This window comes from Ursus arctos, unplaced genomic scaffold (assembly GCF_023065955.2).
Source record: "Ursus arctos isolate Adak ecotype North America unplaced genomic scaffold, UrsArc2.0 scaffold_18, whole genome shotgun sequence".
Taxonomy (NCBI): Eukaryota; Metazoa; Chordata; class Mammalia; order Carnivora; family Ursidae; genus Ursus; species Ursus arctos.
In genome coordinates this window covers 32,059,037-32,131,125 of record NW_026622852.1, presented here as the reverse complement: position 1 = coordinate 32,131,125, position 72,089 = coordinate 32,059,037, and the positions used below count along the sequence as shown (strand labels likewise).

General features: G+C 37.2%; 2 long non-coding RNA genes across 2 annotated transcripts; both read right to left on the bottom strand.

Moving 5' to 3' along the window:
- Positions 1-22,968: 22,968 nt before the first annotated feature.
- Positions 22,969-41,027, bottom strand: LOC130544006 (uncharacterized). The gene is made up of 4 exons (XR_008959850.1): positions 40,905-41,027; positions 25,955-25,994; positions 24,263-24,447; positions 22,969-23,486 (listed from the first exon to the last, which is right to left on the bottom strand). It is a non-coding gene; the product is annotated as an uncharacterized LOC130544006 (long non-coding RNA).
- A 30-nt stretch (positions 41,028-41,057) lies between these two features.
- Positions 41,058-60,715, bottom strand: LOC130544015 (uncharacterized). Its single transcript, XR_008959875.1, has 4 exons — positions 60,622-60,715; positions 50,103-50,218; positions 45,551-45,677; positions 41,058-41,096 (listed from the first exon to the last, which is right to left on the bottom strand). It is a non-coding gene; the product is annotated as an uncharacterized LOC130544015 (long non-coding RNA).
- Positions 60,716-72,089: the final 11,374 nt, after the last annotated feature.

The window sequence follows — 72,089 nt, the reverse complement described above, 5'->3', positions numbered from 1 at the left end:
ATGTCAATGGCAGAAACTGTGTAGAAGAGATAATGTGATCAATCCCAGTATCTCTAATTAGTGTTCATATGGGCTTCACTGTGTCAAGAAAGCCCTGGAGAGGGCACAGCTGGTAGTACTAATTACAGTTAAGGATCAAGCAATTAAAATAAAATGATCAGCCTTGTAGAGGCCAAAGTTTAAGGATAACAGGAAACTAGCAGGGTATCTTTGATGTAACATTCTAGAAGTGTTTCCTCAGAAGAATAGAGATAGGGTCTAGGCATGCTTCTGTTGAAGGCTCAGAGAAGTGATGGAAAGAATATTGTTTATTTGACTTTTGAACTTTTTGGGATGCAACATTTGGGTACTGATCTTGGAGAAAGGAACATAAGCATCTTATAAAGAAATGAGCTACATTATATAATTTTTAATAAATTATCTATTGATAATTTTTCCCTCTTCACATTTGGTCTAATACTGGTTTGGGAAAAGTATTCTGTATTAAAATTTGATTGGGAATTTCAAGCCCAAAAGATGGGTCCTAGACTTATAAAGTTCAAGTGATTATTTCTTCCTCTCCTAAAATCCCGCCCATGAATAAAGAATTAAAATCACAAGATAGTCTATAGAAATCCTGGAAACTCATTTGTCTGATGTCAGAAAATAGTTCAGGCAAATGTGCAATTTCTATAGTGGAATAATTAAAACTTATTTATCTTTATTAATTTAAAGCGTATATATTTTTAGTGATACAGACCAATGAGAAGAATATGGGATGCCGGATGTGAAATAATGAAGCCCTAAAACACTTTTTAGAAACTTTTTCTATGTATTTCCTCTCTGGGAGTCCTGAGATAGTGCTGATATACACTGGAGGTCTCTTTTCATTGGGCAGAGCCCTTGAGAAAAATTACTAAAAAGTATACCCAGGTCCCTATACAGGGATTAAGATAACTCATAAGAAATACAGTACATTAAACTTGCCGTTTTACTGAGCACTTGACAGTGGGTCAAGTACTGTTCTGGATGATTTTCACATATTATCAGTAATTCTGATGACAGTCCTGTAAGATGAGATTTATGTTAATATTTCCCAGGCATTAAAATAGGTTAAGTGACCTGACTTCATAAGTGGCAGAGCTGAGACTGGGTCCCAGGTTGACTTGATTCCAGCCATCATGCCTTGAGGACTCTCTATAGCTGGCCTTACTGGGACTCCTTAAAAGAGAAAGGAAAAAAAAAAAAAAAAAACCACCTAGTGTCCCAGACAAGGGACAGTCAGTGAAGACATTCACTTAGTCATGGCCACAACGAGAGTTTTGGAAAAGAAAATCGCCTCAGCATCACTTCCCAGTTAATTAGTCTCCATTTCAGACTCCTGAGAACTAGTCTAGATTTTTAGCAGAAGGAGCGGTAACTATAGATAATTGCATTTGTCAGGAACCCTAAGCTGGCTGAAATCTCATTCACTTTTCGTGCTCCCCCAGATAAGGTGCTCTAGATGAGAGTGAACTTGAAAGCCAAAGCCTTGGGGTACCAGCAGTGACCACCACTTACAGGGGCTACAGCCTAGAGACAGAAAGATGGATTCTGGCCCAAGGTATAAGCACAGCAGTGGCACAAACAGAAGGCTACAGCTGCTGACCTGACACAGGCAGGTTGGGGAAGGGGTAGACTTCACTAAAGGTGAAATTAAGAATATCCGAAGCCAGTATGAAGTTAGGACAGAGGAAGAAGGGAAACCAGGCCTTTGAATGGACCTCTCTACAAAATTTCACTGCTCTCACAGTGCTGGAGACAAGTATCTGCCTACATTAAATAAGCTGAGAAGGATGGGTAGGGACTTTTCCTCCTGGCTACACATCACCTAAACACAGGGGAAAAGACACATGGCTGCCAGGAGTCTGGTTTAAATAAAGTCCCAGGAGATAATTGCATCTCTTTCAAAGCTCGGTTCATACAAAAGCTTGTGCTTCTTGTTGTGCTAATCAATCCTTCAAGTTAGTGCCCATATATCATTATAATAGAGCTATTCTAAACTGAATTCAATATGGTGACATGTTTATGATTATTTTATTTACTTTAAAGAACATTTTGGAAGGTGTGTTTATTTTGTACTGCTATTAGCAAACTATATTGCCACAAATCTTTAGGTAATTCTTTCTAAGCAAGGCAGCAAACTCAAAAGCTATAAAGGCGGAAAATGAACAAATTTGATTACACTAATTTTTTCTGATATTCTATATACCAAAATATACTACAAAGCAAATGAAAGTTATTGTGAGTAGAAAGAAAATATTTGTAAAACACATAATAGGAAATGGATTAATGTCCATATTACACAAAGACATTTGAAAAAAAATATTTTTTAAAAAACACCAAATCAAAAAATAAAGTATTAAAACTGCCAAATGTCTGAAAAAGAAAGCGAATGGTAAATAGGCACATTAAAGAAAGCTCACAATTAATAAACAAGAATATAAATTAAAACAATAATGAGAAAACATATTTGACCCATTAGAGAGTTTTGACCAATAAAGTACTTGAGAATTAACACAAAGCCAATTCCCATCCTATCTTTAAGAAGATGGCCTATTAGTCAGGGTTCTTCAGAGAAACAGAACCAATAAGATGTATAAATTTAAAGAGATTTATTATGAGGGATTGGCTCACACTATTATGGAGTGTGAGAAGTCCCACAGATTCTGCCATCTGCAGTATGAGACCCAGGAAACCCAGGGGTGTAGCTCCAGTCCAAACCCAAACGCTACACATCTGAGGAACAGAAGAGCCAATTGGTGTAAGTCCCAGTCTGAGTATGAAGGCCTGAGAACAAGGAGCACCAGTGTCTGAGGACAGAAGGTGGATGTCCCAGGGAGCAAATTTACCCTTCCTCTGCCTTTCTGTTCTATCCAGGCCCTCAGCAAATTGGATGATGCTCACCTGCATTGTGAGGGGCAATCTTCTTCACTCAGTCTCCAGATTCAAATGCTCATCTCTTCCAGAAACACCTTCACAGGCAATGCCCACAAATAATGTTTTACCAGATATCTGGGTATCCCTTAGCCCAGTCAAGTTGGCACATAAAATTAACCATCACCAGTGGGCAGGTTATATACCCTAGTCTCTTTAAACCCTGACTGCCATTTAAGAAGTCCATTCCTTTGCTGGAGAGATGACATGAAGAGGCCCTGAAGGAGAAGGGCCCAGCTGAGTCAGCCTCCCACCATTCCCACCAAGGTGTCAAATATTTGAGTGAGAAAATTGGGGGCCTACCAGACCCAACCAGCTACTCACCAAGTGACCCCAATCAGTGTGCTGCAGAAAAATTGCCCAGCCAAGCGCTGCCTGAATTTTTGACTGACACATACACACACATACACACAAACTATACACATGTACATTATATAATAAAAATATATTAAATATATTTGTGTATATATATATATATATATATCCATTGCATTTTTGAGTAGTTTGTTGTACAGCAATAAATAACCAGAATAGATGTCAACCAGTAAACAGCAGAACAGCCCTCTAAATTGAGAGGCCTTTTAAGATACCTGAGACAAAACAGGCAAGAGGCCAGAGAAAAATTAAGAATAAATGGAACCAAGGACAAGAAAGGAGAGAGAATATCAAGAAGGAGAGGGAGGGTGAATAATATCAAAAATAAGAGATGCAGAAAAATGTTCATCATATATTGTAATTAGAAACTCGCTAGTGCGGCGCCTGGGTGGCTCAGTCAGTTGAGCATCCAACTCTTGATTTCAGCTCAGGTCATGATCTCAGGGTTGTGGGATAGAGCCCAGCATTGGGCTCCACACTGGTCATGGAGTCTGCTTAAGATTCTCTCTCTCCCTCTCCCTCTGCCATTCTCTCTCTCAAAAAAAAAAAAAAATTAAAAAAGAAAGAAACTCACTAACAACTTTAGTGGGAACAGTTTTGAGTGGGGTGGGGGCGATAATAGCTAATGAGTGAATGAAAACCCAGCAATTCATTCCGAGGTTTATATCATAGACAAAATTTCTATATGTAGAATGTACATAGTAGTTGTGTTAATCACGGAGAAAAAAGTGAAACAACTCAAAGGTCCATTGGCAGAAGAATAGATAAAAAACGTGTTATATTCAGCAGCAAAATGGAATAAATATGGCCGTATGCAACACGATGGGTGAATCTCAGACACATAAGCAAGTCTCAGAAGATTGTGCGTAGTGTAATCTTTTTAGAAAGCTAAGAAATAAAACTAAGCACATCATATTTATGTATGAATATTATATACATATATATATATGAATGTCTGTGTATAATAAAAAAGCCAAGAATGTCAAACACAGGAATCGGAATAATGGTCACCTTACAATGAAAGGCAAAGTATATATGTCGGGTGGGGGAAGAAACACTTTAGTAAATGGAATGATATTGGTAACCTTCTTCTTGCACAGGTGATGGCTTTATAACTTGCATATAGGTTCATATATTCTTGTATACATATCAAATATAACATTGCAGTATTTATAGGAAACTTTAAAAAATAAAATGACAGGGACAAAATGAAGGTAGCACAGGATCTACTTTTCCAGGAAGCTTTGCTGTGATAGGAAGGCTAGAGATAGACCAGTGTTAGAGGAGAGAAATAAAATGTTAACATAATTTTAAGAGGGAAGAAACGTAAGCATATTCCTAAACATATAGGGAAAGTCATTTTTGAATGATACGTAACTATACTTAAGGGTGTGGGGAGAGAATCGTTGACTTCGTATCAACACTGACTAATGGGGCCTCTGGAGAGTCTGCTGATGTGTCACATCCCACTGAAACTCAGGTTACTAATTGTGAATGGCTATCATTTGGCTATTATTTTTTACTATACCCCTGTATCAATATTTTTGTTTAATAAATGTGTAGAGTCTTTAAAAAGAAAAGTCATTTTGCAGTTCTGCTATATCTTACAGGAAAATGCTAAGCATGTACTATTTACAAATCTGTATTTAACTTTTGGTGGACAGGCAGAAATTTTCTGAATATAAGTCAAATAAAAGAATATGTTGAAAAGAAAATGGATTGTTTCCCATATAGAATTACATTCAAAAAGGTACCAAAGAGACTAACAGTTGTCAATCTACATACATGGATACCCTTCAGCTTCTAAGAGGACTCCAACATTTTTTGCCTTCGGAAACTGCAAGGAAGGCTCTTTAGCAAACACCAAGACCTTCCCCCAAAAAATGATGTGAAGATGCATCTGATATCTATCTTGAGCTTTCTGGCAGCGCATCAACCAAAAATAATTCACCTGGCTCTTGGGGACTGAGCCATCATCCCCACCGTATACCTTGGGGAGATATTAGATAACTCTTTTGACTCTGGAATCAAAAGCAAAACTTTAGAAGCAAATATATGTATTTTAATGAATGCTAGCACTAGTGTATTTCTGAATTTGTTCAATGCCTGTCCTGCCCTTGGTGTTTTGCTAGCTACCGAGCAACACGCCCTTGAATAGTGGATTCATCTTCAAGGAGAGATGGTTCTAACAATGTAACCAGCTATTGAAGCAACAGCTGAAGAGGAGGTCAAATCTCAGAAGCCCGAGGTTAGCAATTCTCTTTTATCTGCACTTTCTATTCTCTACCTATTCCTTTTCTCTTTTGAAAAGGAAAGCTTTTTTTTTCCTCCTGAGGTTTGAAATAATGGGAAAGGGCAGCTTATGGCTTGATAACGGACCAGTGAGAAAAATTCCATTTATTGCCACTCATTCCCTTGAATCTAGGACCAAAATAGAGCTGCCCCTGATGTGCCGGAGCATGAGGGCTATGGGGTTATCTGCTGAGGCAGCTGGGGAGGTGGCTGTCCAGGAGAAAAGGAAGCAACTACAGTTTGACCATTAAAATGAAGTGGACTATGGCAGAGAAACGGTCGGTCAAAAGGCGTAAGATCAGGGCTAACAACATTTGAGTAAGAATCTAGGAAGAAAAGTTTTTCTCACAAAGCCACAGTTCAGCTTTATGAGAAAATGAGGATTTGCAAACACACACTCAAGAATGAAAATGCCAAGTTGCAAAATCAGGAGTGAGGTGAGTTGCGTATATACCAGTGTGCTAGTCCTATACTCTTGGATTCTCACGGCACTAGGATTCGAACATAAATGAGACATAAAAAGCCTTCTGTTCATGTTGACTTTTTCTTGAATTGGAAAGATCTGAATCTCTCTGTTCCATATATCATGGTTCCAATTTATTTTTAATTGCACATACATGACATTATCAAGACTTAATCCAGTTTGAGCTGTGGAGTTTGCAGGGACATAAGCCTTCAGCCTTATTAAAAAGCCACAATACTTTCGGCAAGACAAAAAAACTACTTGCATCTCTTTGTTGGAACAATATCCAGAGAACATAGAAATGTGAACCAGAGCCTAAGAAGATGCTCAACTTCGTTAGCAACATTATATCGTGCCTAACACTTGAAAATCATTCCTAACATATACTAGAAAAAAGAACTCATGCTTCAAGATAGAAGATCTGTGCCTGAAATGGAAATAAATAGCTCTCTGGCCTGCTCCCAGACATGTCCTTGTATTTATACAAAATTGCTCGAGTCAGTTCAGCCTCCTGGGACTCACCTCCGCGTGGACTAACTCCTGATCCTCTCACGGCGGGGCCTCCCTCACCTTCCATTCCTGTCACTGAAATGGAGTGAAAGACCCTAAAAATAGGAAGGCCTTTACTCAGACTGGAAGTCTGATTGTAAACCAGACTGTCTTTAAGTGATTTGTTCAATAAGGCTGGAACGACTACGTTTCTCAGAAGTGTTTTAAAGTCTAATTTTCATACCCCCAAAAGATACATTTAAACAAGCAAATCTCTGAACGGTTTTAAAGTACCATTCTGACTTTTGCATCTTAAAATAGGATATGACCCAAAGATTAAAAAGTAGTCCTAGATTTATGATGTGGGCGTGGAGAGAAGTACAAGATTCGCCCAGGGAGAAAATAGGCCTATCCTGGTTAAAATCTAAGCATTATGCCCTTTAGGGAAGTTGAAAATTTAGTGTAAGAAAAACTAATTTTTTTTCTCCCAGAGCAAAAAATGTTTGTTTGTTTTACCATGATTTAGAAAGTTCTCTAAAACAGAGGGGTGGGGGAATGAGATCTTTTTAAAAAAAATCCTAGCTGCAAAGATTATCATGACTTTCTAGAATTAAAAAAAAGGTCCACCTAAGAAATTTTTCTTTATATCAATATTATTTTCATTTGCTTTACCTTTTCATCATAGTAGTAAAAACTGTACCAACTCATATGGATAGCTGTTGACCCAAAATCTGCTCAGGACTGCCCTCAACCACAAAGTCTAATCTCAAATCCTGTTTTATTCAACATTGAATCACCATGTGGCAGTGTGTCAAGTATCAATTTCTTGCCTTTCTGCTCAGAATGTATTCTTCAATATATGTTCTGTGATCAGCAGTGGAGTTCTTCTAAGTATTTCTCCTTTACATGGACATGATATTAAGCTCATGTAGAAGTGCTTGAGGGACATTGCAGGCGGAAGCCTTCCAACTGTTCTGTTCACTGGTGGACTAAATCACACCTTCTCCAACAAGGCCTGAACCCCTTCCAAGTCTGTACTTTCTTGAGTACTCTACTTCAGCTCCTGTGTACCATATAGTTTCCTTGTACCTCAAAATTACTTTTCTCATATTTAATCATTGTTCATATTAAATTTTTCCTGTTTATCTTACTGTCTGCTTTCGATCTCCTGACTGGACCCAGACAGCTATATGCATAGTTTCTGGAACTCAGTAAGAACTCAACAATAAACTAAAATTACCTCTGGGAGTTCTAATTCTCCACCCATTTTCTATTTATTATTCATTTTTGTGTCATTTTGTGGTCTATTCTACCACTAAATAATCCCATATGTTGCGTAAAGATTAAGCTTGCTAGAGCATAACTGACATCATACACACAATGCTAATCTTTAATGAATGCATATGTGACCAATACTATTCTAGATGCTTTAGATATATCATTATTACTTTTCACAGCAATTCTGAAAAAAAAAGGTATTATTTTCCCAATTTAAAAAAATATGTAAAATGAGGCTCAAAGAGGTTAAGAAACTTGGCCAATATCACATAGTTATTAATTACTGTAACTAAGATCATAAACATGCTTGATCCTAAGGCCTGTGCTCACTCCAACCATGCTTCTTATAATTCTCTACTTTAAAAACATTTACTGGTGTCCCATCAACACCTGGGCCTACAGATGTCAAGATTGCAATCTTGATTATGAAAACTTTTCTCTCTGAACTCTGGCAGTACTTTTTAGTGAATACCTCGTAATAACAATATGCCTTGAATTGTATCTATTTATGCTTAAATTCTAAGATGATGAAGAAAAGAAAAACATTCATTCTTATGCCCCATTCTTCCTACCAGAACTCTCAGAATATTAATATCCCCAAAGACAAAAGATAGATCTTTGAGGAAACTACAAAGATGGATATTTAATTAAGTAGTGAATGCATGATGAAAATGTTGTAAAGTCCAGGAGAGGAGAAATAGAAGTATACTATCATAAGATTCTTATGTTGCCTGTGAAGTTGTATTATATCACTTAGAGATAGATTGTACTATAATCATAAAACAAGTACTGAAATAACAAAACAGAATTATAAGTAAAAAGCCAAACATAGAGATAAAATGGAATTATAGAAAATACTTAGTACAAAAAAAGGCAGAAGAAGAAGAAAAAAGAAAGAAGAGATGAGAAAGATAGAAACCCAGAACAAAATCATTGGTTTAAACTTAACCACTGCAGAGTCTTTAAGATTAAGAAGTTGGAATATTTGTTCCAATGACATTATTCAACATTGTACAGGCAAGTCTAGCCAGTGCAATACAATAAGAAAATGAAATAAAAGCCATGTAGTTTGTAACTGTTTTTAATCACTAAAAATATGATCATCTATGTACAAAGCTGATGAATCTACAGAAAAGTAATAGCACTAACTAGAATTTAAATAAAAACTTGAAACAAAAAAAAAAAGAAAAAAAAAGAAAAAAACTTTTAAGTCATCATTTTACAACTCCACATTATTTATAAATTAAAAGATAACAAAACAGAAAAGTTACAAATTAAGTCATGTACAAAAGACAATGCTATTTAAGTCATAATAACCTAACTGGATAAAGGGATTGCCAATTTCGATGAAAAGTACAGCCTATAATTAATGTCATAATCTTTTTATAAAAACATGTCAAACATTTAAAATACTGAAAAAAAAATAAAACCCATTAACCATCATTTATATTAAATAAATGTTAATATATAATTCTATTTGCTGTAAATCCTTTATTTTTAAATTAACATTTACAGATATAAACAACCCCTTTGTATCTTTGTGTTTCTATGCTTATCAATTATGTTAATTATTAATAAACTATTTTACTAATAAAAAGAGTTTAGTGAAGTGTAGGATATAAGATCAATATGCAAAAATAAATGTATTTCTACATAATAGCAATAATCAATTGGAAAATGATAATTAACAATACAATACCACTTATAATAGCACTAAAATATGAAATTTTAAAGATAAATCTGACAAAATGTGTGAAATTCTTGTATACTGACTATCAAACAATGTTGAAAAAAAAGGAAGACTTAAAAATAATAGAGATATACTGTGTTCATGGATCATGAATCAGAAGACTTAAAATTGTGAAGATACCAGTTTATCCCATATTGAGTTAAGAATCAACAAATTCCAAATCAAAATCTCAGAATGCTTTTAAAAAATTACTAGCTGATTCTAAAACTCATATAAAAAAGCAAAGAGCAAGAGTAGTCTAAACAACTTTGCAAAGAACAAAGTTGGAAAACTAACACTATTTGACTTCAAGTTATATTATAAAGCCATACTAATCAAGGCAATGTGGTATGGGTGAAAACAGAAAAAGAATTGATCAATGAAAAGGAATATAGAGTCTAGAAATATACTCCCAGGGCGCCTGGGTGGCTCAGTCGTTAAGCATCTGCCTTCAGCTCAGGGCGTGATCCCAGGGTCCTGGGATCGAGCCCCACATCTGGCTCCCTGCTCTGCTGGGAAGCCTGCTTCTTCCTCTCCCGCTTCCCCTGCTTGTGTTCCCTCTCTCACTGGCTGTCTCTCTCTCTGTCAAATAAATAAATAAAAAATCTTAAAAAAAAAATAGAAATATACTCCCGCACATACAAACTACTGGTCTTCAACAAGAGTGCACAGGTAATTCAGCAGAGAAAAGATGATCTTTTTCAACAAATGTTGCTGGAACAATTGAATATCCATATGAAAATACATGAACTTTAATCCACACCTCACACCTTACCCCAAAATGAATACAAAATAGAGCACTAAATAGAACTAAACAAAAATTCTAAAACTATGAAAGTTCTAGAACAAAATATGCAAGGAAAATCTACATAAGCTTGGGTTCAACAAAGATTTCATCGATATGACACCAAAAATACAATTTTTAATATAAAAATTAGATAAATATTACATCATTAGAATTAAAAACTGCTGCTCTTACTGTATATCAATTATACCTCAATAAAGCTGTTAAAAATAATTCAGAAAAATAACATGAGATTACCAATTATACCAAATTAAGAAAAGAAAATAATTATTATACTATTATTTCATAAATAATTTCATTTGTTTTTTCAAAAATAAGAGTAAAAATAATTTCGTAGTAATAAATGAAAGTGCTTTTGATTGAATTAATACATATAGTTTAAGCTTACTATGTGTTCTATTTATTTTTCTCAATTTTCAAGGACTAATGAAAAGCATTTTACTAAACAGTAAATTTCCCTGGCATTTGCAAAACAGCTGACCTTCAAAATTAGTAAGATTAGCCTGCCTTTATTAAACATTGTTTACTGCAGCTGGAGATTTTAAAGAGGCTAGAAAATAGATATTTCCAGGTTACTGTTCTTTGAGAGTCTTAATAACAGCATTAGTATTGTTTCTTGCTATAGTAGATGTTTACTGACAATATTGTCCACAAAAGAGAGCCATATAAATGCTTCTAAAAAAAATGAAATATTTTCATTATAATACACCCTTGGTAATGTATTTCCAATTCGTGTGTTGTACTTTTTCTAGCATTGTTTAGTGTGCTTCAATTAAAAGTTCAAAAATGGCCTTCTCCTAATTGAAACATAAGCACAATCCAACGGATGAGAGACATGCTGGGAAAAATTTGTCATTACAAATCCCCAATAAAGCTGTTGGTTTGCCATTTAAGAAAATTTAGGAATAAGCTTGACAAGATTCCAAGTCCGCACACTGCTATCTTGTTCTGACTTTCCTATTAAGACTTAAAAGCCTAAAAATAGAGCCTTTGGCTGATTTCTTTTTGGTGAAACTATAGTAACTGGATATCTAAAGCAGCAGTTTAAGCCATGACAATGATAAAATTTAAATATTTTCCTTATCCATTCTCTAGATGCTGATTTTACTAAGTTGCCCCAGGGGTGCTTTGGGTGAGGCTTTGAGATCTTACTTAAGAAAGTACTTTTGAAGTGGTCTCTGGGGAAAACATCAGAACCGAGAAGGAAGTCTATAGAGCTGTCTCAGCTCACAAGTACATGGTCAAGGGTGCTCCATAAACTTAAAGAACAAAAATGCAGCTTTTGAGCAACGAAGTAGAGGTCTGAGTCAACTCGCAGTTTTAAAACAGACCAACAGAGTGAAGAGAAAACTAATAAAGAAAAATCCAAGTTCAGCAAAGTTTCTGATTTACTCCCAATTTGATGCATATGGAGTGTGAGAATAACAGCTAAACAATAATTTATTAATAGGCTGTAGCTTCAAGTTTATATGCTGCATTACTTGAGAAAAAATGAAGGAAAAAACTTCCCTTGAAGAATGAGGACATTTTAATTAGAACTGGAGAACTAGAAGAATAAAACACTATTCTAGATTTTGTTAATTCCCTATGGATGTGAAAACATGTCGTGGATTGAGACACAGCTAATTAAAAGGTAAGTAAGCTTCATCATAAAAAATAAGCCCAATTTAGCACTTTTTTATAGAACCAAGATTTAAGTTTCTGAAGACAAATGAGATTGTGAAAGTGTCTCTCAATACTCTGTTCATTAAAATGACTGTATTTCTCACAAAATAACTTGAATATTTGCATTAAAGAGCATATATCCAGTACTCAAGGAGGTCTGTGTAACATACCACACACTCTTTGAGGAACACAGTGACTCCTAAAGAACGCTTTTGGCTCCTTTTATGGCTTCTTTTATCTGTGCCCTTTTCTCATCAGGAACTACCGGTAGAAAATACTTGTTTGAATAGTTTAGCCAACTCTAAAATTCATGATTGGCTAACATGAAGCACTATGATAGTAAAGACTATAACAACACTGGGTGTGCAATTATGAACTTTCAAATATATAAACATTTAATGTATTTAAAGATACAATGTAAGTTTTTATAATAACAAATTCATATACCAAGGCAGCTATTCAAAGATTTAGGGGGAAAAAAATACATAATCTTAATTTGTTTTGCACTGTGCTACTCTTGTCTTTATGTCCAAAGCTATAGCTTAAGAATTTCCGTTATAGGGGAGCCTGCATGGCACAGTCAGTTAAGCATCTGACTGTTGGTTTTGGCTCAGTCTCAGGGTGGTGAGATCGAGCCCCGCATCAGGCTCTGCACTTAGCTGGAGTCTGTTTGACGATTCTCTCTCTCCCACTCCCTCTGCTCCTCCCCCCAACTCTCTTTCTCTCTAAAATAAATAAATAAAAATTTTTAAAAATAATTTCCATTATAAAAACATATTGTACAAATTGCTTAATTGTGGGTTTATTCCTATTTTACTGAGTGGAAGGGACACGGTCTGTACAGTTCATGAGTTTGCATCAATATCCATATTCTTCATTATTGGAGAGATGAATAAGATAAAAAGACCTGCATAATAAATGACAGAGGACATAGAGCTCAGGATATGGAAAAAGAATATCTGTTTTGTGTTCAGAACATAATTTTAAAAACGTATGGTAGGAGGGGCACCTGGGTGGCTCAGTAGGTTAAGCATCAGACTCTTGATTTCAGCTCAGGTCGTGATCTCAGGGGTGAGATAGAGCCCCACACTCCATGCTGGGGGTGGAACTTACTTGAGATTCTGTCTCTCCCTCTGCTTCTCCCCCCAGTGCCCCACACATGTTCTATCTCTCTCTCTCAAAATAAATAAAAATTTTTAATAAAGTATGACAGGAAAGATAACAGTTATGGACGTCAGAGAATGGTGATCCAAATAGAGATGTGTTTCTTAAAAAAATGTTAGAAAAATACATCAGAGTCGAAAATATGACAGCTATTCCACAGACAATGGGGAAAAAAAGCATATTCTCTGCAGAGCAAATATTAAGAATTTATCAAGTAATCAACTTTATTGTAATGTACAAATTTACTTGAAACTTGAAGTGTTAAAACTTCCAGCAGCAATTTTGCATTTGTCCACTTCTTATATTTTAAATTGATTTTGCTTTACAGTTTTGATACTGTAATATCTGCATAACAATTAATATCTATGAATCCTTATCTTTAACCCTATAAAAGAAACTTCATTTTGTTGACTCCATGTAATCGTGGCTTCACTTTCATACATATTTGAAAGCATCCAAATTGAAAAACAACACTAAATACCATGGAAAATATCATTTGAGAATAAGATCATTTTCTACCTTTAAGTTCCTTTTAAATGTAATTCCTATGAATTGACACACATACGTGAAACATAAATAATACAATTCAGCATGCAATTTCAAGAGTGTTAGAGCAGAAGAAAAGTTTTAAGCACTTGGTAATAGCTGCAGGGCTTAGAAAATGCAGTGTAAGGAAGGCAGAACTCAAGTGCGGATTTGAAATATAAACAGAGAGGCATTTTAAGAGGGAAGCACAATTTAAGAGGGAAGCTGGTAATCCTTACCTGCTGGAAAAAGAGGGATCGTTAAGACAAAGTCCATGCCCATGGGAACCTACAGCCTATTATTGCTAATGGAAATCTGTTGTTTTACTTTCTGCCTTATCTGATCATAGACCCTCAGTTTTTTGGGAGCATCCATTCTCTGCTGCTTCCAGATCACGTGATTCAGGCTGGTTTGGGATCACTTCACCTCTAGTTCCTGGAATAACTATGACCAAGTCATTCTATAACATGGGAATCTTGGGATTGTTGCTAAAACTATTGAAAAGAAAGAATTCGCCTCCTGTAGGAACTGCTAAACTGGGAGTATAAAAATGCCTGGTGGCCAGTGTTCTTCTTGAAGAGGCAGTATAAACAAAACCCACAAGGAAGAAAGCAGAGCCAAAACAGAGAAGATTTTTTTAATCACTTGAAGACCTGGATCCACCTGTGCCTGAAAAGTTACCCTTGATTTTTTTCAACATATGATCTATTAAATTACCTTGTTTTCCCCTCTGCAAATTTTAAATTAGAATTCTGGGTTTTGCTACTGAAATGTTCTGAATAATTTACTATTATGTTAATCTAAGGAATGGAAGGCAGTGGGTCTGGCTGGAACAGGTTTGTATTGGAGAGGGAATTAATCTTGGAAAGGCAGGTAACAAACAGAGGCTAACAAATATCCTTAGGGCTAAGGAGAGACGCACCTTTTTGCTCTTGTATTTTGTGATTCCCTGAGACTGTAGAGAGTACCAAGTTAAAATTGAGTGGGATTCTCAAGTATAACTACAATTTGAGTGGGATCACCAAGTATAACTATTATTTGTCTCAGTATTAAGGCCATGAAGGTCCTCCAACTGCTGCATCTCAGTAGATATTAGAGTTAATTCAGAACCGATGCTGTAGGGTTATAAAAGGCAATCTGCTCCCTGTCATCTTTTTATCATATAAATTCTTTTAGTAAATTTTGGATTTCCCATTGGGCAAAAAAACAAAAATAAAAAATAAATAAATTATCTTAAAGAGTTTGGGCCCACTGAAAATTTAACAAAATTAGAGGATCGTTCTAATATCATAATCTAAAATACTGTGTAAAAATGAATGAAGAAGAAGAAATCAGAACAATGATGCTTAAGCTACTTCCAAGAATGAATCAATAGTACTTGTAGGCTGATTGGAATTGGAGGTGGAGGTGAGGAAAGAGTCAAAAATGATTCCAAACTCCCATAACTGAGACAGTAGTATAACGTTCACAGAATAGGGAGGTCCAGAAGGAATACACATTAGGAGAAAAGATAAAGTACCATAGGACAGTGAAATGTCTGATTGGAAACATCTGTATGGGAGGTGCAAGTATAGCACTGAAGCTTTGTTAAAAGTCACCTATGAAGAATATATTTGAAGTGATATTTGAAGTAAAAATTGTGTTTATGTTTCCTGGAGAAAATGTGGAAAGAGATGAGCAGTATATTAGGGTGATGGTATAATTCGTTTCCAAACCGGGATACTTTGGAGAGTAAATCACTCACAACCTGTACCAGGAAAACAGAAGTGAATCAGAGTGTCCCTGGAAAACTGGGACATACAGTGATCCCAACTTCAGGAGAATTAAAGCAAATGAAGACTTCTGTTTCCCGCAAAGATAGAGTAGTGCCATTCCTTCTGGGTCTTCTCTCTCACAACTAAAACCTATAGATAAAACAGAACAAACATACATAAGGGGACTCTGAAAGGTGGAAAGAAGACAAACTGCCTAGGGACCTCAAGACTTGAGGAAATGAGCCTCTAAATTTCCTTATTATCTCCATATATTCCTAACAGAGCATTCTAGAAGCCTCTAACCCAAAACTACCAACAGGCACATCCTCTGCACACCCCCCACCCTCCAAAAAAGGCTACAAGAAAGATCTGTTACCCTGGCCAAAGGACCTGGAAAAAGATGTCCTAATAACAGAAAACCTTTGTTTTTGGAAATTCCTGCCCAAATCCAAGCAAACACAATGGGAAAATCACACTGTTGCGATGGTGTGATCAGGGAACTTGGTTTTCACTCCATTCTCCTGCCCCACAGAAGAAAGCAACCAGCCCCGATTCCCCAGCGCAGTGGCTGAGCAGGGAGCTAATCTCCCATCTCCTGCCTGGTTCTTCTGTTCTCTGCCTGGGTGGTGTCTACAAACTTACGACGGAACTGAATACAGAGCCTACCTAATCTCTCTTGGTAAATGCAGGCAACTCTGATTCCTCAGCAGAAGAAATATTGGAGATCTGAGCGTGGAACTGACTTTCTATCCCCCATCCATCAGAAATAAGTGGCGATTAGATTGTTTTTCTGCCCGGCAACAGGGTCCAGCAGCATAGTCTTTGGGAAATTCTGCTAATGGAAGACAAGAGAGGAAACTGCAACATCAGATAAACTGTTTCCTTCAAGATGTAGGCACATGTAAAAATAAAAAGAACACAAATGAAAAAGCTAGACAGCATGAAAATAGTGAAGGCAGTGTAGGTAAGCATGACCACCAGTCGCCAGAGAGCTGGGCAATGGTGAAATCTAAGATGTGGACCCATGGGGGTTCCTCTGAGAAAAGAAAAGTGCCTTTCATCTCAATCCCTGAGAAGAAAAGAACAAAGGGCGAAGGGAATGGGGGCAGAAGACTATATTTTGGATGGTTTCACTCTCCTAATTAGGCAAAATATCCTGACAATAGATGCCTCATTTTATGAGGAGTATATAGGATAAGAATTTTTGTTCTCTGTTCCAGTCTCCCTCCAGTGTTTCTTTGGGGATTCTCTGTTCTTAATGGTTTGCTGATGGCTGACTCCCTGATTGCTCTTTCTCCAGAGGGGAAAAAAAACTGAGTAAAATTAGGCTCCTGGGCAAACCCTAATGGTGCATCAGAACTGCACTTTAATGTTCCAATAATTAGGAGTAATTATTTCTGCAGAGTTTTGGCGTGAGAACTCTTCTTTTTTGACGGTCAGAAGCAGCAGCCTGAGAAGTCCTATTCAGTAGTCTAAGTGGCAACACAAAAAATCTGGGTGCGGAATATATGTTTTAGCTGCAGGAGGCAGAGTCACTATGATGGAAGTGTCATATAGGCCCTCCTCACCAGAGAAGCCGGTTAGGTATCTGCCGGGCTCACGGTTTGAGGCTGTTGTTTTCAATCCTGGCTATTTGAGACACTGATCAAGTATTTATATCCATTTCTTCCTTCCTCATAATTACATTTCATTGTGGTACAAAGGCTTTGAAGGGAGACTCATCAATTGGATCAAAACTGTCAAACTGATCTGACTAAAATTTTATCTCCTATTGCTATTCAGGTAAAAGCTTTCCATCTTCACTGTTCTATTCTAAGCAGTGTTAAAGCCAGCTCTCTTCTCTTTTCAGTTTGGATTACCTGATGATAATCTGGTTTCTCTTATTTTCTTATAAAGCTTTCACCTTTCCTCTAGAGGATATTAAAGGTCTCCATAATTTTGGTACTCACCTGATCTAGTGATGCTGGAAACAAAAGAAGATCCAGGCTATATACATATACATGTACCTTTGGTTATTCAAGGATATATAGAGAGAGAGAGGGACAGAGAGAGAGTCAATGACTCCTCTTAACTCGTTAGTTAACGTCTTGCTTCCACCCCATATCAATCTATATGAAAGTTTACATTGTGAAGAGGGGATAGAATTGGAAGACTTTGAAACACTTTAAAGAGATTTTTTCTTATTAATTATATGATTTGGGGCTAAGATGTAGTTTTTGAGTTAAGTTCAGCTGAAGTAGCTCATTGCCATTTTTAATGGGGCTCTTTGACCTCGTGAGAACAACAAAACATCCCAAGCTACTACAGTCATGTCAGTCCTTCTTTCTATTTCTGTATCAGTTGTGCATACATGTAATTTGAACAAGGAAGTTTTAATATAAGGAATTATTAACCTTTTACAAGAAATAAGAGAGAATAAAGGAAACTCTAGGGCTGAGGAAAGATACCCAAGAAAGGAATAAACTTAGAAATGAAGTAGTGAAGCTCCGCCTTAGGTTGGGATTCAGCCCTCATTGAGGAAGGTAAGCTGCATGTTAGGGTCGCTCTTGAACCTGTTGAGAAGCCAGTTGGAACACCAGTTGGCCTTACCTGAAGCTACTAGGAAGCTGCCACAGAGAACTCACCGAAAGGCCATCACTAGGAGGGCTCCAGGAAGCCAGCTGGGGTGCCCTGGGAACTTGCCCCGTAGAAGCAAGCTATGGAACCCACAGAATTTGCCCAAAAGCTGAGGTGCCGCTGACCTTGCTTCCAGGAAGCCAGTTGTCGTGTCCATGAAACTCATAAAACTACCTACTGAACTCACCAAGGAGATACAGAGATCTCCACGGGATGTCCTGCATGCCAGCCTCCCCATTTTCAAGAGTTAGAAATAAAGCACACCAGACCCAGGGAGAGAAGCCCCTTCCTCCTCCAGTGTCCCTCCAGAGACTTTTAGTAACAAAGATTAACATTGTGCCAGCTGGTGAGAAAGAAATGTTCCACTATTATAAACAGGGCAATGAAGGGTAGATTTGGAGCTAAGAGGCAATACACTTGTAACTGTCACAGTACCCAAATCAAGAAACTAGTAATACATTCACCTTCACTTAAGTCATCCAGATTTTTCTATGTACTGTCTGAAGGGTACAAGCCTCCTGAAGACTAGCAATGTATACATTTCACAGCATTAATATGATGCTATTTTCTAAAAGAACTCTAAGATTTAGCTTACCTTTGATGTTAAAGGACAAAAATGATATCCCTTCCATAACACAACTCTAAAAACAGTTGTTGTTGTTGTATACAATTAGGATATTGGAAATCCTAAGGCAAATTAGTGCAATAATAACATTCCATTTATCTAGGAATAAATCAACATTTTATTATGATTTCCTGGAATGTTCCTGTGGAAAAATAAGTCTCTAGCTATTTGCAAGGGTTCAAGCCCCAGCAAGTCCGGAATTGACCTGAATTGTTCTGTGAAAGTACCTGCAAGGCACAGTCGCTGACCAAGGCATGAAAGATGTTGATTAATAGTGTTGCTTTGTAACCACGAGGCCGAGGAGTTTCAGGGCCATTCATGCCATCTTGTCAGCTTTGTTTATTGATATAAGTGAAATTCGTGATTTACAACTGAGTTTGGCAAGACCCCTGCAGCCAAGGAAGGGGTGGGTATGGGATGCTTTGTGTTTAGGGCTGGTTATAGAAGATGGATATGCCTACCTGACCAACAGGCTATGAGAAACCCTGGCTAAGACTCCATTTGGAGCTCCTGGATTCCAAGGTATTCTGTGCACATGTCCGTGCTTCCTGGTACAAGAAAAGAAGGGTTTCCAACATGGTCCTTACAGAGGGAAGGCAATTAGAAGTCACACCTGGCTTCTCTGGATCCGTTGCTGCCAGACAGCCTTGCCAGTTGAAAAGTATGTATATTCTTCCTTTGATAACGTTGCTATATTATATGGCTTTTATTGAAACAAAGCATAGATTTATAAGCATCGTCATTTTGGGTCCCGTCTTCTTTCACAGTCATTCCCTAACTGCCATTGGTAGTGCAGCAAGGCTTTTTTTAAGGTATAATAATTCCAGGCCTCACGAGGTGAGTGGAAAATGTTCCAAATGTAGAATAGGTTTTGCCCCGGAGAGAACGACCGGGAAACTGTTTTGTAAAGACTTTATTTTTTAAGAGCCTCAGAAATTTTCCATTTGGCACCTCCCCTCTTCCCTTGCTTGAAATTTCTCTAGATTTGACAGCTATTAACAGGATCCTACATCCCATCATGTTGCCTTTATATTTCCAAGCCAGTAAGTTTTTGTCATTTTTATAATGAAACTCAAATGATGAAATGTGTTGGCTCTGGGCTGCATTTTTCCTTTTCCTGAAAAGCCAAATATTGAGAATAGTTTGCAACAAATGATACTTACATGTTTCATCTCATTTTTTTGTCTAGTATTGGTTAGTACTATCACTTCATCTCCTTATTCAGTGTCTGAGGAGTCCATTGAATTTGCCTGATTTTTGTAAAGGATCATCCCTTCCCAATAAAAGCCACTAATTCCTCCTGCATAGATATGTCTTTCATTTCGCAGAGCTTACTTCTTAAAGCTCGGAATGTGAATGTTTAATGTAAATTGGGATTAAAAGTACAGTTTTAGACATTTTTCCAATATATTGTTATTTTAATAACATTCAAATATAATTTATCTCCTTTAAAAAGTAGAAACACAAACTAAGATTTTGTTTAGGGTTTAAAACAGTAATTATGTTTGGATTTTATGTGATTATGTATTGGACATAATTTTTTACTAGTTATTGCAATCTAGCTAAAGGCATGTCTTAATAAAATTGCCAAGAATTGGGGTGCCTAGTGGCTGAGTCAGTTTAAGGGTCCAACTCTTGATCTCAGCTCAGGTCTTGAGCTCATGGTTGTGAGTTCAAGCCCTGATAGTTAGTAAATAAATAAATAAATAAGTAAGTAAATAAGTAAATAAATAAAATTGCCAAATATTAAATGTACTCCATTGGCTTGCCATTTCTGATGTGCTAGCCCTGGGAAAGAGTATAATTAAGACCTAGCCCTATTTTGATGGATACCATCTGGGGAAGAAGAAGCGTAATCAAAGAAAGGAGAAGTGGTCACAGTGCATAGCTTTCTTGTTTAGATTATTTAAGATCCAACTCACACCTCTGAATTTCTGTAATAAAATCAAACCAAACAACCTAAGATAGGGGACCCAAAATCAGCATAAGTCTAAGAGAGACAAAAAAATCACTTCCATCTCTAGCTACTTCCTTTACCTGTGGGACCTACAGCAGGAAATTAGGATGAGGGCAATTGGGGCTATTTCTACTTTTTTCCATTTTTACCAGTAAATAGCTCCCCTCCCTCTTTTCAATTTTTAAAGCTTATTTAATTTAGTTGAACCATAAGGGTGCAAGCTAGAGAAAATTGAAACAGGCTGCCCATAAATTAAGTGAGCCCAGGAGCCATACCCAGCACATTTCAAACTGTTCCTTTAAATAAAGTTGTTACTCTAAAATATTTCTATTTTATTAAATTTTAAAGGAGGGTGTTCGCCTTGCAGGTGAATTTTCCTGACAGTTTATAAACTGCAAATATATGGCAAAATCATTAAGATAGGTATAATTATAGATAAGTGTACATAGTTGTATAAAAATGTCCTTAAATTAGTTGCAAAAATCTTTCATCCATAACTCCATCTCTGTTAAACAGAAATAGTCACTCAGCAAATATCTCTTCACTGTGACTTTCCTGCAATGTAGCAGAAAGACAAAGCTTAATTGATAGGATTGGCAGTCTTTGAGCATAGATATTCTCAGTGGAAGACATTTCTTTGATTACCATATTCAGCTTCCTATCCTTAGTCACTGGGCATAAATGTAAAAGGAAAGAAGGGATGATTTAGCAAACTGAAAAATTAGCCCAGACTTTAGATTGCACCAATCTAGGTATAAATCCCAGCTCCCAGCTGCACCACTGATGATTGTATGAAATGAATTCTCTGAACCATTTTTTTCATAAAAAAAATGAAAATGGTATTGTGGTTATTTTAAGAACTTAAATGATGCCTAACCTAGGGCCTCTAACATCAGACATATTTAAATCATTGTGGATATCATAATTATATTTATTACATGGTTCATCTAGGCATGGCTTTTTATGTTTTTCTCAACTGGGCCTCAGTTTGCTCATCTATCAAATGCTGAGTTGCTTTAGACCTACAATCATTGACTTGGCATTATCTGTGCTACATGAAGGTAGCTCTGGGGTCTCATTCCCCAAGTTCACAGACAAGCTCCCTTAATTCATCTCTTAGAATATCTCTCAATACAAAAGGCTAGTGTGGTCAATGTGACTGTAGAAAACATGCACATTTGAGAACCAATAAGGAAGAGATAAATATGCTCAATTATATATCCAACATTACTATTTATGATGGTTGAAAGGGAACATATGCACATTTTGCACATTTTGCACATTTTTTAAAAAGAAATATGATTGCTTAAACAAATTATATTGGAGTGTATAAAATGTAAAAGACAAGTAATGGATGTATTATAGTTGGAATTTCAAAACTAGTAATACTAATCAATGCATTGGAACAAATGCCTAAATATTGAGTGAAGGGGAAGATAACAATTAAGTTAGGTCCCTACCATATACCATGCAAAAATAAATGCCAGACAGAGCAATGATTGATTTTCTTTAAAAACTTTTAAAAATAATAATATAGACTATATTTTTAAGTTTCATAGTGGAAAAGACCTTTCTTAACATATTACCAAAGTCAGAAAAGATATAAGAAAAGACTAACAACTTTTTTTTTAGAGATTTGATTTATTTGACAGAGAGAGACACAGCGAGAGAGGGAACACAAGCAGGGGGAGTGGGAGAGGGAGAAATACGCTTCCTGCTAACCAGGGAGCCCGATGCGGGGCTCAGTCCCAGGACCCTGGGATCATGACCTGAGCCAAAGGCAGACACTTAATGACAGAGCCACCCAGGTGCCCCAAGACTAACGAATTTGACTATCATCCCACACGAAGTTTCTCAATGGCAGATACTCTTTTTTTTTTAAGTGGATATTTCACCTTTATTTTTTTTATTTTTATATAAATTATGGTTAGTTAACATACAGTGCAATATTGGCTTCAGGAGTAGAATTCTGGGAATCATCACTTACATACAATACCCAGTGCTCATCACAAGTGTCCTCTTTAATACCCATCACCCATCTGGCCCATCCCCCACCCACCTGCCTCCATCAACCCTGTTTGTTCTCTATTGTTGTGTCTCTTATGGTTTGTTTCACCCCCCGCCCTTTCTTTTTTTCTTTCCCCTATGTTCATCTGTCTTGTTTCTTAAATTCCACCTGATGAGGTTGTAGGATATCGGTGAGGGTCAGTGGGGTGGAGTCCAGAGCCGACGACCAAGAAAGAATTCTTGAGACGTCTTTGGTGCAAAATGGTGATTTATTAAAGCACGGGGACAGGACTCGTGGGCAGAAAGAGCTGCTGCACGGGGGTTGTGAGGGGTGGCTGATGATATACTATGGGGTTGGGGGAGGTAAGGAAAAAGGGAGGTTGAGAAAATATTTTCATATGTTAAAGAAGACTCACAGGATACTAGGAGGCCTTGCCATTGTCAATTTAAGGTTGTTTACCCCACTAATAAGGCATTAACATGAAGATAGTTGGGAACTTCCTGGAGGCTCCAGATTATAAGGACATTTAATTGTATCTACATTTCTTCTGGAAGCTAGGTTACTGATAGAAATTCTTTGTTCTTGTAGATCGCTAAGACATTTATAAACTGAGGGAGACTCATGTCTTGCAGGATTGTGGTCTCTATAAGTTGACTATTTCTTTGTCTTTCAGGGCAGCTGGGAGTGCCTGAAGAGTGTCACATACATTCCATGGTGGGGGGGGAGGGGTTGCAGGGTGTCAGTTTCTGCTTTGTCCTCAGCTTGCCTTCTGTTCCCTCATCACACCTATGAGTGAAATCATATTGTATTAGTCTTTCTCTCACTGACTTATTTCACTTAGCAGCATACACTCTAACTCCATCCATGTCATTGCAAATGGCAAGATTTTATTTTTTGATGGCTCAGTAATATTCCATTGTTTGTGTGTGTATGTGTGTGTGTGTGTGTGTATACCAAATCTTCTTTATCCATTCATCAGTTGATGAACATTTGGGCTCTCTCCATAAGTTCGCTATTATTGATAATGCTGCTATAAACATCAGGGTGCATGTACCCCTTCAATTCTGTATTTGTGTATCCTTTGGGTAAATACCTAGTGGTGCAATTACTGGATTATAGGGTAGTTCTATTTTTTACTCTTTGAGGAACTTCCAAACTGTTTTCCAGAGTGGCTTCACCAGTTTGCTTTCCCACCAACAGTGTAAGAGTGTTCCCCTTTCTTATGGCAGAAGATATTCTAAAGAAAGTTTAAAAAGACAAATCACAAATTTTGAAAATACTTTTCAATGCATTCCAGACAAGGGGTCAGTATCATTTTGGATGAAATTATGGTAGCATTTTGAAGTCATTGCTACCTTGAATCCAAAAGATACCAAATCCATTGCCAACCCAAGCCATTCCTACCTTCACACAAGAGGTTTCCAAGGGAGCCTTACATAAGGAACCAAAACAGAACCTAAGTCAAACTACCATTTAATAACAGCTAACATCTGTGCAAGCAACTAATATTCGAAATGCATTGAAAGTTCATTCAGAATACAAGCCTTGTCTCTAATTCTCACCTTTCAACACTCTCCCTTCTTATATAAATAAGAAAGAATATTCTCAGGAATGCCTACATAGAGCAAACAAGGTGACCAGGCCTTAACAGTGTCCTTAACTTGATTTGTCAGTTCGGCCACATAGAATCCAAGCAGAAATGGCAAGCAATTGGCCATCTTGGCCTTGGTGCCTGAAACTGGAAGCCCTAAAGAGAAAGGGAATATACGTCTCCATTATTTTAAAGTTACAGTAATCTTACCTATTTTTAATTGTCACCCAACCAATGATACAAGCTCTGCTTGGATATATTATCAAATGTTTCTCCCTTGGAGAAAAGTGAGTTACAAAAAAAGAAAACGCTAGTGTGTGAAAGATAGAAAATTCTTTGTACTGTCAGAAAATACTAAGCAGAATCCAAGAATTCATTCTGAGAACATTATAAACATCTTTGTTCTCACTGAATTCTGAAACTACCCCTAATCACAAAGCATAGGAGAGTTATTAAGAAAATGGCCCTAGAATTGTTAATGGCCCTGTCTCCAGCATGATCAATTGTGTGACCATGAGTACATATCTTGAGCTCTTCAGCTCATTTTTTTACCTATTAATTTGAAATAATACTTACCTCTTTGGGTCTGTAGCAAGCATTACATGAGATATACTCAGAAAACCCTAATTTATGCTACCTTGTATTATGGTATTTCTCACTGAGAAGTAATCTCAATTGTAGGTTTAATCCAGTGCCTAACGCATGGTAAAAAAGTCAGTAACTGTTGTATATTTTAGACCTCTACCACTCTTAAGAAAATATCAAGTTTTTCGGGAGTATTTTTTAACTACCACAACAATAGCCAAACCAACATATCCAGCTTTTATACTAACAAAGAACCTGACTCCGTATATGGTGGATGCTCAGTACATTCTTATTTCATCAATGAATTTTATGTTCAAATCTTGTACAAGTGACTGCCAGAGGTGAAATCATTCAGCAAATGTTCTGAAAAGAGTTTCTGACTTCCTGGTGGCTTGTCACTTTTGATTTAATGACTTGTTTCCAAGAAATCGAAACATTTTCTTTGGAATTTAATGCATTGGCTTTTGGTCCAAATCCTTAGAAAACTGTTACAACTATTGAAATGACCATTGGACAGATTAGACCTCCTCTTTAGTCCCACTGTTCATGCTCAAATCAGTCCTGGGAGTGCTACAAACTACGCAAAGTCAAAAGCTAATGCTAAAATATCACTTCGACTGCTGGACATAAGCTGGAGTCTTCTTAGAGGAAACTGGATTGACAATTTTCTTTAGACAAGAGAGTTTTCAAATAATTTCCAACAGTACATCCTAAGGGCTCCGTAAGTTTTTTTTCCTGTCTTCTACTTTCCATACTGAAATTAAGATAAAACGACTTTTAATTTAATTTGTAGGTGTATTTGCATGGAACAAAATTTAAGTCCCTACAGCTTCAATCTGCCTCCCAATATGAAGTCTGCTGTTGTTGGCTAAGGGCTTTACGCAGAGAAGTTATAAAGGGTAGAAAACTGGCTTAATCAACTTACCTATCCACATTTTGCTACCAGGCATGATCAAAGTTACATAAAACCAACATCCAAAGTCACCTTATTATTCTCCTTGTGCTCCTAAGGTTTCTAACCCAATATTTGAGATAAAACTGCTTTGATAGCATATTTAAATATATTTTTATTCCAAACCTTGATCTTGGTCACAGCTAAACCATGGAGTTGATGAACCCTGGTAGGACAAAGAGAAGAAGTCATTCTCTGTTATAACTCATGTAACACTGCATTCTTACAAGTAACAACAACAACAAAAAAAAAGCACGATTCCTTTATTTAATGTGTGACTGTACATCTTGAGTCAAATGAGAAAGACAGTAGTCCCTCGCACAGCAATAAGGGCTAAGCTATGTTTTATTACACGGACATAGCTCTATTTTAATTTAGAAGGAATATAAAGATGGCTGACTCACAAAGATTTCAGAGCTTTTAATATTTCATTCCTTTTTAGTTACTACAGAAACTTAAAATCTGAAAAGTCAAACTGTCAGTGAAGCAACACATTCCTTTTCTTATTCTTTCATAGCTGTTTTATATTAAATGCATCTCACATAGCAAAGCTCTTTTTCTCCCCCAGAGAATCTGGCAGCCGCAAGACTTAGCTTTACCAGCGTCTGTGGGTGTCTCTGAGTAGCAGTCAAGCACTCTGAGAGAATAACAGAGAAGTCACTGATATTTTCTAGAAAATCACTCCAGCAGCTCATCAAAAATTTGGCATAAAGAAAATTAATTTCTGAAATCTTTAAAGACTTCATTTAAAGTCATTTTCAGAGACCAAAGGGAAATCATATTTTTAAAATCTCATATAAATGACTTCCACGGTCCATTAAAATCTTTTTGCTTTGTATGATTTTTCTTTTTTTTTGTAGTAAAACGCATTGCTCATGAATACATTTCCACTCTATAGGGCCCTTAATTTAAATAGCAGGAAAAAAATGCAGGGGAAAAGGGAACTGACATTTGTCAGGTATTGATGCTTTGTCAAGAAGATCATAATTCACTATATATACATGATCCCTTTCAGTCTTCATCACAATCTTTAAAAACATGGTGGCAATAAGTACAGTAGTTAGAGACGCAGGCTTTGGAATCAGTTTCGTTTGGGTTCATATCCATCCGCTAGCCAAATGACAGTCAAATCACTTAACCTTTCCAAGTTTCAGTGTCTTCCTCTATAAATAGGGGTGAAATGTGTCATAATGTTATCTTGAGGATTTAAGTAGATGACGAAAATAAAAATCTTAGCAGAAGGCGATGCACATAGCAAATACTCAATATATGGAAGCAAAGTAAAAGATCAGCACTGTGGTTCACTTAACAGATTCAAAAAGTGAAGCTCAGAAGTGAAATAATTTGTCCACACCACAAAGGCGGATACTGATGGGGCTATAGTTTAACTTTTATCTCTCGGGTCCCAAAGTATATGATGTCTCTGTTACAAGTTTACTCTAAGAATTAAACTTTCTACAATGAAAATCAAAAGAAACGTTGATATGGACTTGAAAGTTTGCGTCCCCCAAAATTCATATGTTGAAGCTGTAATTCCCAACGTGATGGTGTTTGGAGATGGGCCTTTGGGAGGTAATTAGGGTTAGATTAGATCATGGGGGTGGGGACCTCACGATGGGATTAATTGGCTTATAAGATGAGGAAGGACAGAGTGAGGAGACAGCCATCTGTAAGCAAGGAAGTGAGCTCCCTGGCACCCTGATATGGGACATCCAACCTCCAGAACTGTGAGCAAATAAATTCCTGTTGTTTAAGCCACCCAGTCTACAGTATTTTGTGACGGCAGCCTGAGGTGATTAATATAAATATTTTAATTGTATTTGGGAAGAGAGAAAATACTATGTGGCTCTTTCCTGCCCCTTCAATGTCCCTTTTTGTTTATGTATGAGATGAATAATGCAGGTACGCACTCTCTTACCCATCCATATCTCATAGGAATAATTGGAGTGTTTCCCACACAGAAGGTTAAGTAGGCAGATGAATGAAGTTGAAATGTCACGTAGTAGAACACAAAGAGTCCATGAGCTGGGTAGTCTCCTCAGATGGGGCATGGGCAAGGTGGGACTGTGATTGACATTTTTAGTTCACAGGTGCTTCCAGAGGTTAGTGCCTTTCCCGTGGCCACACAGCTGCTACAGGATAAAACTAGGATTTGAAAACCATAATGTATCTTGCACTCTCAGCTACAGGTTTAAAAATAATAAAAAACTACACTCTTAGAGTCTTGTTTTTAAACACAGTAAAAAATATATTTGTTCATATGTCAAAAATCCATATCCAACAAATCCGTTCAAGAAAATCTATGTTTTTATAAGACATAATCCTAGCGACATTTTTAAAAATAGGCTATTCTCGCCCATACTGTTTTCTTAAACAGTGTCAAATTAATGATTGTATTATATGAAGCTTTTCTTATTGTTATTTGAAAAGATATGTCTCAGACAGCAACACTTATAATTCCTTTTATCCCAGAACCTATCATAATGTTTCATGCCTTTGCACATGGAAGGCTGCTTCCTGGTGTATCTTCTGTCTTTCCCTCCTTGTCTGTATGGCAACTCCTAGTTACCAGGTTACCATTTTATTTTTTTTTTTAAAGATTTTATTTATTTATTTAACAGAGATAGAGACAGCCAGCGAGAGAGGGAACACAGCAGGGGGAGTGGGAGAGGAAGAAGCAGGCTCATAGCGGAGGAGCCTGATGTGGGGCTCGATCCCATAACGCCAGGATCACACCCTGAGCCGAAGGCAGACGCTTAACCGCTATGCCACCCAGGCGCCCCCCACCAGGTTACCATTTTAAACCTCAGCTCAGATATAGTTTCCTCCAGTAAAACTTCCCTAGCCAACAGCCCTGGATTATAAATTGTTCCAGTCTCTAGGAAATTTCTGTTTCTTCTGTATATTTACATTGCAGTGATCATACAGTGGAATAATGTATTAAGATGTCTATCTTCCCTACTAGACTAGAAACTGGTGCATATAGGTACTGTATCCTAGTCACTTTTTTTGTGTTGTTGCTTTTATTTTTTTTTTTCCCTGGGTTTGTGTTTATAAGATATGACCAGGTGAATAAAGTGCTGGCTGGGAAGAACCATCCCACTCTCAGCCAGTTCAACTTCTGCTCATTCACTTTCACATTCATTCCTTCAGTCACTCATCATTTATTTATTGGGCCCCCATCCCATCCCAGGAACTGTAACAGGAGCTGGGAACGGAGCCCCTTTGCTTCTTTGCTGACCTGTACCCTCATTTTATTCCCCATCTGGTCTTGTTTGCTGACACTTTGAATGTATCACATTTATCACACTACTTAGGACATTACAGGCAACCAATAATTTTACTTAATTGAATTTACACGGAAACCCAGAAAGTTAGCATCCTATCTAGGATTATTTAAAGACATAATTCCTTAGTAGGGAGTTCAGAGACAAATTTCTGCGTACATTCTACTCTTTTACAATCATTGCAATAATAATACCTTCAGGTTTTAAGATTTATACGTTTGGGTTATCCAGTCACAGCTATCACTTTATAATTGGATTCATATGCCTACAATTAGCCATTTATAAATAAAAGTACTACAATAAATACTTGGATATTTTTAATCTATTTGTATTTACTACTTAAAAATCATGTTAAACCTATGGCTGTATTCACATTCTCTAAACTTTCGGTAATTCCAAAGTGACTAGTCTAAAGGTAGAGTTTTTCAAATCCACATTATTTTAAAGAATTACATCTAATAGTTTCCAACTAATAACCATTCTGCCACGGTAGGAATAGTTATGCAATGTAATTCTCTTTCCCTCCTTCTTAGTAGTTTTGGTTTATAAATTATATTTGGAAAGCACTTTTGACAAAGATCACCAACTATACATGCAAGTTACTGTGGCCTTTAAACTTAACTGCAACCCTGAGCTTGTGCCTCCAGGCAAATAACAAAAGGCAGCAGAACCATCCACAAAGCTAACATGAAGTGCTCCCAAGCACATCTGACATTCCAGTACAATCCCTGCTTAGAAAACCAAAAATACATCTTTGCAAAATTATAGAATATATGTAACTCGCAGGACTTTCTTTCAAGACTTTCATTTTACAGGGACTTCTGATTCCTTAAAAACATACCTCCACCTTTATTCTCTTCTCAAGGCATCACTGTTTTATCAGACGTCTGCTTAAAAAGATTCTTGGCACTATTTGGAAGGTTTTTCACTTTACCCGAATTGCATTTCACTGACCTCCCAGTGGTTCCACTATTTCACACAGCTGGCTCTGCCCTCTATCTTCCCTTAGAGTGTGGAAATGGAAAAGTATAATGGTCATTCAGGTACAGGAGACTCACTGTGAAAATTCTGGTTGTTCTCACTGTATTCATCAAGACAAATTGGTTTTCTGGCAGGCTGTTCTTGAAAGTAGACATTAGTACAGTTGCTTGTGTGTTTGGGTAATTTTTCATTTATTCTCTTCTGTTTTTACTCTTCCTTGATTGGCATGTTCTGTCAGTTTATGTATTGAGTACACATGGTTTTAGAAATGGAAGAGTCATTTCTTAGCCAGCCCTGGTCTATAAACTACATAGTTTTAACTTCACTTCCCTAATGTTGCTGATTATGTTTTTGACTCATTAGTAGAGTTTCTTTTTTTTTTTTTAAGATTTTATTTATTTATTTGACAGAGATAGAGACAGCCAGCGAGAGAGGGAACACAAGCAGGGGGAGTGGGAGAGGAAGAGGCAGGCTCATAGCAGAGGAGCCTGATGTGGGGCTCGATCCCATAACGCCGGGATCACGCCCTGAGCCGAAGGCAGACGCTTAACCGCTGTGCCACCCAGGCGCCCTCATTAGTAGAGTTTCTATTGATGGCATATTTCAGGAAACTCCTCATGTCTCTGTCTAATGTTAAGAAATCAGTGGCAGCTGAGACTGGGCAACTTTAGAGTTGACTCCATCTTCACATCCATTTCATTCACTTATTCACTCAGCATTTATAAGACAACATTATCTTCAAAGTACATACTAGAAATTGGAGATAAATACACTTTCACCTTCAAAACAAAAATATGGTGATTTCAGGTGAGAGTGACTATTCTTGAAATTTTCATTGTTTAATTGATTTAACTAGACTAAAATATTTTGTTCTTTAGACTAGAAGTCCAAAATCAAATCCTGACACATGCTACAACATGGATAAATCTTGAAAACATCATGCTAAATGAAAGAAGCCAGTCAAAAATGACCACATATTAGAAGATCTCATTTATACAAAATGTCCAGAATAGGCAAATCCATTAATATGGATAGTAGTAGATTGGTGTTTGACAGGGCTGGGGAAAAACAAGAATGGGGTGCAACCACTAATAGGCTGGATGTTTCTTTTGAGAGTGATGAAAATATTCTAAGATTAAATAGTAGAGATGATTGCATAACTCTGTGAATATAATAAAAAACTATTGAATTGTGCACTTTAAATGCATGAATTGTGTGGTATGTGAATTAGATCTTTATAAGGCTGTACGACATGCACACACATACATATTAACATATACCAGTGAATTTTTTAAATATTTTAATTCTAGTTTCTGACACTTTAAAAGTTTTAAAGAATTTCACAGCTATTATGAAACCATTTTATCTATGTGCTTAGCTGGTAGAAACTGACAAATTCTATAATTCAATAATGAAATAATGGAAAATAAGGTTAAATATTTTGGTTAAGTTTTATTTTAGATTTTATATTTCCATTAAGTTTAGTCACATGCTTTAAATATCCTAATTAGTCTAGTGTCTAATTACATAATTATGTTTTTCCTATCTAAAAACTTAAGATGCTAATCCTCACTGCTTGACATATTATAAAATGCCTCTTTCGCTTTTACCTGCTTCAAAAGCTTCTCAAACCTATTTAAATTCATTTGTGATCCCTGGCTATACAAAGTGCCAGCAATTGTCTAGAAAAGCATATCAATTATTAGAAAAGCATATCAATAAGAATATACATACTATTTCTGAAGTTTTTTAAAGTACAAAAAAAGGCCTTATTTTATGAGAGGTTTTTTTGCTTTGTGGACAAATGTGTATCTAGTTACACAAATAACCCACTCATTTATTCCAGTATTTATTTATGCATACATGCTTTGGGCGAACATTGAGTACTGGCTACGTCCCACACATTGTCTACCACACTAAGGAATTCAAGGTCAAGTCACTGTCCTTGAGACACTCACAATCTAGTGAAACGATTGTTACTAAATGAATCAGTATAGATGAGAACATAAATGTCAATGCTAGTCTGAGAAAAAGACATGTGAGTATATCGTATTATTGTCTATCATCTTCAAAGGACATTTCTAAGAATAGTATTTCATTCTACGCACATAAAAGAGACAAAGCCACATCAGAAGGGATACAAGTAATCTGTTAATACAAGAAGTTTAACTACTTTTAGCACTGCCCTTCACTCTCAGTGTTCTCTGAGGTAAAAAATGCACATGACTAAACATAGAAAAAGGTCAGAACCAGTATTTTAATCCCCCCCTTGAATAACTCCTCTCTCTGTGACTTCTAGAATCCTATTTCTTTTCATTTATATTTTGTCTAGGAGTGTAAACACGATTTTTAATCTTCATAGAGCTATAAATATCTGGACATCTGTTGATAAGACCACTGGCCAAGTGGGGTTTAAACCAGCCCTTCAGCATCTGATAATACAATTCTGTATTATCAGAATTGCCTGTCTTTCTCATTGTTTTTCTGTAAATCAGGTATTGTTTTCTTTCAATATTACTTTCAACATTTTCCCTTTGTTTTTAGTTTTCAGAAGTTTAATTATTAGGTGTCTCGGCAAAGATTTCTTTAGATTTATCCCATTTGTGTGGGTATCTTACCAAATTTGGGAAGTTTTCAGGCACTATTTCTTGAAGTATTTCTCAGCCTTGCCCACTTCCTCCTCTCCTTGAGGGACTCTGATGATACCAGTGTTGTGGTCTCACGTATCTGAGGCTCTGTGCTGTTTTTCCGATTGGATCATTTCTGTTGTTCTGTCTTCCAGGTCACTGATTCTTTCTCCTGCCCCCTCTGTGCTGCTTTTGAGTCCATCCAGTGATCTGTATATTTAACTCTCAATTTTTCATTTGGTTCTTCTTTATGTCTTTTACTTCTTTGCTGAGACTTTCTGTTTCATTGCTGGTGAGGTGTTGAAGTGCCTTATTATGACTTCACAAGGTGGAAGTCTAAGCTCCCACTCAGCCTTTGTTGTCATGACTAGAGATGGGCCCTATCTTTTTTTTTATATTTTGGAGCTTTATTTTATTTTTTTGCTAGAGTACTGTGGTTATTGCCTAAATATTTTCTCTCTTTCTAGGCCAACACTTCCCCAGTTTTCTGTTGGGCCCATTTTTTTTGTTGTTGTTTTTGCTTTCCTTGTTTGTTTTTTAAGAGAAAAGTATGACTATACCATGTTTCCAGAAGCACAGGCCTGTATTTTGAAAATATTGTTGAAATAACAAAAGCTTAAGAAATCTGAAGAAACAAGATGTGATTTCTCAAAATTATAAGTGAAAATGACTTTTTTTTTTTATGTAGTATTTTTAAATTTTTCTGAAGAGTATACCAAAGCTATTGGGTGTAATGAAAAACATTCCAGGCCAAGACAAAAATGGCAAGGACTGGGCTCAACCTTTCCACCCAAGAAATGACCGTATTTGGATTATAATACATAGATATCACTCCAAAAATAATATACCTAAATAATATACCACATAAACTGTTTATGAAGAATTGCAAAAATAAAGGGAAAAGGGGGATAGACAAGCCAACCACAACTATAGTAGCTCCACACACGGTAATGGAAAGAAGATTTATAATAAAGAATTGCATCATCCCATCAGACAGCAATAGAGAAAAACTAAACCAGATAAATGATAAGTTTTAATACTCTAGAAAATTTTAATGTATATTATCACTACCATTCTCCAATTTTAAGCCTTGTGCCTGTGTTCAATGATTGCAAATGGAGTGGTTAAAATGAAATTGGTCAAAATGTTAAGTCAGTTAAAAATAAATTTTCCTCATCACTGGTTTTTATATAATTGTATTGTTAAAGTAACATGAGACAGTTATGAAATGACTTCTATAATTTAAACATTTTTTCATTCTCAAGAATTTTGGAAGATTCCTCCTTGTTTTAAATTTCTAAATAATTTTAGATGCATTTTAGCCAGTTAAGTGTTCTTTATTTTATTAGCAGTTCCCTAATGAATCAGTCGATTTGCCTACAGTTGTATGTCAATCATCCTAAAATAACTTGGTTGTTTTTTCTTTCAGTATACAGTCATATTTCTTAAACTTTATGTGCTTTAATGTAATTTTGTCAAGTTGGTAAATGTAGACTTTCTTCTAAGTTATTTTGTTTTCATGACTCTTAAATTAATTTTTAAGCAACAAGGCCAACTTTCCATACTGGATTGTATTTTTAAGTATTTTTTGTTTTGTGTTCACATTTAAAGAAGTTTTTATGTGAAACAAGTGTTGCAACTTCAAGAGTGGTTCTCATCACTATTTGATACTTTTGTGCTATAAGACTTGAATCCACAGTACAAAGCATATGTAATCTAAATACAGGCTCCTGGAAGAAAATAATGCTGGGCTTGGATTACACAGAGAAGTGGGCATGTTGTTTTATCTGCCAGCATCCCCTCCTTGGTAGGATTGTCAATACATGAGCACACCACAACTCTCACAGTAAATGGACATAAACACACAAGAGCCAAGCATAAATCCTTCTATGTGCCATAGTATTACTTATTTTTAGCTTGTGATTATAATTTAAGTTCCAGAACTTGCAATTGAAAGTCCTGACAAATACTTCGGTAATGTGAAAGAAAATGAACTGTAAAATGCCAACAAGAAATGGGGCTGTCTTATGGCCAGCACATGTAGGTCATAAAATGATGAAAGAATCTAAAATCATTGAAGATAATCGGTCAAACTGAATTGGTGGATAAAAATGCAATTCATTTGCACCTTCATATAAATTACTAGAATTCAAAAACATTGCAAATAATCAGGACATACATAACTGCTTATAGTAGAATTAGGAAAATAGACTCAAGTGTTTTTAATAAATAGAAAAATATGCTTACAGATGAATAAAGCCCACCAAACTACCTAAAAGTATTAATCTGATAAAAATAGTAACTACAAAAAGATACAGATATGGGTATGAATAGATGTAGAAATATAAATATTTCTCAATTTGGGGGAGCCTGGGTGGCTCAGTCAGTTGAGCGTCTGCCTTAGGCTCAGGTCATGATCCCAGGGTCCTGGGATCAAGCCCCACATCAGACTCCCTGCTCAGCAGGAGAGTCCTCCCTCTTCCTCCCCCAACTCATGCTCTCTCTTGCTTGCTCTTTCTCTCAAATAAATAAAATCTTCTAAAAAAGAAAAAAAGATATTTTTCAATTTGTTCTTTTGTATGCTCTTGTGACCATATTGTTGTTTCTATCCCTTTTTTTTTTTTTTTCATTCTAAATTGCCATCCTCAACAAGACAAAGTTATACCCATGGATGCGGGTATTGTTTTCCATCTAACAAACTAAAATTAACTGTTCGCACAGGAGCAGTTTCCTACTCAACCATTTTAAAAAGTGGCATGGTACCATGTTAGTGCAAAAACAGCCAAGGCAAGAAATGACTGTGTCTTACCTAATCAGACTGCAGACTGGTACTGCCCACAATTCTTGAGTAGGCCTAGCTAAAACAATTTAATCTTCCCTATGGAATATGAGACAAAAACAAACAAAATGGACTGGATTTATAGAGACAATATCCAATGAGAAAAAGAGAATAAAGGAAAAGAAATTGGGGGAAAAAAGATTTCCATTTGAATCTTTACGCTCACATATTTTTCTGTATCTCCTATTACGAAGTACTTTTTTTTTTAAGATTTTATTTATTTATTTGATGGAGAGAGAGACAGCCAGCGAGAGAGGGAACACAGGCAGGGGGAGTGGGAGAGGAAGAAGCAGGCTCCCAGCAGAGGAGCCTCATGTGGGGCTTGATCCCTGGACTCTGGGATCACGCCCTGAGCGGAAGGCAGACGCTTAACAACTGAGCCACCCAGGCGCCCCTATTACACAGTACTTTTAACCTGATGTTTATTTTCTTCTCTGGGTTTTCTGATGGAAGCAGGACCAGCTATAAAACTTTGGGGGTCCAGTACAAAATGAAAATGAGGGATGTCTGTTCAAAAATCATTAAGAATGTCAAGATAGCAATAGCAAGGAACATTAAACCAAGCATGGGTCCTTCTGAGTGTGAGTCCCTCTACAACCGCAGAGGCTACGTACTCATGAAGTCAGCCCTGCAAGGACGTACAAATCATAAAATATGTAATTTGGTGATAAGCATTCAGATCTCTATATATGCACATGCTCTTTTACCCATTTATCGCATGTCCAGGACCCTGTATATGGGAAATAATCAGTTTTGTATATTTATACATATTTTTGTATATTTGTCCCAGTGTTATCGTAATAATGCAACTTTGGAAATTTAATAGCAGAATGATTTGTGGGCTTTTTAAAAAGACGTTAGTTAAAAGATTTCTTGGTGACATTATAAAATGTTGTTAAATGAGAAAAATAGGACACAAAAATAAAATATAACCTGTTCCCTCACTCCTTCTCCCTACCTCTACTGTTTTCTTCTATATGTATTCTCAACACTGAAGTGGCATTGAGTAAATATTAATACTGGTTAACTATGGTATATGGAATTATACGAGATTATTATTTTCTTTATGGTTTTCTGAGTATCCTATGTTTTCTACAATGAACCCATTACTTTTATAGCTAGAGGGGAAAAGAAGAAAATAAGGAAGGAAGCCTTTCACCTAAAATGGACAATTTCTCTTTTTTTTTTAAGATTATTTATTTATTTGACAGAGAGACAGCCAGCAAGAGAGGGAACACAAGTAGGGGGAGTGGGAGAGGAAGAAGCAGGCTCCCAGTGGAGGAGCCTGATGCGGGGCTCAATCCCAGAACCCCAGGATCACGCCCTGAGCGGAAGGCAGACGCTTAATGACTGAGCCACCCAGGTGCCCCATAAAATGGACAATTTCTAAGCAAACAGTTGGGAAGAATAAACCGTTTGAGCAGTTATACTGCTCAAGTGGCCCGACTACAAACATGTCCTACTTTCTCCCTCTCTCCTACAGAGTCCTCTGGAGAAACAAAATTTAGTGCAAAAAGCAATATTCGGTTGGGTTTACATAGTTTTCCTGGTCTACTTGCCCTGCTATCTTTTTCCATTTACTCCATCACTGAGCAGACTTAGTGCTTGTACTGTTTAGTAAATTTTGGACATGATACTATTTAAAATGGTTTATTAGATAGAATAGATGCCAGTGACTTAGATCCAGAACAAAGGTTATCCTATCGTCAAAGCAATAATGATCACGTGTTGACCAAGGCTACAGATGATTAGACAAAGAATTCAGAATTTTGAGTGTCTTAGCTTAGGTCCCCAACAGTAAAGCCTGCGGTAGGGATTTGAGTAGAGGCAGTGTATTTGGGATGTGATCATAGGGATCACCTGTAATAAGGGATTAAGCGCGAGAAGTGGGGGAAGGGGGAAAATAAACCATAAGAGCATCATTATTGAACTGCTTATTGCTATGGGTAACTGGGCTCAGTAGCTCTGGGGACCCTCCCAGGTGCTGTATGCAATGCTTCTTGGAATTCTCCACTCAAAGACAAAAGCTGAGGTATTAAACTTCTGCACTGGCTGTGGGTCTTCCTGGAGGCATTAGCCTCCCCGCACTTCTGGACTGCCTACATACAAGTTGTGCGAGCCTCTCAAGGCTTTGGAGAGGCCTCAGACATGGTTGAGATGGGATGCTGTCAAGGTGCCTGGAACTTTCCACCACAAACACAACTGAAATTACAGGTGCACTGAAGGAATCTGACACAGGGCTCTAAAAATGTCCACGATTGGAGAATAAAATAAAAAGGAAGGAAAGTGGAGGTGCAAGAATGAATGTTTTGCAGTGTGATACTGGGGCAGATAAAACTGAAGAGAAGTAGATCTCAATCCATCTGCATCTGTTAGTGAGGAGGAAGAGAAAACTAGGGAAAGGAGATTTGTAGAGCAGCAGGGCCATAGTCCTTTTATGTGAGTTCTGCTCTGGCAAAAAAAAATTAAAAATATGTATATTCTATATATATCATGGGCAGATTAAAGATGTAGGACATTGCATCTTGGGGATGAAAATTGAAAAAGTACTCTCAGATGCATGTGGGAATCTTCCATGTACCATTTTTTGAAGGCGAAATATATTTTCTCTGTAACTTTTTCCTTTGTCAAACATCCAAATAGTTCTGCATCTCTGGATGTGTATCAGAGTCTATTTTTAGGGATTATTCTTTCAGTGTTTCTTATAATCAAACCAAAAGTAATCACGAACACACAGGTCTTTGCACTATAATAGAACTAGAAGTACCTTGGACCATCAGGTCATTTCTGTCAAGTCCAGAATAAGTTGTGTGATCTATCCCCTCTCAGCACAGCACCCTTGAAAGAAGTGTTTAGTGACTTGGAGGGACGTGACAAAAACATTGCAATAAACTGTTTGGTGAGTCCCTCCTCAGTGATTTCTCAGCATTTTATCCATGTCCCTATTGTAGCACTTAACACAGTCTACAGTAATGCATCTTGTTCCGTGTCTAACTCCCCAGGAACCAGCAAGCTTCACGGAGAGTAAGACCTTATTTTATCCACGTCTGTGCACATAATTCCCAGCGCAATGCCCAGTGCAGAGCCGGCAACCAATACAAATTTGCTGATTGAGTAGGCAAAGCACTTTCCAGGTTAACATTCCCTGACTTGTGTCAAATAGAGCAATACTGACATGGCTTAACTCTGAGATCTGAACTTGGTTCTGCTACCGTCAAGTTGGTAACCTTGGATAAGTCAAAAACCACCTTTCGATCTCAGTTTTTTTTCATCTTTATAATTGAGGGGATTGAGAAGATGATCCCTAAGGTAACTTCATGCTCCTGCAGTCGATGATCTATGTGTCACAGCTGTTAGCTCATTAGAACGCACTGAAGGAATTCTGTCCCCAGGTCCCTACCTAGCTTTCTAAAGCACCTTCGAGTACCCTGTGACTAATGGTGTGTTTATACGTAAGTGTGTAGATATGATAAAAGGGAAATTAGACTTTGAAATCAGGGGACTAATAAGGAGGTTGGCACGTTTGTTCTCTTGAAATTTTAAAAGCTGATACCTGTGTTTTCTTTAGATTTTCTGTCATCTTCCTTATTTCCAATTTTAATTTCTAATCTTTGGTTTTAGGGATCTATAGAGCTGCTCGCTAACCTGTCAATACCAAGAAGCAGCATTTGTGTCAATGCACACTGTTTTTGCAACTCCAACTTCTGGTTAAGCAATAAACAAAAAAATTTACAAATTTGCTTCATTCTTTCAACACACTTTAATGGAATGTCAGGCACTGTCCTAACTCTAGAACCTGGGAAACAAATGAGAGCTGTCTTCATGAGCTAGGAAAGCCAAGGCCATTTACGAGGACCTAAGGAACTTGAAGTTTTTATTTAGTAAATAAATGTTTATCCTTAGTACTGCTTCCCTCGTAGGTATTCTAAAGAAGCAAAATAGCAACTGAAGAAGCAAACGCAAATAAAAATCATGGAATCTATGTTCAGAGCAAGGCAATCAAAGAAAACCATAGTTTGATGGATTGAAATCTTTGAAAGGTGAGTCAAGAGATTTTTTTTAAACATACTTTAGAATATCCATGATTTTAGTCAGGTGACCTCTTCCCATTCTGAGGTGTTTTTAAATGCTCTTTTTAAATTTTTATCTCAAAAAGTATACTTGAACAACTTTGCCTTACAGCGTATACACTAAATCCACATTCGAATCTCTCTTTCAGGGCCCTCACTAATAGAAATCAATGCACACTACATGTGGCAGTATGTCAGGGTCATGACTTCGGCAAAAGTGTAAAAATGTACTCACTGTACCACAAGGATGAAGAGGGAAGTTTATATAAACTGACAACAGTTCCCAGTGATGGTATTGGAAAAAATATAATGGTGGGTGACAAAGGAGAAAAATCGGAAAGGAATGCCACAGATGTGTGGGCATATTTACATTAAAAGAAATGATTGGGCAACAACTTGGGTGAATCACCAGGGAATTAGCCTGAGCACAGAGAGAGGTTACATGCTATATTATTCCATTTATACAACATCCTTGAAAGGACAAAATTGTAGAGATAGAGAACAAATTAGTGGTTTTCAGAGAAGGCGAGGGAGCAGATGACTAAGAAGATGGGTGTGGTTATAGAAAGGCGATGGTAGGGATTCTTGTAGTGATGGAACTATTCAATATCTTCACTGTGGTAATAAATACACAAACTATACACACATGTACACACACATGCACACACACAAATACCAGTACATATAAAATGAGAAATCTGGATAATATATGTGGATTTTATTGATGTCACTTTCCTGATTGTAATATTATTCAGTAGTCATGCAACGTGTTACCATTGGAGGAAGCTGATTAGTGGGATTTCTCTGTATTATTTCTTACCATTGCATGTGAATCTACATAATCTTAAATTTTTTATTTAATTGCAAGAATCAATAAGGTGTAGACAATACATTAGAAAAATGAGTTGAAGATTTGAACAGGCACTGAATGAGAAGGAAACTCAAATGACAAATCTATGAAAAGTTATTCGGCTCATTGGCAACCAAGAAAGTTCAAATTAAAATCACAATTAGATAAAACTGCACAGATTGGCCAAAAATTAGAACACCATATAAAATTAAATGTTGGTCAGATTGGAACAATCAGAAATCTAATCCGCCACTGGTGGGAGTAGAAATGAATAGAACAATCTTAAAAAACAGAGTAGCATTTTCCAATGAAATTGTAATGTTCATACCTTTCTACCCACGAATTTCACTCCTAGGCATTACAGAAATCCTTGTATCTATGTACCAAGATACATGCTCATAAGAATACTCACAGTGACATACATTTTTTTGGACAAAAACTGGAAATCCATGGGGCGCCTGGGTGGCACAGCGGTTAAGCGTCTGCCTTCGGCTCAGGGCATGATCCCGGTGTTGTGGGATCGAGCCCCACATCAGGCTCCTCCACTATGAGCCTGCTTCTTCCTCTCCCATTCCCCCTGCTTGTGTTCCCTCTCTCGCTGGCTATCTCTATCTCTGTCGAGTAAATAAATAAAAAATCTTAAAAAAAATAAAAACTGGAAATCCATTCACAATAGAAAGGTTAAATAAGTTGGAGTATATCAATAGAATGTAGTTCCATGTAGCAACTCTATATATGGAATTCTATATATATGCTGTGTAGCCACACACATCAACATGGATAAACCTATTAGTAAATAAATGTAGGAGTAAATATACAAAATAAAGTCAAGTGAAAGTTACTGCCTCTTTAAATATTAAACACTTTATAATATATTCCTTTTCCATTCCCACATATACTCTAAGAAAATATCAAATGCAAATGGAAATAATTAAGTATCCATAAACACAAGAAGCCTTGTTAAATGGTGTATGGAGAATAAATAGGCATAAATAATCCTACGCTTCGGTAGGAACAACCTACATTGACAACGTTGGTCTTTGTTTCTCCTCATCTAGAAAATTTATTTCTGGTATTGATTTTTTTTCTGGTACCACAGTAAGCACTTCATAAATATTAGTGGAATAAGTATGTTTTTATTTAATTAAAAAATTTGTATTTTGTATTTTTCATTATACCTTTAAATGGAAACATAAATGGAAACAAATTATATTTTAATGCTTTCACATGCATAGAAAAAAAAGACTAGAATAAAATAGACCAAAAATACTTTGTTCTTTTTTCACATTCTGATATATTTTACATTTTCTCATTTTCTGCATTTTCTTTTTATTATTAGAAGAATATACAATAGGAAAAAGCTATTTGCAAAACAAAACTGAAAGCCATAATTTAATGATCAATTTAAGTCACTGAAAACATAAACAGGAATTAACCATCGTTTTGACCATCCATTACTGGAATCTTAGGAAATGTGACCTCACCTCACTGATTTTATTTATTTATTTATTTATTTGTTTGTTTGTTTGTTTGTTTGTTTATTTTAAGTAGGCTCTATCCCCAGTGTGGGGCCCAATGCAGGACTTGAACTCAAGACCCTGAGATCGAGACCTGAGCTCAGATCAAGAGTCAGACGCTTAACTGACTGGGCCATCCAGGTGCTCCTAGACCTCTTTGATGTTAGATTGGTTTTGTTTAGATTGGTTTTGTTGCCAGAGATACCTGTCGTGTTGCCTCGTAAAATGAGAGGTATCAGTGAAAACAGATATTCCTTAAATTATTCAGTTACAGTTTTAGCCTTTGCAGTTCAATTTGGAAGTCAAGATTGATTACTGTATTCAAGTATTTGTAAGTCCTTCCTCCTACATCCTGCCTTAATCCACAATTTAAGTTCTGTATATAATTCTTCATGATAATTACTTGTGCATTAAATTTGCATAATTTTGTAGACTAAGGATCTATGATTTCTCTGCAAGTCCCCATTTCCCAAACAAGAAAAATTAATATAGTAGCAGTAAGATCTTATCTCCTAAATGTGTGTATGGCCTCCCATGGCCAGTATCCAATTTCAGCCTGTATCTGTCTTGAAGCAACACTCATTTCTAGAAAAAATGCAAATCACTTCCCAAGGTGTTAGTGAGCTACTAGGCTCTACTAAAGGTTCCATAGAGGACATAGGCGTGGATGTGTATGTGGCAAAACACAGCATTTTTACTTCAACGTAAGGATCCTACACTGGACATCTCTCTTCCCAAGGCCATTTTCTCCCCCGCTGGCTTCTAAATCTCCTTTTCTCTCTTCAAACCTCATTTCCCCAGGCCTCCTTCAACTTCTGTGATTTCTTCTCTCTTCCATTACTTTCCCTTTCTTAACCAGACAAATGTATCTATGTCTGATCTCCAAATTTGCATCACCACACCCATCATTTGAGGTTGTTTTCAAGTATGCAAAAGGCCAGTAAACTAAGAATAAAGATTGTGCGTGTGTGTGTGTGTGTGTGTATGTGAACATGCATGTTCACATGTGCAAGCACTTAGGAAATACATGGTAGTTAACAGAGACACCCTCCTCAGAAAGGGGAAAGGAAATGGGGCAAGCAGGATATAACTAATAAAAATGTTTTCCTGTCCCACTAAGTTCAATTTTGTCTTCATGTTTTCAATGCTTCTGAAATTGGGATGCACCTTACACTTGATATGTACATTTACTATGGGAGTATTCTATTTTTCTACAAAACTTTTACCCAGATTGGTAGCCATCTCACAATACATAGTATCTTGAAATTGAAGAATATGGTATGTATTTTTTTAGATTTTCTTTATTACTTTTTAAATTATGATTTTACAAACGTCATACTAACTTACTGCATCTGATGATGTAACTGCAAGGATAAAGACATGCAAAAGTATATAAAGAAGAAGTTAATAATCTCTTCCTAACCTCATTCCCTCTCCTGAGCTTACCGACATTGGCAATGTGCCGATGTCCTTTTGCTGGAGAGCTCAGACATAGTGCGTGTACCTGTGTAGAGTTTGGGTTGTGGTGATTTTTACAAAAATAAAATCATATTACTCTACTTGATTTTCTAATTTAAAATACATCATGAATATCACCTACAGCTTAATAAATAAATCTCTGACTTATTTTTAAATGGCCATAGGGTAATCCATATCATAGATGGGTTAGAATTTGTTCAACCATTTCCCCCACTCAAATAATTTCCAGTTTTTCTTATTTCAATTTCCAGCAATTTTTCAGTACATACTGTTGTACAGATAGCCTCATGTATCCGTGCATTTATTTCAACAAGCTAGAGCCCCAAAAGGGAGCTGGATGAAATGATGTGTGGGTGGCCCACTTCCCTACACTCTCTAGTCATTTCTTCTTTTAATTTTTCCAGTCTAATGGATGAAAATGGTCTCATACCCTGTAATTTTCATTATCCTCACTACTAGTGAGCTTAGGCGTCTCTTCACACATTTCTTGGCCATTTGGGCATTGCACTCTGTCTAGCCTCTGTACACTCTGGATATTTTTCTACTGTGCTGTCTTTTTCATATAAAAAACTTGTAAGAACTTATCACTCATTGGTGATATTCACTCTTTGTCAGGCATATATGTAGCAAGTATACTTTTACAGTCTACCATTTCTGGTTAGCCTCATACTGTAATATATATTCTAAAATTTTTATGTAGTCAAGTATGTCTGTTTTTTACTCTTTTGTTTAGGAAGCTATCCTTCACCCTGAGATTATAAAGTCTCCTAAATTTTCTTGTAATGATTTTAGTGTTTTATTTTTATTTACTTTTTTGTCTTATTGAGGTGTAATTTACATACAACAAAATTCACTCATTTTAAGCATACAGCTTGATGAATTTTTATAATTGTATATAGGCGCATAACCTTCACCAAAATCAGGCTGTCGAACATCCTAAAATGTTTTCTCATACTACTTCACAGCTGGTGCCCTCTCCTGCCCTTTGGCCACAGGCAACTACTGGTCTGCCTTCTCTTTTCTATAGCTTTACCTTTCTAGAATTTTGTGTTAATCAACTCATGAAGTATGTAATCTTTCGTGTTTGTCTTCTCTCACTTGTATGTTTGGGATGCATCCACATTTTCACATGTTAATGCTTAATTCATTTTTATTGCTGAGTGATGTTCCATAGTGTGGATAATACACAACTTGATAATCTACCAGTTAATGGATATTTGAAATTACTTCTGGTTTTTGGTTATTACACATAATACTGTTATTACATTATTATAGTATTATTATCTACTATAATTAAGAGTTGAGGTTTATTTTTTTACACAGATAAATTTATTCCAGCACTGTTTTTTGAATTGTTGATCCACCTAGAATTAATGTTTTTGTACATGAGGTGATGCTCCAGCTTAATTTTTTTCCTGGTGAGTAGCCAGTCACATCAATATTTCCTATTCCCTAATTTAACCTCACACTATTGAAATATTTGTGATTTTTAAAAATTTCCTATTCATAATTGTAATGATTTTGAGACCTTATTCTCTTCCACTGATTTATTTTTGTGCTAAAAGTCCAAAGCAGAATTCTTGGTTCTCAACACCTTAAACTCTTTCTCTTTCCATTTTTCCTTCTTTCACTAAGTGGTACTACCATCTACCCAGTAGGTCAAGCCGATAACGTAGGTACTAGCGTTTACGTCCCTCCTTTCCTCACCCTTATAATCAGTCCATCACTTTTCCCTTTATATGGTAAATGTATCCACTTTACTCCATCTCCATTTCTAACAGGCTCATCCAGTTCCCATGCCCTTATTTCATATCGGGCTTTTCCTTGCTCCCTGACTGTGTCCACATCACCCCAGTTTTCTGTTCTTTCACCATCCAAGTTTATATCTGTCTCAGGGACTTTGACCTTGCCATCCCCCCTGCCTAAGGTAATCTTCTGTCATCATACCTATCTTTTGTATTTTTCAGGTCTCAGGTTAAGTGATAACTCAGATCTTTTAAAATACCTTATATGTAAAGTCCCCCTGACTATAATTACCCTCTTGGTAGTTCGAGTTTAAAGTGGGTACTCACCCAGGAATTTGCGTACTTAATAAGCGGCAGATCTGCAGCATCTACTGAGATCAGGCATTAGATCTTTCCTTTAAATGATTTCCTCCCATCTTTGTAGTCTGAGCCCAAAGCCAGCCCAGCGTTATTGCTAAGGGACAAAGAAGAGCAAATGATTAGCCTTGATCAAACTGATTACTATCCAACATGGTGCTCATAAAAATGTGGTGCCCTGTGCCTTCCAGAATGTCACAGATTTCCAGCATGAGAATAGCTCTGGGTTCACCCTCAGATGAGGAGCAGAAGGTTCTGAGGCGACATGGCATATTTCTAAATATCAGTCCATTCCAGAGGGACAGTTACATAAGTCCTGGAAAGCGTACCTGGAGAAGTGAATCCTGCTGACAAATAGGACCTTTATACTTGGAAAGGTCTCTTCTGGCAGCCTTGAGGATCATCCAACAAGAAAGATCACACTGGGCTGGCCGGCCCATTCTACTGAATTGTGTGTGTGTGTGTGTGTGTGTGTGTGTGTGTCTTTACTCATTTCGGCTCCCTTCCCCAGGTCCTGTGTATTGAGTACATTCGGTTCCACAGCTGCAGCTGCCACTGCTCTTGTTGCTGTGACAACTCATAGCAATTTGTTGTTCAATGTGAGAGTGAGCCCTGGGGTACGCCTTGCCCACCAAACCTCTCCCTCAAGCTCCAAACACCATTTGACTCATTTTCCATTACAATCATCAGAGGACCTTTAGCAATACTAAGGGAGTTATCGCTTTCCTTCACATCTTTTCTCAAATATCTGATTGCAATTTAGCTCTCCAGAGAAAATCCAAGCTGCTTCTTTAATCGTTATGAAGAGAAAGTGTGAATTTTATCCTAGATTCATCATTTTAAAGCTGAAGGGGACCTTGAATACGATCTAATTATATCTTCACATTTTACACATGAAAATAGAAGTGTCTGATACACCTAGAACAGGAGCTGGCTTGTGTGGCAATCATTCAAAAGCTTGTTCAATGAATGGATGAAGTTTGGGAAATCGTGACTTCTCCAACATCACACAAGTCTGCGGCAGAACAGATATTAGAATATAGATTCTCTCATTCCAAAATTGAGTCCATTTATAAAAATAACTGGATCATATTCATTTATTGAAATAATCTAAAGAAAATACTTTGGTATTTTAAAGATTTGCCATAAAGGTGTAAGTCTTATAATTACATCATTGTTAGCTAAAAGTAGCCTTAGGGGCGCCTGGGTGGCACAGCGGTTAAGCGTCTGCCTTCGGCTCAGGGCGTGATCCTGGCGTTACGGGATCGAGCCCCACATCAGGCTCCTCTGCTATGAGCCTGCTTCTTCCTCTCCCACTCCCCCTGCTTGTGTTCCCTCTCTCGCTGGCTGTCTCTATCTCTGTCAACTAAATAAAATCTTTAAAAAAAATAAAAATAAAAAATAAAAGTAGCCTTAAAAACAAAGCAGTACATTTCTCAACCTAGTAAAAATAAATACATGCAATGTACCTATTCCGATTTTTTAAACATCTTTATTAAGGTGAAATTGATATACAAAAAAACCTGAACATATTTAATGTATACAATTTGATGAGTTTGGAGAGAGGCATATAACTGTGAAATCATCACCACAATCAAGGTAGTAAGCATGTCGTCACCTCCAAAATTTGCCTCCTGCTTCTAAGTTGTTTGCTTGTTTGTTTGTTTTGTTTTAAGAACACAACATGAGCTCTACTGTCTTGGCAAATATTTAATTATACAGTACAGTGTTAACTATAGGCAGTATACTATACATTAGATCTTTAGATTTATTCATCTTGTATAACTGAAAATTTGGTACCCTTGATTAATACTTCCCCCCGCTCCCAGCTCCTGGCAGGTTTTGATTTGCATTGCCCTAATGATTAGTGATGTTGAGCATCTTTTCATGTACCCACTGGCCATTTGTGTATCTCCTTTTGAGAAAGGTGTATTCAAGTCTCTTGTCCATTTTCTTCAGTCAATTTTGACGAAGTCTTTTCCCCACTTATTGTTAAATGCACATTTCCTACCTTTCAAATTTAATTAATTTTAATTGGATAAAAACAGGACAAAATCTTCAAGTTTGACAGATTTTTTTTCAAAAGCCGCAACAGGAAAAATACTGAAAATGCACATCACACTGATGTTTAAATCAGGTAGTTTCGATAATAGCATATGTCTAATTGCATGTGATTCAAGGAGTGGAAGGAACTACTTTCATCTCAAAACTGAGCTATCGTAGTCCATGTAATTGTGAAATGTTTTCCTTGAAAGAATTGGAAATAAGTGGGTAGAAAAGAAATAGAGTGACTTTAGAGCCAGAATCTTGGAAAAAAAGTTTCAATTTGATAAGGAGTATAAAAGCACCCATTACCAAAATCAATGCAAAGTTCAAACTAAGAAATTCTCTACTTTGTAGAGGAAGCAGCTTTGAATTCAGTTTTTCTGCAGCCCAATCATTTGTAGTGAGAAAATTCCCAAGAATTGTCATCTGAAACGGTGTATTTGTGAAACTGGCTCTGTATGACATTGTAAAAGGCCATCAATTTAGTGTTTCCCAAACTTGCCTTGCTTTAGAACCACCTGTGGTACTTTTTGAAAATATGCATAATCTTGAGCTTCAGAGAAAACCCACCAAACCACGTTCTCTGTCTATGAAACCCAGAAATTTGTTTTAATAAGCTTTTCTGGACTTTTCTGCAGCTAGCCTGGCACCTCAGCAACAGGGCTCCTGTGTATTGACCTATCTTTGGAGAAATAGTTGTGTCTTTGCTTTATGCTGTGCCTACAGGCAGTTGGATTTTCTTGTGAAAATGTGAATTTCCCATAGATATGTAGAATACAGACCTGGAATACTCCAGGAAAAACTGTCAGGTCTTGTCTCTACCTGTCCCTCAGAAAGATCCATAAAAACGGTGTCATCTGTTTTAATCTAATAACTCAAAATTTGAGTAATGTTTTCATAGTTATTTTTTTGCCCTGGGACAGTTCTGTTGAGAGGCCACAAATCATGAGCAATCCCCATCAGCAGAAAGATTATTTTTCCAAATGTAGTGAATATTCCAAGTATCATCCTAGGAAAGAGACGATCCAAGATCAGAAGATAAGGACTTAAGCTATAGTAGGGTGGGAACTCCTCATGCTGGGTCTTGTGGTTGATAGAATCCAGACTAGAAGAAATAGCAACCCCCCCTCCCTCCAAGGAGCCACCTGGATTTGAGGAGAAAAGAAAGCCAGCTTCTACCACTCATAGGCAGTTTAGGAATTAGGCAAGGATGGATTGTGTGCGTTAACAGAGCTGTGGTGGTCCTCACTTCGAAAAAAACTTAGAATGCCAATGTTCAAATGGGCCATGTCCCTAGACCCATAAATTCATCCTCTCTATGGTGGTTTGGAGAGTGAACTTCTTATCTTGATCCCAGATTTTAAGAGGACTTGTTGATTGAACTATGCGCTGCCCCCAGACGGATTTGAGGCTGAAAAGCTAAAGTGCATCTTATCCCCTGATTTGAACTACAGTGATATCCCATGGCCGGGGCTAGAACCAGTTTACATAGATCCATATCCTGACTCCAGATATAAAACAAGGGGAAATAACATAATTTTATACACTGTGCAGTGTGGCAAGCCCAGAATATGAATAGATTTCTAATATAATGAAAAGTGATAGAACTTTGTGAAACAAGGCAACCTTGTAGTGTCAATTACATGTCCTTGGCATTGATTTAAAAAATCCAATTAATGGTCAAGGATGTTTATCTTTCATATTTGTCCAGCAAGAAGGCCTACTTTCATCTTGAAAGGATTACCGACTTGATTACAAAAATATTGTCCTTTTATTATTCTAGGACCAAAGGCTTTTGTACTTGACACAAATGCCTGGTGAATAAAAACTATTACCACATTAAAAAGGTGCCCATTTTAAGAGTATCCTATATACGCACTTGTTTTATTAACACAGCACCAAAACAGCATGCTATTCATACTAAACTCATATACCTAAAATTATAGTGAAAACAAGATTCACATTTTCTCCTTTAAATATGTCATTCTAAGATTGAATCTATATAAATCACTTGACTATGACAATCAAAGAGCCTCTTAGAAATAGTGCTTTCAAATTTTAAAAAGCCTTCAGTTTGTTTTTGGAGATAAAATAAAAAGGACTCAGAAGATCCTCTTCAGTTGCTTCTTGATAGTTAAAAAGTGCTTAATGGCAAAGTAGCTATTGGCCTCGTCAGAGTGTGGTACAGATGCCCTGACTTTGTGATGCTCTGAGATCCTACTCAGGGGTGGCTTGTAAAGGTTTGGGTTCATCTGGTTGACTAATGAGATTAATTAATTACCCAGTGAGAGTATGATTTCACTCATGATGCATATGCTATTGAGAAATGTCTGGAAAGATCAGCTCTATTTTGCTTCCAGGATAAAAGATTGCTAAGGATTGCTCGAGAGAAGAGATGCCTTTAATACCCATACCAGATAGGAATTCAGGCATTGTCTAGAGGCAGTCAGGTACAAATAGGAAGCTGGAAACTTACCAAGAGATATTCAGGTTCACCACATTGGCCTTTGGTATCCCATCTGTTTGCTAAATTTATGGAAATACTGCACCGTGTGGTCCTCTCTCCTTGAGCTTATTTCTCATTTCTTACACCTGACAGTGGACAAATTAGATCGGAGTGGTTTTAAGAAGTATGCATTAAAAAACATTATTTCAAAATATATTTTTAATAAACTTTTATGATGGATCACACTTTTGGAAACATCTATAAATATCATCTCATTTAATTCTCTCAATAATTCTGTCAGATGTGTATACTCATTATTTGCATTTTATAGCTGAAAAAACTGAGTTTTTAATCTAGTTAAGAAACTTGACAAAGACTATATCATTTATACATGTCAGAAGCTGTGATTTCAATCCAAATGTTCTAATCACAATTTCTTTCAAATTTTTACTGCAATACAAACTAAAAAAGTCATTTTTAAAAAATGATTATCTATATCTTTTCCCTTGTAAGTCACATGCTCTTTTTTTCTAGGTGTTCCCAAAACATATTCTCTCTTCTTTTACTATTTTTTTAAGGTTCAGCAATTTTATTAGAATATGCACTAGTGCTGATGATGCAGTGTCAATATTCCCAGGCACACACACACATTTTTCTCAACGTGTAGTTTAGAATTTTTTTTATTGTTTTATTTTCAGGATTTTTTTGTGTTATCGCTTTCGGTATGTGTTCTCTTTTCTTACTTTGGTTCTCTACTTCTGTGATTTTTCTTATATGTATTTTTAATTTCTTGTATCTATTTTCAATATCTTGCTTATTTTCCTCTTAAATCTTCGTACCTCTTCCTTCCATTTTTATGGGTATTTTAAATTTTCCTATTTTTCACTTTCTATTTGTCTAAAGGCATTAATTTGTTGTTGCTATCATTTTTGTGTTCATTCAACTTCAGCATTCTTTTCTGAAATACTTTTCTATTATTTCTAATTCTTTCTTGAGGTCTGTGATCTAATAGTTCTAATTTATGTTGCTCTTCCATGTTTATATTACTTTATTCATGTCTTTTAGCTCATTTTAACATACCAGGTTACAGCTTTGCTGTATTTTTGTGGCCATGTCTTTCTGGCATGCTTTCCTTGTCTGTGGAGATATTATTCTGTACTTTATTCTCTTCACTCTAACAATAAGTTTTCATGGGATTTGGTATCTATGCCTTTTTTTTTTTTTTTTTTTTTTTTTTTTTGGTAAAATTAGTATTCCTGAGCTTTATGATTAAACCAAGTTCAGGAAAGCTTTTCTGTCTTCCCAGAGGGTCTGCTTCTAATGTTTTTGTACAATGCTCAGCAATACAATGGCTTGCTTTTCTGTGAAATCCTGGTTCTCTTTCCCTCTCTAACTTTGATCTGGACCTTCTCTTTTATTCATCTCTGTCTTGTTCAATTTCGATTTCACTTGCATCATTACTTCTCAGAGTGGGGCCTTGTCCCACAAGGAAGCCTTCACAGGTCAGTTTTGAGAGTGACTGGCATTCGTATACTCCATGTCCTTCAGGCCTTCTTACTGCCGGTACCTCCACTGACCCATGCTGGCGAGGGCAAACCTCCAGTTTTAGCTGCTCTTCTGCAATCAGCCAGCTGTGGTTTTCACTGCGTCTCTATTGGCTCTTTGGAGGTCTCAGCAGAACTTTTGATCTTCTCATGGCTCCCTCTTCTTCCCCACACACAGGACTGTAACCAGCTGCTTGAATTCGGGGAGGTAGGGATGCCTTTTCACCTAGTTTGGTTGTAAATGTCATCTGTAGATACTTTGTTTTGCTGTTTATTTGCCCTGTCAGTTTTTCTGGAGAGATGCTAAGAACATAGTATCATTGTCACTGCCATCTTCCCAGAATCCTAGTTATATTAAAAAAAATTATAGTATCCAGAGAGCAAAAATGCACATAATGTATAGCTTTATGCATAGATTTACAAAGTGTGTTATTGGTATGCAGATAAAGAAAAACTTCATCAATTGAGAATTGTTAGCATATTCTCCCTTTTTTTTCTTCTGAATCTTAATTTTTAACAATCTGAAAGCAATATACTAAAAACGAAAGAATATGAATTGAGGTAATTATGGCAGAGTTGCATAGTCAATATAATATATATTTGTATGTTTTTATAACTTTATTAAAAAATATGTATATATTTGTATTCCTCTGCCCCCAACTACATCAGACTTACACATAGAAAAACTTGTGCTTGAGCTCATACGTAATGCTGTAAATTAAATTTCTGGCCCTAATTCTTCATGCCTCCATTATTCACGTCCTCAGCATGTAACTTTGCAGTCCATCCTGCTAAAGGTATAGGATACGTATCTCTTTACCTTGACATTAGCTTTAGCTCTTTGACTTATTTTGACCAATGAGGATGTTAGTTCTTGGGCCACAAGCAAGAGTTTAAAATGTGCTCTAACACTTACTTATATGTTTGTTCTTACACTCTGCCATTGCCATCTTGTCCTGGCCTAGCCAATCTGCTGGGCTTGGGAGGAGCAAAAAAGACACGTAGAGCAGAACCATCCCAAGCTAACTCCACTGTGAAACAGGTCATACAGGCCGACCCTCGAACTCAGGAGGAGAAAGAACTGCTTAATGTATATTTCACTGAGGATGTGATTATCGATACTGCAGCATTATTGTAGGAAGCACAAACAATTCTCGTGCTATGTGGTGGAGTTCTCAAAGACAGTTTATGGTTGTTGCATGATATAATTGGTTGTTTTTAATAATTATCGAAATGTGTGCTGCTACTTACATCTTTACGGTTTCTTCCTAATTGCTTCAGTTGCTTTTCCCTTTTTGCTCTAGTTGGATGTTATTTAATTAAGTTCTTTTCTTTTTCCTAATACGTGTATTTAAGGCCATAAGTTTCATTCTGAATATTTTGGGGGTTGCATATCACATTTGTACATTGAGATTTTATTTTTCTTATTTCTAAGTAGTCTGTAAGTTATCAACCTTCCTTTAGTTAGGAAAGTTTGTTCAATTTGAAAGTGTTATTTTATTTTGTTTTATTTTTAATTTTTTTCTAATTTTTGCCTTTAATAAATTCTTCTCAGAATAAATAAATAAATAAATGATTATCCAGATCTAAATGAAAAAAATAGCACTGTTCTAGTAGCTCCAACTCCAGGTAAATGTTATTATTCTCTTTTTAATCCATGACTCTGAATTTCCAGACACTGATAAAGTAGAATCCTCTTATACTACCCAGATTGAGTTAATTGAATAATCATTTAAAATCATTTTAAATTGCTGTACTCAAATTTCAACTTAAAACGAACCACAGAAATATTCATTTATTCCCCTTGATATTTTTCCAACTTTATTGAGATATAATTGACATATAACATTGTGTAATTGAAGGTGTGAAATGTTTATTTGATACACTTATATATTGCAAAATGATACCCGCTTCCATCATGTCACATAATTACCTTTTCTTTTTTCTGGTGAGCACATTTAAGATCTACTGTCTTAGCAACTTTCAAGTATATGATACACCATACTGTACATTAGATCCCCAGAACTTATTTGTTGTATAACTTGAAGTTTATACCCTTTGATCAACCTCTCCCTATTTCCCTGAATCCCTAGCCCCTGGTAACTACTACTCTACTCTCTGTCTGTATGAGTTCAGCATTTTTAGATTCTGCCTATAAGTAAGAGATTATACAGTATTTGTGTTTCTCTGTCTGACTTATTTCACTTAGCATGTCCTCAAGGTCCATTCATATTGTTGCCAATAACAGGATTTCCTTCATTTTTGTGGCTGAATAATATTCCATTGTATATATATACCACATCTTCTATATTCATTCATCTATTGACTGACACTTAGGTTGTTTCCATGTCTTGGCTATATGAATAATGCTGCAAAGAACATGGGAGGTCAGATATCTCTTCAAGATAATAATTTAATTTCCTTTGGATATATACCCAGAAGTGGGGTTGCTAGATCATATTGAAGCTCTATTTTTAATTGTTTGAGGAACCACCATACTGTTTTCTGTGGTGGCTATACCAATTTATATTCCCACCACAGTGCACAGGGGTTCTCTTTTCTCCACACCCCTACCAAATACTTGTGATCGCTTATCTTTCTGATGATAGTCATTCTGACAGGTGCAGGGCGATATCTCATTGTAGTTTTGATTTGTTTGCATTTCCCTGATGATTAGTGATGTTCAGCTCCTTTTCATGTACCTGTTGGTCATTTGTATCTCTTCTTTGGAAAAATATATATTTAGTTCCTTTGCCCATTTTTTAATCAGATTGGTTTTTTTGCTATTGAGTTGGATGAGTTCTTTATATATTTTGGATTTTAACCCTTTATCAGACATTTGATTTGCAAGTATTTTCTTCTATTCTGTAGGTTGCCTTTTCACCTCACTGATTGTTTCCTTTTGATGGGCAGATGCTTTTTAGCTTGATGTGAGACACTTTTTAGCTTGATGTAATCCCACTTATTAATTTTACTTTTGTAGCTTGTGCTTTTGGTGTCATACCCAAAATATCGTTGCCAAGACCAATGTCAAAGAGCCTTTTTCCTATGTTTTACAGTTTCAGGACCAAAGTTTTGTTTTATTGTCTGTTTGGTCGAATGATGAAGTTCCATTGCCATTTTTTACTAAATTGCACCAATAATGCATCATTTACAATTTCTACATTCTTTAAAGTACCTAATGATACTGTGACGCAAACTAAGGAAAATTTTTCTATGATTTTTTTCCATTATTTTATAGATGTGTTGTCCATACCTAATTTTTTAGGGAGCTGACTTTATTGAATCTCTCCAAACTTTTAATTTGATTTTTTAAATATTTTAAGGACTTTGAAGCTTTATTGAGGTATACTTAACATATTAAAAATTACACATATTTTTGTGTACATTTTGATGAGTTTGGGCATGCATATGCATATACCCACGACACCATTATCACAATAATTTGATTTTAATAAAATTTAAATTTTCCTTATCAATCATATATTATCAGTTAATTATCTTATGGAATTACAATAACAAAACAACCAGAATAAATAGGTTTGTGAACAAATACAATTTTTTTAGAGATTTTATTTATTTGTCAGAGAGAGAGTGAGCACAAGCAGTGGGAACAACAGGCAGAGGGAGAAGCACACTCCCCGCTGAGCAAGGAGCCTGATGTGGGGCTAGATTCCAGGACGCTGGGATCATAACCTGAGCAGAAAGCAGATGCTTAACTGCCTGAGCCCCGCAGACATCCCAACAAATACAATTTTATCACGATCAGCAAACAGCCTAAAGGGTGGGAGTAGTGTAGTGAGCATAAACCTACTACCTAGGGCTTCTATCAGTTCATGCTACAGGTAGAATGGACAGTCTGGGTTAACCTAGCAATTCAATTAAGTGGAAGTCAATTAAGAAATCTAGAAGCAGGGGCGCCTGGGTGGCTCAGTCGTTCAGCGTCTGCCTTCGGCTCAGGGCGTGATCCCGGCGTTCTGGGATCGAGTCCCACATCAGGCTCTTCCGCTGGGAGCCTGCTTCTTCTTCTCTCACTCCCCCTGCTTGTGTTCCCTCTCTCGCTGGCTGTCTCTCTCTGTCAAATAAATAAATAAAATCTTAAAAAAAAAAAGAAAGAAAGAAAGAAATCTAGAAGCAGGATTATTTGTCTGCCTTCCCCACAATTCAGTATTTTTGACCAAGTGGATCCCTTAGACTTGAGAGGGACATCTACCTTAAGAAGTTAAGAGGATTTTCTAAAGAGCCGATATGGAAAAAGAAGACTCTTATTTAGGGCACCTGCTATCAACCAGGCCATTCCTTTGTTTTGACCTTTTCATTTTCCCCATAAACCTCCAATAAAATGTAAAGCAAATGGAAAAAAAAACTAAGAGATAAAATATTAAATATTAAAATGCTCACATAATAAATGTTTCATTGAAGGTCAAGTAAACCTAGAGTTCTAAACTGAAAGCAATGAAAAACTTTGAGATAAATGGAATCAGAGAGCGCATACAGCTTGACCTACTTTGCATTAGGGTGCTTGAAAGAATTCTTCAGAAAATAAAAGTAAGAAAGGATGCATCCCAGGCAGAAGACCTCAAGTGGAGACTCAGGTTTGTCACAAAAGGCCCAGGCCAGAGGCTGATAAATAACATAGTTTCCTGAATCATAAAAATTTTGAACTACTGTTATGTGTGCTTGGGACATAGTAATAATAAAAATACACATGATCTCTGCCTTCAAGGATTTACAGCCTAGTAGAAAGAGAAGACAAATTTAAATCAGTAGGTAAAAGACAGTAGTATAGGACCTGACTTAGAGCAAATGCCAAATTCACCCCTTCCATTCAAATTTGAATGTCTAATATGGATAATTGATATGCAAAGTATATTAAAAGAATTAGCCATATCATGTACATAGATCACTTTGAGGAAAGATTAAAAGCCAAAATTAAGAGTATTTTGATTCTAGATGCCTAAATCTAGAACTCCACTTCTCTAGAACTAGTTGGTCTTCTATCAGGGACTCTAGACCTCTAAGTCTTCATATGTAGTAAAAAAAAAAAAAAAAAAGCGGTTTGGGGTTTTTTGTTTTGTTTTGGTTTTTGGAAGGTTTTATTTATTTATTTGAGAGAGAGAGTGAGTGAGAGAGAGAGCACAAACAGGGGGAGCTACAGAGGGAGAGGGAGAAGCAGACTCCCTGCTGAGCAGGGAGCTCCAAAGGGGGTTGATCCCAGGACCCTGAGATCATGACCTGAGCCTAAAACAGACATTTAACCCACTGAGCCACCCAGATGCCCCAAGCTGTTTTTTTATAAAACAAAAGTCTTTTGAAACTGTGCTTACTCTCAGTTATACAAAGAACAATTAAATCCTGCCTTCAATCAGACTTTTATTAGGGATCTGATTCAACCAGAAACTGATTGGTATTGATGGTTTTTATGAACTACAAATAGAAAGTAAGCTTATTAACACTTAATAAATGCAATTTGGGGGTAGATAATGCCTTATAAAACATTAGGTTTAAAGAATAAATAATAAAAAAGCCTGAGAAACACTATAGTAGACTAAATGTACCTTTACTCAGAATCACAAAATCAATCTTCAAAACCATTTGTCTAAATTTATCTCAATGGTAGACTTCTAAAGCACACCCTGTGTACAGTTAAGTTTACTTTTAACCACTGAAAATCAGTCTTTGAGTCTGTTACATATAACCAAAGAGCCCAGGAATGAGAAGTCTTCAAATACTGATGGCAACCCACTCCCCCATAAAGAAGATGGTGGGGGGGTGGTGACAAGAGAAAGGAGAGGAGGCAGAGAAGGAAGAAAAGGAACTTTCCGTTCTCTGCCTGGAATGAGCTTCCTTTTCCCAACCATGGATTGTTTCTTCTAGTTTTCAGGTATTAGCTTAAACTTCTATCCTCTGAGAGACCTTCCCTAGCCAACCTATCTAAAGTTATCTGCCCACCCCTTTACTTTCCCTCATATAACCTTCTTTATTAACTTTGTGACTCTTACCACAGCCTGCAATTATTTGGATAATTTGCTTGTGTGTATACTATCTGATTCTCCCACTACATAATGTAAGCTCTGTGAGGAGGCCGTTGTATAACTTATTCCCCTATTTATTTCCAAAAGCTCGTGGGCACTCAATAAATATTTATTGAATGAATAAATTAATAAGCAAGAACCAAAAGCTCTACTTGGAGATTTGCTGCTACTCTGCTAGATACTTTTCATCTATATGTCATCTTTACAAGATCTCGATAAGTAGGTGTTAACTACCTGGATTAAAAATTTAAAAAAAAGGAAACCGAGGCTTAGAAGAGCTCGTAACTGGCTTTGCCAGTACCAGTTAAGCTGGGCAAGTGATTCAAACACCTTTCTGTGTGCCTCTTTATAGCCTTTTAGCTGAGAATCTCAAGGTACAGTTACCTCATCTGTATTGTACATGTTTGTGTGGCAAGAAAACACAATCTCTCCTAACGATTTGTTCCTCATCTGCTATGGCATTTTCCATGCTGAATTATAACGGGTCTTGCTACCTGGATGCTTCCTCCCTCAATCTCAACTCCTCAAGGGCAATGAATTATTCTGTGTACCAAAGAGCTTCCGCGATGTTCAATGGCATGAACGAAATGAATGGGTTGAGGATGACTTGAAATCAGTAAACTTCTAAATCCTTTACATTTACTGACTAATTTAAGCTCATAACAAACCCGGGAGGTAGGCCCTGTTACTGTCTGTATTTCATAGTTGAGAAAACTGGACACAGAGAAGGGAAAGCAACTTGTGCTGGTAACGTGATTAGTAAGTGGCAGAATGAGAATCTGAATCCTGACATTCTTTCTGCCATGAATACTACTCCATGCTCCTTTTAAATGGAAGCAGAGAAGGGGAAGGAGGAGGGGAACTCTCTTTCGGCATAGGGATTATGGACGGTTTCTTCCTTTTTCTTCTATTGTCCCAAAATTATGTGACGAATGCATTTTCATAATGAGAAAAAATACTTTAAAAGATATATTTTAAAATAAATAGCTGCTGCTATAAAAATATTCATAAAATCATAAACATACGACTTGGATATTTACCCGAGTGCTTCTCCAATGCAACTTGCTCCCTGATGTTTGTGTATCCTCCACAATATCCTGACAAGTGGATTCAAGCCTCTTCTAGATCAGCCTCTAGTGCTGGCTGATAATTAACATGCACCTCAAGAAACTGTGGCAAGTCTACCCATGAACGCAGGGCTATCATCTCCCCTGCATTCCAGTAAGAGAGGACTGCAACCAAAATCAAATGACTCATGTTTAAAATAATTTCACACTATGCAGATGCTGTGAGATACAGGAAACACTGGGCTTTCTCAAAGAAAACTGTTCTTTTTTATTTTTAAGTAGGTTCCTCACCCAGCATGGAGCACAATGCGGAGCTTGAACTCACGACCCTGAGATCAAGATCTGAGCTCAAGACCTGAGCAGAGATCAAGAGTCGGATGCTTTAACCGACTTAGCCACCCAGGGACCCCTCAAAGACAACTATTTTTTAAAACAACATTTCAGCCTTTTGTAAGGACTGCCTTCTGACCACCTAAAGAAGATGGTGGAATAAAATATTTTAATCACAGTAATTAAGATCACTGAAATCTGTGTGACTTTTTTTCTGACAAGCTTTTCTGAAGAAAAGGTTTTTATGTGTTTTTCTTTTTAAAACTGGTCTTGTTGGGGCATCTGGGTGGCTCAGTCGTTAAGTATCTGCCTTTGGCTCAGGTCATGATCCCAGGGTCCTAGGATCGAGCCCTGCATCGGGCTCCCTGCTCAACAGGAAATCTGCTTCTCCCTCTCCCACTCCCTCTACTTGTGTTCCCTCTCTTGTTCTCTCTCTCTGTGCCAAATAAATAAAGTCTTATTTTTTTAAAGATTTTTATTTATTTATTTGACAGAGAGAGAGACAGCCAGCAAGAGAGGGAACACAAGCAGAGGGTGTGGGAGAGGAAGAAGCAGGCTCCCAGCAGAGGAGCCCAATGTGGGGCTCGATCCCAGGACTCTGTGATCATGCCCTGAGCCGAAGGCAGACACTTAAGAGCCACCCAGGCACCCCATAAAGTCTTAAAAAAAAACTGGTCTTGTTATGGCCCCTTAATTGTCTCTTTCCCTATAGAAATAGTGACTCCTTCTCCACTGCCTCCAAAGTACCCCATATGTATTTCTGCTACCGCAACTTTACAATTTATGCTCCTCATTATTTATGTGTCTGCTCCTCTTTGCTATTCCTATTTTTACTTTGTTTTCCTGGCATCTAACTCCTTTTAGGAACATTAGGTTCCTAAAAACACTTAGAATTTCTGAACCAAAAGTAATTTTATAATAGTTCAAACTCTTTACTTGACTTTTTACCCATTAAAATAGACATATGTGAATAATTTCTTTTTTTAAAGAAGTTTCCCCTTTTTTGGGCACCTGGGTGGCTCAGTCAGTTAAGCATCTGTCTTCTGCTCAGGTCATGATCCCAGGGTCCTAAGATCAAGTCCTTCTTTGGGCTCCCTCCTCAATGAGAAGCAGGGAGTCTGCTTCTTCCTCTCTCTCTACCCCTCCCCCCTGCTTGTGTGCGCTCTCTCTCTCTCTCTCTCAAATAAATAAATAAAAATCTTCTTTTTTAAAAAAAGCTTCCCCTTTTTAGCACATTCTTCACTCATCTTGGGTACTTACTTATTTCTCATACACCCAGCTACCCTGGAAAAATAACCCATCCCTCAGCCCCTTTCCCAGAGCACTTCTAGTTCTCTCCTTTCCCTTCTTCCTTCCATTCTGAGATTAAACCAAAGAACTGAGCAGGCAGAGAAGGAAGCTTCTCAGAGCTTCCCAGATCTGCTTTTTTTACCAGCAAATATAAGTAATTTGGTACTGTGATGAATAGCTGTTAAGTGCAAGGGAAGGGAGGATGGGAAGGAAGGAGGGAGGGAGAGAAGGGGGTAGGGAAGAAGTCAGGCAGGCAGACTAATATATTTGGAGGGTAACTTACCACACCCTGGCCAACTTTTATGTCAGAAGTTTGACAACTGTCTTCTGCTGTTCCCTTTTTCTTTTCCTTTTCCTGTCCCCAAACACTACCTATTAGTTATTTAATATGGTCTATAGCTACTGTCCTTCCATATCATTGGCTTGAAACAGACTCAAGAACTTTAATGAGTGGTTATCATGGAACTATTTTAAGACTAATTCTAAGTGGAGAATAAAGGTCATAATACCACTGTAGCAGCTAAAAGCACTTTTGCTGACATTATCTAATTTTCACAGAACTCTAGAGACATAGGCAATTATTTTGATTATGCTTTTACAGATACGGTGTTTTAGGCACAGTGAGCGGGATAATAGAGGTCAGTCATTGCTTGCACCAAAAATAGACTTATATCTACTAATATTCAGGGGAAACTTAGTTGGATGATACAACTTGGCCTTCACAAAAGGATCTTTTATTACCCTTCTCTTGCCTTGTACAGAAAAACCCAGACTTAGATGTTTTCATTAGTAAGTTGGAGTAGTTGCACTGTTCAAGTCACACAGCCTAAGAATTAGAGATTTCCCTGCCCCTCCACCACAAAAAACACTGCTGTCTCCAAACATAAACAGATGATAGCCAACATTTGTATGACAGCTTCATTTAAAGGAAATACTATATAATAAAAAAAGGAGAGGCTTATTTTCATTGAAAAAAAAAAAAACCTCTTCAAGTTGTTGATTAATTCAAATTAGTGGAAGATCCTATCACTGAAAATGTTAGTTACATGTATTATTTTATATATTCCATTTTATTAAAAAGTTGATATCTGAATCACATGTTATTATTACAGTTCCCACTGGAGTATATTCTGGAAGGTGTATAAAATCTTTTACTTAAAATTCATCTGGACCATTTCCCTTGGGTTATACTTCAGAATCTGCTACTCCATTTAATTCCGTATGTTCATCCTAGTTACTGTCCATGAAAATTTCTGCCCTTCTGGCCCTTCTAGATATACTACCCAGTGTAAACTTGAATGAAGAAGGGACAAAGGTGCTAATACTTCACCTGGGAGGTGAAAGTACAGGATGGCATGAGTAAGAGAAAAGAGAAGTGAAGCAAGGAAAAGGGGGTATAATGTGATGCTATGTGTTTTGCAATGTGTTTATCACACTTCTTTCTCTTCAGAATACCCTACAAAAGACATAGCCGATCATTCAACAGGTGTGTCCATTCAACATCCAGGAATCCTCCAGAAGGGATTCAAAGAGGAAGTGAGTCTTAAGGAGTAGCCTAAGAAGGAAGGAAGGAAGGGAATTTTGCTTAGCCCCTTCCTGTCTCGTACTTCACATTGGTCTTACCATTGAGAACTAACTTCCCTGCACTGGTAGGTTTGATTATTCAGTCCCAGAGACATCTCAAGAAGCCAGAATTCCTGCCCCATTGTGTGGTGACTTATCCACATTCAGAAATGCAGGGGCTATAAGGTGTGGGTGGAGTGATGATCAGGAGAGAAAGAAAGGGACCATGTGAGGAGGAATACAGCATTACTATCCTAACACTGATACCTAGAACATAATTATGATATATACCTACTTGCTGAAGACTCTACAACTCTTGAGCAAGAGATATTCTGGCCTTTCTCAGCTGAGCAATCAATATGTTTAGGGGTCAAACAGGGATCAGACAAGAATGTACTGGAGTTCAGATCCTGACCCATAGTAAGCCAAGGAATAAACCTAAGACAGCCAGAAATAGAAACAGAGGCTGAGTACAAACCGAAGTCTTTAGAGAGTACTAAAAGTTGAAGTTGAGAAAACCAGATTCAAAGTTTGTTGATGAAGCCCAAGACTAAAAGCAAGAAGAAACAAAGTGCAGCCACAGCAGAACAGAGGAAAGTAAGCAGAATCCCAAGCAGCTTGCTTTCGAAGTGCTGAAAAGTTGGGACTTACGTTGATATGCCTTTAGTCATGTGGCAAATGGGTAAGAAGGTCTCTCTTAAAAGTGTGGCAACATTGCAAACCAAGGAAATGTATGGGAATGTAAGACTTCTAAAAACTTATGAAAATAAACTTTATGTAACCTAAGTGTCCCGTGGCCACGCCAATCTGACAACCAAAACAAAGTCACATTTTCATTAGTAAGCACACTATTCATTTAATCAAAGTTTTGTATCAAGAGCCTATAATGATCGAAGAACTGCAGTCAGGACCACATTACGTGGTGCTCATTTAAATAGTCATAGCCCCAGCCTTCATGGATTCTGTAACCCGGTGGGGAACATAGATAATTAATAACCAAATATGTATTTATCATCGTGAAGTACCGTGAAGTAAGTGAAAGTGAACAAGCTTCTATGAGAGAGAAAAACAGGGAAGGAGAGAAGAGTACACTTAAATACCCGTGTCAGGGAAGACCACCTTAGAAGCCGCCAATTAAGCCGAGATCTGACGTGCAAGGAATAGAAGACAGAGCTGGCAAAAGAACCTCCTGTACAGAGAGGACAGCACGGCCCAGTCCCCAGAGCCAGAGGGAGAGAAAGCGGCTTGATCAAACAAGGGACAGAAAGGGGGGGGTGGGCTGAAACAATGCAAGGAGTAACCTGAGATGAAGATGGGGAGGGCCTTGGGAGCTTTGATTAGGATTTGAATTTTATTTTAACTCCAGTGTGGGGCCGTTGTTGAGTTAAACTATTTCAGTCATAATGACTTAAAGCCCCCATCCTGCTTACCTGCTAGAAGCCACCTAACAGATTGCCTAAATATGACCAAGAATCCCTGGAGGGCAATTAAATGTTGCACAGATATGTCCTGTTGCCACCTGCTGCCTTGACCCCTGTCCTGCTGCAGATCACTGACTGGAGAGCTGGGATTACCAGCTCCCTTCAGTGTCTTCTTTTTTCCCTAATACTGTTTTGCCGCAAGCATGAATAGCACTGCTAAGAAATCTTAGTGGACTTTACCGAAAGTTTGAGAGACGTGAAAGAGAAGTAGAACCCAGAGAGTAGCTTATAATCACTACTAGATAAATGTCTTAGAGCTCATAGGACCAGATCTATCCTTGCATTTGGACAGTATCACAGGAACCCAGACCATCCCAGACAGTTTCCATGACACAGAGAGACCAGATTACCTTCATTCTATCCCACCCTTACCCCCGATTCTTGTTTTCTATCCTAGGATCAGTCTTTTTCAAGGATGATTGATTACACAATGAATTACCTTCAAAGGAAAAGTTAATCCCCGAGGACTTCTCACCACATGAACTACACTAGAACCCAATAATTCAACATCAAGAAAGGCTGACACATATAGTGTTAGGGATATTAACATGTCAGTCTAGTTTGAACTTATCCAAACTCTCATTCATTTCTGTAATTCAAGATAAAGATTAGGCTTGCTACACATCCTTTGTGCAGGATCTCTGTTCATAAGATGAAGCAATAGGTTTCAGGCATAGTTCATTCTAGATCCATATTTAAAGTAGACATAATTCTCTCAAGGATACAGTCATAGCTATGTAACCCCATCCGTCATATGGACCATCTTTTGTGTTATCACAAAGTAGTTTGCTTCCTTCACATCACAAAATCTTCAAGTCTGGGTTACATCTCCGTTTTACTTTTGCATATCAAAAATATTTCTTTGGTTCCTCCAAAACAAAGGCATAATTTGCAACAAAGGTAAATCCAAGTCTCCATCCTGAGCAACATAAAATGCTGAAAGCTTGGAAAATATGCGTGTAGTTTTCTTCCTTTCTAGCTTGGGGGGGAAGAAAAACAACCTCTTGCATTTGACTTCTTCTCACCAAGAACGTAAGCTTGTTTTAGTTATAAGTCACTGTAGTAAAACAGCTGTCCTCAAACTCTAGCTTCAAGGGTTCTTTTCAGTCTCCTACAACTCCCTTTGGCCTGACCACTTTGGTTCAAGTTCTCAGTGTTCACCCACCCATGGGAACTATGTTTGCATCTTAAGGAAGGCTGCTCTACCTGTCAGAGCATTTCCCTCGTCGTGGATCTCTCAATCTGCTCCCATCGTGGGATCCAGCTCCTGAGACTCCAGCCTAGTTTAGAATTCTGTTCACTAACCACCCCAGCCTCCAGCATCACCTGAGAACTAGACTGGAGCTGCTATTCCCAAGAAGTTGAGGATTTCAAGAACTCTCCTATGGACTAATGCTGTGATGCTCACACAGCAGCATGTCTGAAGCCAACATAGCTCAACTCACTCACCTCCATCTGGTTCAGTGGACTGTAGAGGACCTGCACATTTTATTAAGCATGAATCAAGAATGTGCTTGAAACTTTTAATGCCAAGTTTCCTCGCCTTACTTATTCTAACCTTTTCCTCCTCACCTAGTCTAATCTTTGCCCAGTGGCCACTGATGGCTAGTGTTTCATTCCAGAGCTACCCTTTCCACAGCTATTCTAATAGTGCCCTCCAGTGACAGATAATTCAAATGCCATTAAAGAATCATACCATAAACGGTCAGCTAATTCAGTACCTACCCAGTGCCTAGGAACTCCCTGAGATATTCACCTTTGACCTGAATACTTTCTTGTTCTCAGTCTTGCACAGATATATAGATACATGAGATAAGAGTCAGACAGCAAAGAACTAATCGGACTTTTTCCAACCGGGAAGTCCACTGATCAAAGACCAAAAGTCTGTCAGATAGTACTGAGTAAACCATATCATCAGTAATGTCATTACCATTAGCCACAGACATTGATAAGGGAGAAAGTGGAAGGCCTGTAGCTCCACCTGTCATATAGTTATGGCTTCTCATAGAGAATCTAAAAGAAAATGGTCTAGTTCTAAGGTCTCAGTTCTGGAATGCACTTAAATATGAGCTCCTTAATACCACTTCCTTTATTATTAAACCGTTTGAAGATAAAAACAAAAAGACACTGGGTTCACACTTTCTAGGCTAAGTTCTATTAACAAGTTTGGGGTGGAGGAAACAGCTCTATAGAGTAGACAGCCAGGATATCCAACTCTAGCTGTACAGAGGAACCCTCTGCTCTCTCATCACCATGTCATGAAGCTTAGTGAAAGGATAGCGGGGACATGCATTCATGTGAAAATAATTATGGGCTCAAGTGTGGTGAACAGCTTTAAAGACTAAATTATCATGTATGTGCAGTTCCTCACAAAACCCATGAGGGCAAATATTGCCAATGGCCCCATTTTTGTTCCCCATCCTATTTGTCACCTCTGCGTCCTGAGTCCAGATAAATATACCATCTATGGAGAACATGTATCAGACAAGGAAGTAAAAAGCTCCTTTGGTGATTATGATACATAGTCAGATTTGGGAAGCAAAGCAAGTTACCCTCAAATACCTTCTCACTGTTTGGAATCCCACGATGTTTATGGAATCCCACGATGTTTATGTGTTATAGTTTAGTCTCTGTAAGTGAATTTGTGTTGTTTCCAATTTTTCAACATAGAAAAACCCTACAATTCAGTGAATGACTTAGAATTGAATTTCTTTTTTTCATTTGGGTAAATTATTGATCAAAGGACATGGGCAATTTTAACCCTTTTTAGACAATATTTAATTGTTTTGTGGGAAGACTAAATCCTCTAACAGTGCCACCAGCAATGAATGTACTCCCTAACTTCCTATCGCCATTGGTTTTTATCATGATCATTAAATTTTGTGAGTAATGGTTATGTAACAAGACAGTCAAACTGCTCTGATTCGCATTGCTATGATAGCCCTGCAAGCTCCTACATGATAGAAGCCTTCTGAATAGCCTCAGATACCCACATCTAGGCAAGATACTTCAAGCTAACTATCACCTCGCTTAGTAGATGTATTTATGTAGCCTTGTGATAATAGAGGTTATTCTTTTCTAGGACAAAGGTATTCAATGAATATGCAATGAATTTGAAAATTCTAAAGGGATTTGTTTTGGGTATATTGGGAATTTCCTTATGTCAACATTCTTTTTTACTATGATAGCAAATTAGGCAAAATCAAACACTTTGGTTATCTTTCAACTTTTGTGATCTCTGATGAATAGCTAGAAGGCTTTTTTAAGTGCAAATTTAGGCAATTTTTAGAGAGCTGAGTGGGTTTAATAAATCTATTTAAAGCTATTTTTATGATTCCACTAGTGCAAGCAATAAATGAGACCAGGGTAGAGTTATAACATGCAGGAATCTTGTTTATGCCCTTGGCTGCCACTAAAATCTGAAGGGAACACAAGAGTGTAGTCCCAGGGTCTTTTCATAAGGAACAAAATTATGAAAAATTTCAGGGTCATATACCCATGGTTGTGAATCTTTGGTAATGGGCTGGGGCAGGCCTGAAACAGTCCCTAAGAATATAAACACTTTCTATTCTCTCTCCTGTTATTATTACAAAGAAAATGGAATAAGAAATATCCATTAAACAGATATCCCCAAAGTTTGCATATAAATAAATTTCAATGCAATACCACAAGTACATCTTGCTTTGTTCTCTCCAAAGTTTTATCTATAAACAAACGAGAAAGTACATCACTCATAAATATGAGTGGGATAAAGAACTTGAAAGGATACCAGATACATTGAGTGACAGATTCCAGATCCCAAAAGTTTCCATTTGGACCATAAATGGGGAAAATGAGGCCAGAGGTCAGGCATCTAGTTTGGGGGTGGGGGGGAGGTATATGCAATGAACACTGGGAGGCAAATGATCCCAAGATACTTTCCTGTTGCATGCTAGCTGCAGGGCACAGTCTCCGGTTTACTGATTTCAGTCATCCTTACTGAAAGCAAGCTCATGCTTCACACTCCTTTCACCTTGCCTTCTCTCAGGCACTGTTGGAAGTATCACAAGTTACTTTCTGTCTCCCTGAAGTGTAACAGCATCTTTTCTTATAGGCAAGTATGTAGTAAAGCTGGCTTTGCTCAAAGGGAGATAATGGCTTTTTCCCTTGACTTCTGGAAGGTAATTTATGTCATACTTGATAGGAATGTCTTTGTTTAGGTGAGGGTGGCCACCCTAGATTTTAGGGTGTGGCCAGCCACACCTAATAGTCTTAAAATGGGGCCTGGCTATAAGGTAAGGGCTTTGGGTCATTCCATATCAGTCAACCTGAAGACTTGAGTTCAATCATGTGAGCAAGCAATCAGTCATGCCTATATAATGATGCCCAAATAAAAACTATGGACTAAAGCCCAAGTGAGCTTTCCTGATTGGCAAAACTTCATTAGTGTGTCACATATTGGGGCAAAGAAGGTAATGGAAGCTTCTTTGTAACCCTCTCAGACTTTATCCTGTATCTCTTCCTTTAGCTAAATTTTCCCCCAGCCTTAGTGAGATATAATTGACATATGACATTGTATAAACTAAAGGAGTACAACATGATTATTTGATATACATTTATATTACAAAATGATCACAATAAGGTTAATTAACACAACCATCACCTTATTTTCATTAGTCTTCATTTTATCTGTACCCTTTCCCTGTAATAAACCTTAACCATGAGTATAATAGACTTCAATAAGTTCTGTGAGACCTTCTAGAAAGTTCTCTAACCTGAGTGGTTTGGGGGACCTTCCAGATTTGTAGCTGGCATCAGAAGTGAGGGCAGTCTTGTGGACTGTGTCCTTAAACCTCACAGTTTGGCTAACTCTAGGTAGTAACATATACATGTCTGCTATGAAGTATGGCCTTCAACCTCAACTGTGTGCCTGTCCAAAGTGCTACTTTATACATGGGGGTCAACTTACCCTATTTTTGTGCAAAATCTAAGTTCACTGCACTGATATGTTGGCAATCTTCTTACTTAAGGGAAAACTAAAGGTTTTGTATTTGTTTTTTCTCTTCTGAAAAGATAAAAGTTCTTTGTGTTTTATGAAAGTTCCCTCAGATTTTTGAGGTTATTCTGTTTAATCATTAGGAACAGAACTGTAACTTCAGATAAATCTCATCCTAGGTGCTAATTGCAGTTGGTCAGTAATCACGCTCACATGTATGAAAATATATGAAAAGTACTCTACAGTAATAAAACCCAGGCACTCCACTTCCTAGCTGCTGCTTCCTTCTCTCAATTTTCTCATCTTCCTGACCTATTGAAATAGTATTTTATCTCGTCCAACCTATGTTCTAGGTACCCCAGAGATTGTGTCGTCTATTAAATATTCTTTGCTAGAAGTTATGCCTGAGGTCAATTTCATCAGCTCTTATTTTAAAAATGGAAAATTGACCTTTTTAAATGAAAAGGCCTCCTATTGCTCAGCAGAATTTTTATATGTTTCCTTTATGTGTGTGGTTGTATTTAATTATTTTTATTTATGTAAAATGATCACCATTCATATCAGTCAGCTTCAGCTGCAGTACTACTAATGCTAAGAAGAAGAACAGGGAGGGGGAAGAATCATCTAAAATCTCAGAGAGTTATATTTATTTCTAGCTCTTGTTACATGTCCACCGTGATGGGTTTAGCTCTGCTTTATATCTTCTTTGGATACAGATTAAAAGAGCATACCCCTGCCCAGTTTGGGACTACCAGTTTCATGATAAATAGAAAAGATAGTGGGACCATGCAATGACTTGCTATGCCACTTCCATTCACATTCAGTGGGCCATACCTATTCACCAGGCTAAGCCTATTCATGGGATCAAACCCCAAAGTCCCATTCAATCATAGCCTCCTACTCAAAGTTCAAGATTTCATGATAATCTTTTCATTGGAACTAGTTGTTTCTTTTGTTGATCCAGAGACCTGTGACCTGGAAAAAGCAACTTATTTGTATCCTACACACCCAATATACAATGATGGTAAGAAGTCCAAAAAAACACAGTAAACACTTCCTATCAGAAAGGAGAAGACTTACTGTAGTCATTGTTCATAGCAGTTCAAAACCCTCCTGGACAGATGTCAGAGAGCCTCGTACCTGGGCTGGGTAATGCCACTTGATTCGAAGCTTCCCATTGTAGCCTGAAGTCCATTAGCCTTCTTGACCAGTATGGAGGTTCCTACAAAAATTAAAAATAGAACTACCATATGAGCAATCTTACTGTGAGATATGTATCCAAAGGGAATGAAATCACTCTCTCAAAGAGGTATCTGCACCCCCATGTTCATTGTAGCATTATTCAGGATAACCAAAATATCAAATGTTCAAATGTTCATTGACAGATAAGTGGTAGATAGAGGGGGAAAAATGTGGTATATACGAAGAATAATAAAAAAGAAAGAAATTTGTCATTTGCAACAACACGGATGAACCTGGAGAATGTTATGCTAAGTGAAAAAAGCCAGACACAGAAAGACAAATACCACATGATCTGACTTTTGTGTTGGAATCTTAAAAAAATTGAACTCTGAGAAGCAGAGAGTACAGTAGTGGTTACCAGAGGCTGAGGAGTGAGGGAAACAGGGAGATGTTAATCAATGGGTACAAAATACCAGATATGTAGGATGAATAAGTTCTGGTACAGCATGGTGACTGTAATTAAATAATGTATTGTATACTTGAAATTTTCTGAGAGTAGGTCTTAATTTTCTGAGAGCAGGGCGTGTGTGTGTGTGTGTGTGTGTGTGTGTGTGTATAATATATATATAATAAATATATGATAAAACAAAGGATCAGAAAGCCATATCCATGCTTAGGTCCTTATCAAAAGGCTGAATTTTAATCAGCCTATCAGTCTTTTTTTATTCATAGTTGATTCTGTTTTATAGCCCAGGTTGAAAATCATCATTAATGGTCTGTTAAATTCAGCCATAGTAATCAAGAAGCACCACTGACACTCTGTTTCCCACATCTCTGCCTAAAGCCTTGAGGTCACTTGTATTCTATCTGTCTTCCTAGTTATTGTAGCAAACCCTGTATCGAATATCCTACCACTGCAGAACTAGGGCTCCATCTTTCTAGCTTCAGTAACAAGTTCTTTATGATCCACTGCTCGCCTGAAAGCCAAGGCCAAATATCTTCAGTGTTTGTTACAGCAGGTCTCTGCTTGGTATAGCAAGAATTGACCCAGTCAGTTTAGGCAAGTCATACTATGGTAAAAAGTGATCCCAAATTCCCATTGGCTTACAATAACAGACATGGATTTCTTGTTCATCCTTTATGTCTATCATAGGTTAGCTTCAGTTCTGCTTCACAACACCTTTACTCCAGGACCCAGGCTGAAGGCAAGCCCACACGTCCAGGCCTCACGGCAAAAGGAAAAGAAAGGATGGCAGAACCATGCAAAGGCTCCTAAGCTGCTGATGGAAAGAGGTACGTGCCACTTCTGTTCATATTTCATTGTCCAAACAGTAACAAGATCTACTCTTGTATCAAAGAAAGATAACCTTCCTACAGGGAGAAACAGTAAATACCTTAAACAAAAGTAAATCTGACATGCCATTATTCATAGATAATGCATTTTTATTTAATCATTGACTATGACAGTGACATATGAGAAGTGTTAGAGAATATAATAAAATATGCAACTATCCCTTTTTAATTACTAAGGACCTTCAAGTCACATCACCCTTGCTAGTAGGTAAACAAGTATAGAGGACATACACAGATAACTTAGTCTCTGACTCCAGTCTCATCCTCTTCCAATCTTGCTATAAGCATTTTTTATTATTGCATAACAAATCACCACAAACTTAAGCAACTCAAAATAATACCCATTTATTATCTCATGGTTCTATAGTTCAGAAGTTTGGGTGGGTCCAACTGGGTCCTCTGCTTAACATTTCACAGGTCAAAAATCAAGATGTTGGCCCGCTGAGCTCTTACCAGGAGACTCTGGAAGTAATCCGTTTCTAAGCTTATTCAAGTCGTTAGCAGAATCCAATTTTTTGCCGTTAAAGGACTGAGGTCAGCATTTCCTTGCTAGCTGTCGGTCAGGAATTCTCCTTCAGCTCTCTGGGGCTACCCACACTTTCTCACTTCCTCCCCTCCATCTTCAGCACGAGCAGCAGTGCTCGTGCAGTAAGTCCTGCACAGACTTCAGATCTTTCTGACTTTCTCTTCGGACGCCTGCTTTTAAAGACCTGTGTAATTAGATCAGGCCCACCTGGGTAGTAGCCCTGTCTTAAGGTCAATGGCGCCATATAACATAATGTAATGACAAGGATGATATCTCATTATATTCACAGGTTTCAGGGATTAAGGAAGGAAAATTTGAAGGCCATTTTAGAAAACTTACCTACCACAACATCCTTTCACAGACTTAAAACATGCAAAATGGATTGTAAAATGATTGCTTATATTGAATCAATGACCTTTCATGTCTCACTAAAGCTAGTGAGATAAAATCCAGATTATTTTCCCTGTTTTAGAGAGGCCTTCACGTACTATTTGGCACCTACCACACAACTTAACCTCTCACTAACTTCCAAAATGAACTCTTCATTCTCTTTTGCAGGTTCATGTTGGTTATTTCTACCTTTATTATTTTGTGAAGGTGTTACTTCGTACATGTGATATTCTCCCACCTCCTCTCTACCTGTCCAGGTTGTCTGATTCCTTTAAATTGAA